Here is a 67,452-nt window from a genome sequence, read left to right as displayed (position 1 = left end):
TTGGTGAATATTGTGTTGTGTCTGCGTGTGAGAGTGTGTGTGTGAGTGTGTCTGCGTGGGTGTGTGTGTGAGCATGTCTGTGTGTGTGTGTCTGTGTGTGTGTGTGAGTGTGTGTCTGTGTGTGTGTGTGTGCTCCCAGGGCTGCACAGTTCCTCCTCCAGTGGTGGGTGGTCCCATCTCCACCAGACCCAGAGCCTTGTATGAACCCTCCCCCCAGCCACGCAGCCCCTCTGCTGGGGGTGCATCACCATGCGGTCACGACGAAGCTGGGGCTCCCTTCCTGGGGGTCTTCCCGCTGCTCCCGAGGGGTCAGCCCTTCTGTTTTTCCCCCTTCCGTGGCTCCCCACATGCAACAGCCCCATCCTCGCCGTCACGCGGCAGGAAGGAACACTTGCTCCGTGGAGTCAGCCTGGCGTGTGCACTGCGCACCCAATGGGACAGCGTCATGCATGAGAGGAAGGCAGTGCTGCCACGCCCGCCGCACAGAGGAGCCTGGAACATCACGCCCGGTGAAAGAGGCAGACATGAGAGGTCACGCACCATATGATTCCACTGATAAGAAATATGCAGGGTAGGTAAGTCCACGGAGACAGAGAGTAGAGCTGTGACTTCCAGGATTCGGGGGAGGGAGGGAGGAAAGTGAGGTGACTGCTGACAGGGGGAGGACCTTTACGGGGTGATGGAGGCGTCCTGGAGTTAGATGGTGGAGGGGGCCAGGCCGGGGGCTGCGCCTCTCAGAAGGGTGAGGGGTCGCCTGGAGTGTCTGTGCTTGACGTGGGGCGAAGGTGCAGAGGCCAGTGTCCTTTGCTGGCCGCGTGGCCTGGGCAGCCCCCCACCCGAGAGCTGGGACCCCTTGGGGCTGACCCCAGGAGAAGCGGTGGGTGGAGGGGGCAGCCCCGCAGGGCCAGCCCCTCGGTGGGTGGGCTCCGTCTGCCGAGGAGACGGCAGGGCTTGGAAGTGCCGCGGACGCGGGACCAGCTCCTCCTGGGAGAAGGGGGCGAGATCCAGGCCCCCGATGGTTCTTCCGACACCGTCCAGCCAGACGTGGGAGTCGGGCTCTCCATGTGCAGACGAGGTGCTGCCGTGCGGGTGACGCGCGGGGACACGCTGGCCGCCCCCCACCCCGGGTGTGAGCGGGAAGGAAGGGCTGGGTCTCCCCACCCGGAGGTCCCAGGGGAGGGGCAGCGAGAAGGGAGCGTGGTGGGGGTGCTGTGAGGGTCAGTCCCGCGTGTGGGGCCTGTTTTGTTTCAGGGCCACTCCTCGGCCTCCACTCCAGAACCAGGTCCAGGTAGGGACGAAGCACGGAGGTCGACGGCGGGACGCAGGCCCCCACGACACCAGCTGCCTGTGGGAGAAAGTCTGCCGTCCTCCGGGGTCCGTCCCGTGGGAAGCGCGGTTTGCAGGGTTCCGTTCAGATCCCGCTGTTCCCAGCTATCTTGCCCTTGACCATCCTCCCCGGACGCTAGCGCCCTCCAGGGTCCCGGCCTCCCTGCAGCCCCTGGCCCAGCACAGAGCCACACCTGGACACCCTCCAGGCAGGGTCAGGACTGCTGAGGAGTGGACGGCATTGGGGCAGCGCTGGGCTTGGTTCCCAGACAAGGGAGAGCATCTCCACGGGGACCCTGCTGCCTCTCCCCAGGAAGACAGACGCCCAGAGAGACCCCCACCTCTGCCCAGTTTTCTCCACTGGACGGGGGGCCTCCCGGGCACATTGGAGCAGGACTGTCACCTGTCAGGTCCTAGTTCCCCTGCCCTGAGTCTTAGCCTCTGACTAAGGACTCTGAGCCCTGGCCCTGGCCCGCCCGCAGCCCCTTCTCTGCGCAGCCCTTCAGGGGCCGCCAGGTCAGAGGGAACCCACGGCTTAGGGGCGGGTCAGCACCAAGTTGACAGGTGGTGCTGGGCCCCCATCCCAGGACAGGGGCCTGTGGACCAGGCAGCTTTCACCAGGACCCTTGACAGTCTCCCAGCTCGATGGCCTTGCACCACTGCAGGGACGGTGGGGCCAGGAGAGCGGTCGTTACAGAGAGCGGGACATACACCACCCGGGCCTGCGATGGCATGGACCGCAGGCATCCGCAGACTGGCGAGGGGCTTGCACTGTGAGAGGGACCCCTGCCTGGTGTTTCCTTGTTAGGAAGGAACCCACAGAATGCCCGTGACTCGGCATCTGTGTGTGGGGCCTGCTGTGCCCACAAGGGGCCCAGGAAGCTAGCTTCCCCCACTGCAGACCGTGGACCTGGGACACGGGGAGCTGCACTGACCCTGTGTGCAGGGAGCCCCTCATCCCCTGTCTCCAGGGAACCTGGGCTGGAGTCACCCTCCCACCATGAGAAAGGAGACCGTGGGGCCGTGGGCTGGCTGTCAGGCAGCACCTGGCCAAGCCCGGGGGTCATTTGGGGAAACTGCCGTGTTGGTATCAGAATATGCCAGCACGGTCACTCCTGAAGGGGTCCCTCCCCAGGGGCAGCGCCTGTGTCCAGCCCGGCCTGGAGGGAGGGGCAGGAGCAGCGTTGCTCACCCAAGGGACCCCACAGACAGGCAGAGTTACCGGGGATGCTGAAGCTCTTTATTTGAAGCCAGGAGAGGGGATGGAGGGCTGGGGGAGCAGGGAGGGCGAGGAGAGGGAGCGGCAGCCCGGGTCCCAGGTGCAGGGCTCCTTCCACGTCCTGCAGGACAGAGGGTCCTGGTGGTGCCGCCCTGGGGCTGCTGCAGAGCCTCGGTGCCCCTGCCTGGAGAGGAGGGGGAGGGTCAGTGAGGCCTGGATGGGGGAGGGGGAAGGGGGGGATGTGGGGCTCTCGGGGCTGCAGCTAGAGGGGAGAGAATCCTCCTTCCTCTGGGCGCACAGGTGGGTGGGCCCGGACCCGATGTCCCCGAGGTTCACAGCAGGGAACCCAGCAGACACCGAGGGGAGAGAGGGGAGCCTGCCTGTCGGGAGGGAAGCTCGGGAACAGACACGGAAGGGAGGGTCCCGTCCCAGCCGGGCTCTCAGAGCAGAGAAGGCGCCTCCTGGCCCACGCGGGGTCCCTCCCGCCTGCAGCTTGGGTGCCCCGGTGGCTCCTGACGTCCCATTGAACCCGGGACCCTCGCCTGCTTCAAGAACCACTCACCCTAGTCACTTTCAGGATCGCAGCTTTCTGTAGAGACCAAGACAGACCCAGGAGTGAGAGGACGCCCCGGACAGGGGCCCAGACCCCTCACGGCCCGCAGCTCGGACGCGGATCACAGAGACCCAGAGCGGGGCTCCTGGGGCCCTGTGACCTGTCATAGTGCGGACGTCTCCCCACAGAGGGGCCGCGGAGGGACAGGAGGGTCATGGGGGACATGGAGAAGGAGGAGAGGGCAGGGGGAGGGACACGGGGCACAAAGAGGGATGCGGAGTGGACGCGGGGACGCAGCAGGGCCATCCTCTCACCTGTCTGCTCAGGTGTGAAGATGTCCTCCGGGGACAACCCTCTGCGTTGCACAAATTTCTTAAACGCGTCCAGGGCCTCCGGGTTCACGTCGGGATTCCTACCTGCAGGCCAGGCGCCAGGTGAGCCCAGGTCTCGGCGGGGAGACCCAGGGAGCAGGGGCCCCCCAGCAGCGGGGGAGCAGCCGAGGGCAGGAGGGGGCTCAGCCTGGGGTGGACGTGGAGCGGGTCCAGAGGACACAGGCCCCCTCCCAGCGACAGGTCCCCAGGAAGGGGAAAGCCCTGGGGACACCCGAGTCACGGAGGGCTCCTGGGGGACCCGGGCCTGATCCCAAAGCTACCTGCAGGGTCACGCCCCTGACCTGGAAGGGACTCCAGGCCCCAGGGAACTGTGCTGGCCTCTGACCAGAGAATCTTGGACGTTCCCGCACCTGTGAGGGTCCTTGCCCCGAGAAAGCCTCCATTACAGCACCTCCCTCCCCCACGCGGACCTGGCCCCTGGTCCGAGACCCCAGAAGCGGGGCTTTGCGGCCGCAGCAGCTGGACTCCGCCTGTGAGTGGTTTGTCGGGTCAGAGAGGGCGGCGTCTCCCCTGGCCTTTACAGCCCTGCTGGCCCGCCTGGGCAGCGCCCGTGCCTGGCACCCCAAGTCCAGTGCGTGGGTCCTGTTCTCTTCACGTGGTCTCAAGCGCTGCTCCTTCAGAGGTGCTGGACTCAAAGCCAGAGAAGGGTTGATGCTGCTTCTGGCAGGTTCCCTGGAGCAGAGATGGGGGCAGGGCGGGGGGAGGGCTGGCCCGGGGCGGGGACAGGAAACTTACTCATGAGCTTGGCTGCTCTGAATCTGTCCCCCTTGAACTGTCCTTCACAGTAAAACACGAGATGGTCCTTCACGGGCATCCCCTCCACGTGCAGGTGGCTCTTGCCCCCAATTGCAGAGGGCCACGGGACCGGGCATATGAGCACCCGAATCCTGGGGACCGGCTTGGTGGTGGCGGAGGCCCCCCTGACCGCCACGGCCCAGGTCCAGTTACCTGTCCCCAGGTGTCCCGGCCTGGCCTGAGCCCCAGGAGTGGGACCCCCAATACCAGGGACCCCCGTCCTGTGACAGCCCCCTCCTGGGCACAAGACCCCCCCCCCAGAAGCTCCCGCTCCACTGGGTGCCCCCCACCCCCGCCGTCCAGGACTCACAGGCGCTGTATTTGCCGGACACATTGGTCTTTTCCAAGACAATAGCCACCGCATGGCACTGGCCATTGGCCCTGGAGGACAGAGTCTGGTGGGCAGGGGCCCGATGTCCCTTTCTGCCGTGGGGGCGGCGCTGGGCCCCCCACCCCGACCTTGGAGCAGCACAGGGGACCCTGACTCCAGGGGGGCCCCTCCGTGTCCATCGTCCCCATCCCAGCTGAGCCCCCGCCCCCGGGCCCGTTGCCCCCCAGAGTTCAGGGGGTGTTCAGCATCACCCCACACCTGCAGGGTGGCAGGAGGACCCCGAGCGGGGCCACGCTTCGGCCACCGCCCCGACGGGCCTCGCGAGGGGCTCGGAGCCGTGGGAAAGAGGGGCCAGCAGGTGGCCAGGCCGCCGCCGCCTGGGACGGAGCCACCAGACACTCACGTGTGTGTCAAGGAGGTCTGCAGGCGGCCGCCGCTCAGGACCGAGATCGTGTTGGGGGACGCCCTCTGCGGTGGGAGTGCCCTGTCCCCTACGATGGCCTTAACAAACCACGTCCCCAAAATCTGAAAGACGCGTGTGCCTGGCAGCCGCGGCTCCTCCTCCTCACACCAGCCACCGCGGCCCCCGACCCCAGAACTCCACCTGCAGCCCCGTGGACACCACCGGCCCCGGGCTACTCCCCCAGCACATCTGGGGTCCCCTCCTCCGAGCACTTTCCTGGGGCACCAGGTGGGGTGGAGGCCCTTCTGGCTCCAAATCCTCCGGCTCTCTCGGCCACAGCCTGTGGGGAGGGTCAGGGCCGAGCATCGACCTCCTGACCCCGAGATCCTGGTCTCTGTGAACAGGGATGGCTCGGCCTCTGACCCCCGCCCCTCCCACCCCTGCCCCATGCAAGCCTCACCTCTGGCTCCTGGAAGGACCGGGGGTCCTGGGCCTGGAGGGCTGCGATCAGGCCCAGGGCGACGGTCAGGAGCAGCATCTTCATCTCCGGGGCTTTGTGCTCGCGGCCACCGACAGGATGCTCACTGGGCCTCCAAGAGGCTCTGCCGGCCCGGCACACGGCCGTCATTTATGCTCCTCGGCCCAGGGTCCCAGGGCCCTGGGCACAGTCCACACACGATCCAGGGCCAACTGGCAAGGGAACCTCATCATTTCCAACCACGGCTCATGAAGCCCTCAGGCTGCTGTGCGCTCCGGACTGGGCGACCCCACGTGGTCTTGGGGGGCGGGGCAGGAGGGCCACCCAATGGGAGAAGGAGCCATCCTGCACTTGGGGCCGCGGGTGGAGAATGTGGCCTCCCTCCTCACCCTGCCCCCTCGCCTTGTGCACCTTTGCTCTGCTGTCCTGCAGGGTCTTCCGGGGCCCTGGAGGTGTGACCCACAGGCTGATGGAGAATGGTTTGGGGAGTGGAGAGAGGCAGGTGTTCAACCAGCTCAGGTCTGCCCGCCACCCCTGGTGGCCCCGTGGCCCCACTGCTCCTCGGGGAGCCCTCCTAGATGCACCCCGACTACATGGCATGCTGGGTTATCTGTAGAGAACCTTCTTTGTTTTCTGGGGCTCCTGAAGTAAAGGACCCCAAACTTGGGGGCTGAAAGCAACAGAGATTTATCCTTTCCCAGTTCTGAGGCTGGAAGTCTGAAACCAAGGTGCTGATAGCGCTCCCTCCAGTCTCTAGGGGAGAGGACTTCTTGCCTCCCCCAGCTCCTGGTGGCCCAGGTGTCCCTGGCTAGTGGCCGCATCACCTGAGTCTCTGCTCTGCCTTCACATACCTTCTCCTGTGTGTCTCTCTGGATACCAGCCCTGGGATGCAGGACCCACACACTCGAGGGCGATCTCACCTCTCCATCAGTAACGGAATCACAGCTGCACAGACCCCCATCTCTGAGCAGCTCACAGGCCCCAGGTGGGGTGTGTTTGGGGGCCACCCAGCCCACTGCCCTGGGCACTCCCTCTTGAATGACCCCACTGGTGTCTTCGTCTTTCTGTTTGCTGCCCACGGGTGGGGAGTCTGAACGCTTGTTCACAACTGCACGTCCAGTGCACAGAGGGATCAGGCCCTGAGAGGGGCCATCGGGCCTCCTCCCTCGTGGCCTCCTGCACTTCACAACGGCCAGGTGAGGGGCACAGACACCAGCGGCAGGACCCGTTGGTGGAGCCCCTGCCGCCCCCGAACAAGGAGCCTCTCCTCTTTCCGGGTACAGAGCAGGTCTTGGGCTTGGCGCGCCTTCCTGGGACCCAGGGCTGACCCCAGCAGGAGGCCAAGGCCACAGGTGGATGCTGGGGCCTCACAAAGGTGTCTTTGTGCCTGTCTGGGTCCAGGTGCACCTCCCCCATGCATGCGTATAACCCCATCCCTTGGGGGACGGGAACTGAAGGTTCAGCTGGATCCTGTAATTACCATCAAAGGTGCCACCCCAGGGTGGGAAAGGGGCGGGCCCACGCCCTTTCAGGAGACAGGAGGCAGGTCCAGGCCACAGGGAGAGGTTCCTGTTCCTGGTCTGTGTGCCCTTCTCCCAGGTCCTGGCAGGATCCTGCCTGCTACCATGTCTTGGAGGGACAGGGTGTTCCCTGGACTCTTGACATCTGGCTCCTGCAGAGACTCCGCACCCTGGCCCCCCGTCACAAGAAGCCTGGGTAGCAGGGCACCCGGGGGCCCGAGAGGCAGTGTTGGGCACAGCCCAGCTGCGGGTCATTGGGAAACGGACAGAGGCTGGCAGGCCACGCGGGTCATGAGCAGCGGCCCCGAGGCAGATAAGAAGTCATTTTAGCTGCGTTCATAGACGAGGGTGAGTGTGCGCGTTGGAAAGGCACGTGTGTACGTCAGGAGAACAGGACAGAGAATTCAGGGGCAGGGCCACACAGTAGGGCAACTGATTTTTTTTTGACAAAGGTGTAACGGCAGTCCTGCAGAGAAAGGATAACCTTCTCCGCAATCAATGCTGGAGCCACAGACACCCACAGACACAGAGACGACATCCACGTCTGCGGAAGCTCACAGCTCCTCTTCCAAATTATCTCTACGTTGATCACAGAGGAAATTACAGCCCCCTTTGCATTAGAAACAAACAGAAAATAAAATAAATGGGCCTGGATGAGGCCGGTAGTGAACCCAAGTTTGGCTGCTTGAAAGACCGATACTCGAGAGACAGGAGGTGGTGGAGAAGGAAAAGTTGCTTTATTCAGGAGGCCTGCACCCTGGGGAGATGGTGGGCTGATGATCCGAGACCCTCCCGGAGTTGCTGGTTAGGAGACAAAGGTATTACAGGCTCTGTGGGGGAGGGGCCGCGGGAGCCTGATCAGCCGGGTTCTCGGACTGGTCGGCTTCAAGGTGAAGGTGCCCGCTCGTGCCTGGCCCTGCGCAGGGGCATCTCAGGCTGCAGCTGCAGCCTCGCGAGCAGGAGGGCGATTTGGATGGAGCTTGGGGGCTGGAGTGGCAGGTGATGCCCCAGTAACTGGCGCAGAGTCCAGGTGGCGAGGGAGACGGGTGGGTGGACGCAGCGTGTGTAGCCTGTGTTCTTCCGTCTTTATTGTTTGCTTCTTTCTCCTGCTTTGGGCACAGTTTGCTTTTTTCTCTTGAGGTGAAGTCTTTGGCTGCTGACTCAGTATGCTTTTTGTTCCTCATAGGACCAATTAAAGCTGTACGTTTCCCACCCCTGCAGCTTTGGGACCTGTGAGATTTGAGCCCTGGGCTACTTGCCCCGGCAGCCAGGGCGCGTGGGCCACTGTGGCCGCTGCCCGTTTGGGAACAGCAGGGACAGAAAGCAGTTTCTTTATCCCGCTTAGCAGGAGCAAAGACCCGCGTGTCTGCGCTTCGGGGGCCCCTGGAGGCCTTGAGGGTGCCTCCATGCCCAGGGGCCACATGGTGAGGCAGCCTCAGGGACCACAGCCCGGGAGAGCTCAGAATCAGGGGCCCAGACCCCTCGGGGAGGGGTATATAGCTTACCCCCCGGGCAAGCAGCCTGGAGAGATGAGGGAACCCAGCAACAGGGTGAACACCGAGGAAGGCTCAGAGCCAGGGCTGCAGCCGGTCCCACTAACCTCCACCTGAGAAATGCCGTGGCCACACCGTGGGCGTCGGGGGCAGGGAGTGGGCTGAGGGTCTGAGTGGTGTAAGGGGCAGGGGATAGGCAGCCGGGTCAGGGCCCCCAGGACCCCCAGACCCATCCTTCCTGGGCACACGGGCAGCCCCGACATAAGCCCCCGTGACTCCTTCCTCGTCGCTTCTCCTGGGGCAGGAGCACCCTCAGACCAGCACAGGGACCACCCGGATGGCATCCAGTCCTGTGCCCGGGTGGGCCCTCAGCCAACCACGCGCCAGGCTGGCAGGTGGAACAGTCTGAGTGTGCTGTGTGCAGGGTCTGACTCTAGGGAAAGCCCACCCAAGACCCTTGTATCCTGCTTTCTCTTTGCAGTGACTCTGTGTACAAAACTTGGTCAGAGTTCCTGAATCAGCAGCGAGACACTGGCCCAGGAGGGTGGAGGAATTCCACAACTTAGGCCATTTCTTGCCTCCAGGGTGCCCTCTTCTGTCAGGGTTGTGAGGTGCAATTCCTTTGGTAAAGAGGGAGTTCTGCTTCTCATCGTGGCCAGCTGCTCCCCCGCTCCAAACCTCCCCCCAGGTAGCAGTTATTAACTCTGGACAAAATACAAAAACAGCCCTTTAAGGCGCTTCAAAGGCAGGCAGGTGCTGCAGGACAGCCAGCCCTGGAGGAAGGTCATGGCATTGGCTGTGTTTCCTGTTCTCCCTGCTCTTCACTTGAAGGCGGGTCCCATCTCGCTGCCCGGAGCAGACAGAGCTCTGAGAGAAACCCTGCAATCTGGCCGCCTTGAGGAACCAGCACCTGAGCACCTGGGCTCCATCCTGAGACGATGCCGTGTGAGGAGCCAAGGAAACGAGGTGCCGGCAGGTCCCCAAGGGGCAGGGGCTGCAGTGCGGCACCCCCCGAGCACCTTCCCGGATGGACGGTCAGGAAACAAACCCACACCCACAGGCTGTCCTTTGGGGCTGAGCTGGCTCCTGTGATGCCACGAGTGCGGCCAAGCCGAGGAACTGCACCTAAGGCAACTGTGTACCTGCTGCAGGTGACCTTGGAGCTGGTGCTGGGTCCCCAGCTGGGCGTCGGGAGAACCTGCTACACAAAGACCCTCAAGATGCTGTGTAAGAACCAGGATCCCTTCTGAGACCCGGGAGCCAGGCCCAGGTGTGATGGGTCTGTTCAATGCTGTCCTGCCCCAGCTCTGAGGCCCTGGCTGGGGTCGGGGCAGTTCCCCTTCTAGAGCAGCCAGCCACGTCCACACCCCACACTTGCCTGGTCGGGCTCTGCCACTCGTGGCCACCACACACCAGCCCGATTGCCCGGGGCCAGGCAGCAGACAGCTGGGGCAGCCCCCGAACCCCGGAGCCCCTGAAATTATTCCAATAGCCAGTTCACAGGGAGCAGGAGAGCCAGCTCACCCCACCCATGGGCCAAACGTGAGCTGCCCCCATGGCTCCAGCTCCTGGTCACTGTGTCCCCAGCACAGCCCCGGCGTGTCCCTGCCTGCCAGGCCTCTGTGCTCAGAGCTGTGAGCAGTCCAGAGCGCTGTGTCTCATCTCCGAGGGTCACTGCATCGTGTCACGCCATCAGAGAATCTTTAAATTTTATAAAACACCAGAAATCCCTGAAAAGGTGTGTGCACAAGTTGATCTGCAGTGATTCACCTGCAGGGCTGTAATTCACCTTCCCAGACCTGCCCAGGCACGGACCTGGGGTCCTCCCACTGTCCCACAATGGCCCTTACACCCCCTCCCTATCCCAGCCCACCCGAGGGACCCCACACCCAGGCAGAGTCACCGAGGATGCTGAATCTCTTTATGTGGAACCAGGAGAGGGGATGGAGGGCTGGGGGAGAGGAGGGGAGTGCAGGAACAGGCAGAGTGGCCCGGGTCCCGGGGGCAGGGCTCCTTCCACGTCCTGCAGGACAGAGGGTCCTGGTGGTGCTGCTGGGGCTGCTGTGGAGCCTCGGTGCCCTCTGCCCTGGAGAGGAGGGGGAGGGTCAGTGAGGCCGGGACAGGGCTGGGGGGGAGGGCTGCAGGGGTGGGGAGGGTCTGGGATTCTGCGAGGGCTCTGAGCAGACAAAGGGGGACCTTAATGCCTGCCCACATGCCTCCAAGCCCGTGTGTGAAGGTATGATGGGGCGACTTCAGGCCAACGAGGGCAAAGGAGGAACGTGACGCTGTTCCGGATGCTGGCTCTGCCCACGCCTGGGCAGGTAACCTTGGGCAAGTGGCTGAAACTCCAGATTCCAGAAGGACATGCAGCCAGTGAGGGACCGGAAAATCTGAAACATCCTGTGTGTGGTGCCCGAGCTCTGACTCTTTTGAGGAACTCACTGGGTAAACAGAGTCACGATAACGCTGTAGGGGTGAAGCAGGATTTCACACCTACGGGCAAGTACACAGGGGGATGTCCGGAAGTAGACAGCCTCCTGCCTGCACTCACCCATGGCGCACTCACTCAGAAAAGATTTCCCGACTGTCCAGGACTTACACTCTGAGACAGAGCCTGAAGGCGATGCCCAGGTGCATGGGTGAGTCCAAGAGCAGACGCTCCACCTGCCTGGCCCAGGTGGGGTCTCCTGCCCAGGTGGGAGCAGGGCTGGGGGATCAACCATATGGCCTCCTGAAGTCCCAATGACCCCAAGAGTCTGATTTTCTTAAGCATCCTCTACAGCGATTCACTTACCCTAGTTTCCTCCTGGAGGGCAAGTTTCTGTAAAAAAGGAAACACACGCAACTCAGAAGACCCCAGGGGATCCTCTGGCCCAGGACCCCTTCATCGGCCGCCATTTCACGGGACCCCAGAAAGGACAGAGCCCAGATCCGATGCGGCCTGTCCTCATCAGGTACGGCTCTGAGGACGGTTCCACTGCGGGGGACCGGGCAGAATCAGGCACAAGTGTCCTTCCTACCACTTTGTGGGGGTGTGAAGATCTCCAGGTTTAGCCCTCTGGATCTTGCGAACTCCGTAAAATCCTCCAAGGCCTCTGGGTTGTTCTCTGGATCTCTTCCTGTCGGTGAAACCAGGAGACGGGAGGGTGAGGGGCAGAACTGAGAGGTGCCCTTGTCTCTGTCCCAGCCTGGGGGAGTGATGGGCTGCGGCCGGCTGGGGCGAAAGACTGCGCACCCGCGTGGGACTGGACCCCATGGGCCCTTGTCCGGGCGGGGAGCTAGGCTGGAAAGGTAGACCTAGGAGCCTCTGGACCCCAGGGACACCCATGCTGCGGAGCTGGGAGGAGCAGGAAGTGCTCTTGTGGACATATCTGAGAATCTCCCTGGGAGTGAGGGCCTGCTGAGCCCGGGAGGGAGCCCATCTCCCCTCCAGGCCCCCAGGTCCATGCTGTCCCCCGTGGACTGACATTAATGGAGCTCCCGGCATGGGGAACACTCAGGTGACCCTCTTGGGGGCCTCCTGTCCACGGGCAGGGGTGTTACTGATGCTCGGATACCCTGAGCGTCCTCCCTGGAATTAAGCCCCAGGAGCTGTAATTTCCTTCCCACAGGCTCCTGTGCACACCCCGCTCTTCTCTCCCGTGGGAGACCTCCAAAGGAACGGAGCTGCGGGTGACGCTACAAGGAGTTGCCCGTGAGCAGGGAGGCCCCCCCGAGACACCGCCGTTTGGGTCCCTGCACCCACAAAGTCTTCTGCTCTTCTCGTGTCCCCCGCCCAGACTGAACTGGGGGACGGGAACCATTGCTTCCTCCAAGGGCTTCTCTTGAGCAGGAGGCACAGAAGAAGGGAGGAGGGAGGGGACTGGGGGGGCTGGGATGGGGGACCCTCACCCACAAGCTTCGCCAGGCGGGTCTGCTGCCCGTAGAGCTCCCCTTCACAGTAAAGAATGTAGTGGTCCCTCACGGGCGACGGTGAGATGTACACCACGCGCTTGCCCCCACCTGCAGAGGACGGGCGGGGCACCGTCCTCAACAAGCCCAGGACCCTCCAGGAGTGCCTGCCCTGGGTCTCCACCCAGGCCCTGGGCCCCTGCCTCCCTGGAGAGCCTGTGATGAAGAGGTGGTCACACCCCAACCAGTGGGTCACGGGGCGGGGCTCGAAGAGGCTGGAGATCGTGGAGCTCAACTCTGCTCCCACGGGAGCTCCAGATGGGCCAGTCCCTCCTGGGACCAATCTGCCACACCTGGTGCTTGGGGTCAGGTGTTCCTATCATTAAGGCAGATTGACATGCGTGGGTCAGTGGGAGGACACAGTGGGGTCAGAAAGGAGTGGGGCTTCTCTGGCTGAAAGGCCATCCCAGAAACACGCCGTCCCCCTCCGCCCCTCGCCCCAGCTGGGGCTCCGGGACTCACAGGCTGTGTATTTGCCGGGCTCGTCGGTCGCCTCCAGGACCACGGTTATGTTCTGGCACCGACCGTCAAACCTGGAACACAGAAGCCACACTGTGACGCTGCCTGGGGTGCGCCCACCTGGAGACCCAGCCCAGCCCCGGTGCAGCTCTCCCTCCCCCGCAGCAGCCACCGGCAGCCCTGGGTCCCAGGTGGCCCCAGGGGAGGATGGCTCTTGACCACCTCCGGTCTGGGCACCAGCTGGGGCTTTGGTGTCACATGTGGCAGCTCCCCGGGTCTCCCAGTCCTGCCACCCCCCGCCCACAAGGTCTCATCCAGGCCCGTCCGCTGCAGTGAGGCAGTGTCCCCTCAAACCCGTCCAGCACTGAGTGTCGTGGGAGGGGTGGAGAAGGACACAGGTGTGGCCTGCCCACCCCACCCAGACGCTGGCTCTGCTGCTGCGGGGAGGGGGCGGCGGGCAACGGCGACGGCACGCACCTTGCGGTTGTTTGGGTGCCCAGGCTGCCCCCCTCTAGGACTGTGACTTCCACAGGCGTCACCAGCTCCGGCTTCATCCCGGGAAACTCCCGGTCTGAGGTCAGGGCCTTCAGATACCATTTCCCTGACAACTGGAGAAAGCCCCCTCCCATCAGGGCTCAGGCTAACCCCCCACCCTCCCCTCAGCCCCTCCTCTCCCCCCACCGCCACCCAGCTCTGCAGCCCCCGCCTCTGCCCCACCCCCAGGGCTGGAGCACAGGGTGTTTCACATCCCCCACTCCCCGGTCAATGCCCAGCACCCTCTCGGGACCCGCCCAAGAGGGGGCCAGCCCCGCAGGTCCCCCGGGACCACGGGCACCCACTCCAGCGGCCCTCGGCACCCTGGGCCCCCCCGGCTCAGGCCCCTGTTGCTCTGTCTGACCCCAGCGCTGCCTCGGGGACAGCGGTCCATGCCTCTCCCGGCGCCCCGTCCAGCAGCCCTGCCCCCTCTGAGCCTCACGTCCTGGGCCTGCAGGGCAGCAATGAGGCTGAGGCCGACGGTCAGGAGCAGGTTCCTCATCGCCGGGGGTCTGCGATCGCGGCCGCCCGACAGGTCGCTCTCTGGGGCTCCGAGACGCTGTGCCTGCCCCTCGCGCAGCCAGCCTTTATACTCCACGGCCCAGGGTCCCCTGCGGAACTTGGCACAGACGGTGGACCGGGCCCTGCCTGGCCGTGGACCGTGGCTAATTCTGCCGAGGAGCGGATGAATGTCGGTATTGTTGGGTGTTGCTGGACACCCCGGAGGGTCATCACGGGCTGCCTGGGCTGGAGGAAGGGATTCGCTGGTGTCTTCTGCGGGGGAGGTGCAGGGTCTGTGAGGGAGCCTCACGGTGCCAAGGCCAAGGTGACGCACTTGCTGCCCGGGAGGATGTGGCTCGGATCAGAGTGTCCCCGGGCGGCTTCTTAACCGTAGATTCAGCACCGAGAAAGAGACCCACTGTGTGAACACGACGATGTATGTAAGGGGATGTCTACGCTCCTGCAAGACGTGCAGTGAGCAGGCACGTTGACCTCCCCTCTCTGCTCCACACACGGAGAAGCGACAGATCAGACGTGAGAGGGAGAACCCAGACAGACACATGCACGAACACATGTATGTGTGCACACGTGTATGCACGCACAGACACGCACACACGCAGACACACGTCACGCAGACACATACACAGACACGGTCCCTCACACACTCAGACACTCACTCACACTTAGACACACTCAGACACGCAACCAGACACACGCAAGTCACTCAAAGACCCTCACGCAGACACACACAGATACACACACAGACACAAGTCACTTAGACACACACCTACATCTAGACACACACACACCCACTCAGACACACACGCACTCAGCCATACACGCCTGCAGACACCTCTCACTCAGTCTCACACACCGTGATTGTCACATATATCCATATATATTCTTTTTAGATTTGTTTTCACTATAGAGCATTACGAGATATCGAATTTAGTTCCCTGTGCTACCCAGGAGGTCCTTGCTGGTTATTCTATATATGGTCGTGTATATTTTAATCCCAAACTCCTAATTGATCCCTCTCTCCCCTTCCCCTTTGGTAGTCATAAGTGTGCTTTCTATGTCTGTGAGTCTATTTCTGTTTTGTAAACAAGTTCATTTGTATTATTTTTTTTAGATTCCGCATATAAGCTCTACCATATGGCATTTGTGTGTCTCTGTCTGACTTACTTCACTTAGTATGACCATCTCTGGGTCCATCGTGTTGCTGCAGATGGCGTTATGTCATTCCTTTTTATGGCTGAGTAATCGTCCATTGTGTATATGAACCACGTCTTCTTTATTCATTCGTCTGTCAATGGACACTTAGGTTGCGTCCATGTCTTGGCTACTGTGAATCGTGCTGCAGCAAACATTGGGGTGCGTGTGTCTTATTGAATTATAGTTTTCTCTAGATATACGCCAGTTTTATGCTGTTTTGATGGTGACCACACCAAGTGGAATCGACCAGAATTCCCTTTTACAGTCCAAACCTGCAGCAGAGCCACGATAAGCAGTGAATCCGTTTCACAGGAAGTCATGACCCAGAGCAGCGGCTAACCCGGGAGAAAGAAGCTTGGCAAAGGTGGGAGCCAATCACAGTTATGGCTTTCCTTGAATTTGGTACGTACCGGCCAATGAATGTTTATTCTCATATCTAATCTGCATTCATAAATTGCATTATTTCTTCGCTCCATCCAGTAGGTCCATTCGTCCCTGTCTAGCCTCCCCAGAGGGCTCCCGGCTCCACCCCGCTCCCCGCCTGCCTGAGTCTGGGGCTGTTCTTGCACCCCCACCCCTGGCCTGCGCAGCTGATCCGTGTCCTGCTGTCCCTGTCACCTGGCGGTCCAGGTCGCCGCCTCCCCCCATCTGGGCTCACTGGCTCCTCCGGGGCTGGACTCCTTGACTGCCCCCCAGCTGAGCTGAATCCAGGCGGTTGACTCACACTGGTCTGCACTTGGCTGCGGGGCCCCGTGTGCCGAGAGCGGCTTCTGGGAAGGGCGGTGCTGTGCTTGTGTTCCAGCTCCTTCTCCTGCATGGGCTGCTGCGAGGCCCCCGGCTTATCTGAACACTGGACGCCTTTGTCCACCAACGTGCTCCATGTCACGGTGAACATCCCACAAGCAAGAATGTGCCTGGAGGCCACCTAGACCCACATTCTCCCTTCTCTGCTGCCAAGAGAAGATGTGGCCCGTATACACAATGGAATATTGCTCAGCCATAGAAGAATGGCATAATGCCATTTTGTTCTGCACAAAACATGCTCCCTGTCACTTGCAGACAGTGGACACCTTTGTCCACACGTTTTGAGCACAAGCAGGATGAATCTCATTAAACTGCAAAAAGTGGAATTTCTGGACCAAATAGCAGGCCTGCTAAATGTTAAAGAAGTTCTATGGAATCTCTGCCCCGCGCCCTCTGCTGCTTCCAGTGGGGCCGATGGTGCCCTTGGCCTTGGCTCTACGAGAAGTTGTCCCCTCATCCCCACCACTCCTCCTCAACCCTGGGTTCCCCAACCTCATCTCCCCTCCCGCCCCTGCACTGCCCACAGTGCGGCCACAGCCGAGGCGGCACTTTTAGGAGGTGAGAACGACTGGGGGCCTCCTCCTCCCAGGCTCACCCCAGGGGCTCACCCAGGGATACCCAGGGATTCTCTCTCTTTTTTTTCCTTTTTCGGTTTTGTAAGCCCTACGTTCTAACTGCCCACGGGATGACCCGACCATATACCAGGTACCAACAGAAAGGCCGCCCTCTGTGTGGGGGGCTGAACAAAAGGGGATTTTTAACCCCTACTTTTGACGTTTCAGCATTTTCTGATTTTCGTGTCATTGAAAAAGGTTATTTGCATTACATACGAGGCAATAGTTTGCACTGTAATTGTATATTTTTAAGAAAAAAGTGGAAATTGCCTCTAATCTCACTCCCCAAAAGTTCCCCCGGGAGTTTGACAGGGCCGCCGTCAGGCACATGATGATCAAATCGTCGGGGAGGTCGGTCGTTTCCTTGTAGATGTTGAACACGTTTGTTCAGGGTTTTCCTGGGCACCTCAGCGACCGGTAAGTGAGACCAGCCTACAGTATTCTTGGGCTGCTGTACACGGGGGGATGGTGTTCGTGCAGGGAGTCAGGGGCCTGACGATGTGTCGGTGGCACTGTTGTTGGTGGCAGACTCGGTCCCCACCCCCTCCCTCCATCCCTCCCTCCTTGAGACCAGTGTCCCGTAGGGTGCTGAACACCCTCCCGGCTCTCGGATGAGTCTGGTCAGTCTGACAGTAACCCATCCGTCTAGTGGGTGATTATTCTGGACCCTCGAATAGAGACGGGGAGAGTGGCCATGTCCCCGATGGCATCACGGAAGGCTGCCCAGGGCTTAGGCTCCAGCCCTAAGAGCCAGTGCACGGCCAGGTGGGTTCAGCGGTGAGAACAAAGCATGATGCCTGGTGGATGCCCAGTGTTTGGGGCAGTTGTGCTGCGGACAGAAGGCAGTAAGGGTGGCGGGGGTGGTGGCGGGAGTGAGCACCAAGGGAGAGAGAGCGTCTGGGCAGCGAGGGGTCGGGGTGGGCAGGGCTCTGCCCAGGCCATCGAGGGCGGCACCACTGCTGGTTTCCAGCCACAAGGAAGAGGCACATGGACAAAGCAACGGGATGTATCTCTGCAGCAAGTGACATTTAAAACTCCAGAGGCGACCCGTGCCTTATCTCCGAGTGTTGACATCCTCACTCCAGCAATTATGCAGTTCACTACATCCACGAAGAGGCGGCACCCACATCCGTGTGTGTACCGGCTGCAGCTGGCATGCCGCTCTGTGGGAAGTGAAGCTGGTAGCTGGCTTGGAGCCCCTGGCATTGACTGCCGGACAGTGGGGCCAGGTGGACGGGGAATTGCCCAGGGTCAGTTCAACAACCACCGCCTTTCCGCAAGCCTAAGGAAGCAAGGGCTCTCTCTTTATCCCAGTTCTCAGGGTTCTGTCTGCTTTGTTTTGGGGAAAGGCAGATGTAATAGGTTGTGGTAGAAGCTACCATAGAACGAGATGGGTGAGGTCAGGTGACATACCTCACCTTGAACTCTGCACCAGCCGCCAGCAGCAGGAATGTTCTCATAAATCCTGCTGGTTCAGTTCTGGGAATACTCGTAAGTTCTTTTTCCTTTGCCTCAGTGAAGGGGTAGAACTGCTTCTAGATCTCCTCTGGTAACTTTAACAGCTTTATTACATGTACTTTACATCCCATGACATTCATCTGTACCAAGTGTACAACTCCCCCATGATTTTTTAGTACATTTGTAGCTCTGTGCAACCTTCAGCAAAATCGAGTTTTAGAACATTTTTGTCATCTCAAAAAGGTCCCACATGCCCACCAAGCCACCAAACATCAATTCCCAGTCCTACCCCAGCCCCTGGAAACCACAAATCTGCTTTCTAGCACCACAGATTTCTCTTTTCTGGATATTTCTTATAAAGGGACTCACACAGCATGTAGCATCTCTGACATACACTGACCACGCATGTTGCTTCTCATTGGAATTGCACGTGTCTGTTCTTTGTCCCTTTTGAAAACATTGACTTTGGAGAGTTTGGCGACTGCAGGGATGTCAAACCTTTCTCTGGCCCTGGGATGTGAGGAATGCTGGTTCAGTTTGTGGCTTGTCTTCCATACTTTCTACATTTTTTCTGTTTCATTCTGGCCACAGGGAGAACCAGGCATTCCCCTTCCTTCTTCTGGTTCTGGTGTCACATAACAGCGTGTCTACCCCGAGATCATGCACATATTTATGAAAAGGACTTCATTTTGTACGTCTCATCTTTAATCCATCTGGGATTTCCCTTTCAAATAACAGAAATGCTATTTCAAATTTTAAAAAGAAAACGAAAATGAACTACTCCCCTCTTAAAATCTGTGGCCTACATGAAAAGCCACCTGTTATATGATTCCATTCATAGAAAACATCCAAAACAGTGAAGACAAGAGACAGTAAAGCAGATTAGAGGTGGCCAGGGGCTGGGGGAGGGGAGAATGCGGAGAGAGCACTCGGGGTCGGGGTTTCCCTCTGGGAGTGAAACAGGCTGCCCCGAGACCACAGGGAAGACTGCACAGCATCCATGAAATGTACTTAACGCTCATCAATTGTCCAGTTTAAAATGATGCAAGATGAAATTTTATTATTCTTAATTTAGAGCCTAACATATGACACCATATAAAATAGAAAACAATAAAATTAAAGAAATAGCAGAGGAAGGGAAGGAATGTTCTGGGGGGCGGGCGGGCGGGCGGAAGGTGCAGGTCGGAAGAGGCACCCAGGGCGGAACCAGAGGTGGTCCTCCCTGTAGGAAGGCGGGTCCTGGGCTGGCTCCGGTCTCCTGCAGGAGCTGGTGCAGGTGACCTTCCCTTGCCATCTCCAGTCCTCATTCGGGAGACCCCTTCATGCCGGCGCTCACCCCAGCCTGTGCTGCCCTCATGGGCCGTGGGGACGCCCCTCACTCAGAGAGGCGGAGGGGGCATCCCTGGCGACCAGCCCCTCGCTGGTCTCCCGCCTGGAGCTCTGAGAAGACAGTGACCGGCAGCCGGCCCTGAGGATTGAGTCCTGCCCGCCCGATGCTGACACGTTTCCCACCCGCAGGACCCTCTGCTCCCAGATCAGGCACAGACCTATGTCCGCACAGACCTCCACCCAGGATGGAGTGAGACCCACCCCAGGACCTCCGGCAGAAGGGCGCCGCCCGGCTTCCCAGGCCCCATCCTGCCACCTTGCCCTGGGGGTTAACCTGACCGGCCCGCCAGGTTTCTGACCCCCCGTCAGCCTCTCCTGCTTGGGGCAGGCCCACCCGACACGAGCCCTCCCTTCCACGCACACGGCGAGGGGACGTGGGCTCCCCGGGTGGGATCCCAGAGGTGGCCTGGCCGGGACTGGGCTGCCCCGGGCCCACCTGTGTCCCCTGTGGGTGCCTCCTGGAAAATGGCCAGCTGCGTCTGTGGCCGTGGCCTCGGGACATCAGGACGCAACAGGAGGACACGGGCAGGGGCTCCTCTAGAAGGTGGCGCCTGGTGAACAGCTTCCAGGGGCCGTTGGGCTCTATTGTCGGGAAGGGAGGTCACGTCCTGGGGGCCCTGTACTCGGGCTTCCTGCTCAGACAAGGGCTCCCTGAGGACCCCTCTGGGCTGCCGACTGCTCACCCCACCTCATGCCGTGTCCTTGCACAGTGACACCAACGGGGAGGTGTGGGCACAGCCAGGGCCCCAGCTCTGGGGACACAGGCCCAGCGCCTCCCTGTCACCCGTGTTGTGAGCCTGGACAGGCCGTGTGCCTCTCAGGGCCTCCCCAGTCTCCCCTGCTGCACAGTGGGGTCCTTCTAGCACCTACTTCCTGGACGTCACCAGGTGCAGAGGCCTACAAACCCCCACGGGGCCTGTAAACCCGGGGGCTGGGCTCACCCAGACCTCATCACAGACTCAGCAGTGGGAGGACCACAGAGAGGGCTGGCGTAGGGCAGAGCACAGCTCCCACAGGCCTGGGTCTGCCCTGGGGTCTAGGGACCGTCCCTTCCCCTCCCCGACCCCCGTGGGGCTTGAGATGAACCGAAAGACAGACATCGTTCCCCTGACATGCAACCCTCCAGGTCCTCCCGTCCTGTCTCACCTCGGCCTGTGCACGGGCAGCCCCACAAGGGCTCCCAGGGTCCCTGCCTCCAGGCCTCACGTCCCTGTGTCACCCCTCCCCTGAGGGTGGATGGGCTTTGGGACTGGGTTCAAACAATAGAATCAGGCAAAAGGGACGGGGGCCCATTTCCAAGGCGGGGTTATGAAGAGTCTGTGCCTCCTGCCTGCCTCCCTCCCTCCTGTGTCCCTTCTCTCTCCCTGTCTCTGTCTCTCTGTCTCTGATCCAGTGTTCTAGAGAAGCAAGACCAGATATGATGAGCTGCCCTGAGGCTCCAGCGCAAAGAACCGACATTGGGTCCCGGCCCACAGACAGGAAAGACCTGAACCCTCGGTCAAGCTGGATCCCACCAGTAACCCAAGAATGACCTCAGGGACAGACCCCACCCAGCTGAGCCTCGGCTGAGACCACAGCCCAGCCTCCTGGGCGACCTCGGGGCAGAGGCTCCCAGCTGAGCCGAGCCTGCATCCTGGTCACAGACACCGAGACGGTCAATGTCTGTCCTTGAAAGCGCTACGTCAGGGGATGCTGTCACAGGGCACAGACACCAGGACATCCTTCCAGACCCAGGTCTGGCCCTGCACCCCGCCCCTCTCCTCCCCAGCTCTCTCCATCCACACTGGCTCCTGTCCCACCTGCTCTCTGGACAAATTCTCTCCTGCCTCCGAGTCTCTGCACCTGTGGGCTCCCCCCCCTGCACCCCCGGCTCACTGCTCACAGAGTGTGCAGGGCCGGCTGCTCTTGTCTGTCTGGTCACAACAGCAATGTCACCACGGAGCCCTGTAGACCCCAGGGGCTCCCGGCCCTCCCTCCAGGACCCTGACTCATTTCCCCAGAGCACCTGCTCTTCTCTCTCACGTGGATTTGCTTTCCTGCCCTTGTGCATCTGCCCCTCCAGGCCGTGAGCTCCTGGAGGGCAGGGACCCCCGTCATGTCAGCACCGCCCCCAGGCCTAGCACGGCCCCTGCTCAGGGTGAGTGTGGGGGGCACAGTAGCTGGACGATCAATGGAGGGTCTCAGAGCCCCCTCCCTCCTCTGAGCAGGTCACACCGTGGGCCTGGAAGCTAACGATAAAAGGTGCCTGCTGGGTCGGAGGCAGGGGGACGCCCAGAATGACCCCGGGTGTCCCTTCCCTGCTCCAGTTGCTCCATCGATCAGGGTGGGCACAGCCCGCCGCCCGGTGGTCAGCCCCGGCACTGCAGCCCCAGGCAGGAGACCTGAAAGCGAATCACAGACCTTTGTTTGGGGTCCTCAAGGCGCTGCTTCCGCCAGGGCCCGGGGGGCAAAGGAGAGGGACCTGCCGGCTCCTGGGGGACGAGGGGGACCTCAGAGCCGCTCTTGCTCCCCTCCTTCCCTCCACTGTCCTGGTGTCCAGTTCACTCCAGAGGCCTCCTCACCCCAACCAGCACAGTGGCTCCACCCACGTCCAAATGAGGAACCACCCCCCGCCCCCCGGCGCCAACAAGGAGGGTCTTGTCCCTGGTGCCTGGTGAGTGGTCCAGTCTCTGCCACCTCCTACACCCCCAAGTCCCCAGTCCCCCAAGTCCTCAGGATGCCCCCTGCTCAGAGGGACCTCAGGGTGTAGGAAGCATTTTCCAGGGACTCAGAGCCCCGTGGGTCACGGATGGAGAACCAAGGCCAACAGACTCCTCTGTGAGCTTCTGGGACCTTAGGGATCACCCGTCCTATGCACCCACTTTACAGAGAGTAAGCTGAGGCCTCCTCTCCTGTAGTCTCTCCATAGCAGGGGTGGGTCTCACCCCAGTTCCTGGTGCCCAGAGTGGTGGACACAGGACCTGAGACCCTGTCTTCTGCAGGCAGCTCTAGGGGTGGCCCAGGCCAGGCAGCCCCCTGGGCACCCTGGAGATCCCCTGCCATCAGCCTGGCATCTCTCCCCTCCCCATGCTATGGGCCGGGGCGTGTTGCTAGGATACTGGATGCCCCTGCCCCTTGGCAGAGCTGCCCCCAACCTCTTCCTTCTCACCCCTCTCACCATCCCCCTGCGTGCACTCCCCTCTGACCCCCAGCAGGGCGGGAGAGAGAGAGAGAGTGCGCGGGCGAGAAAGCGCACGTGTGCCCTTGTGGCGATACCCAGAGGAACGGGCCCAGCATGGGAGGGGTGGGCAGGGCTCCTCCGGGATCTGAGGGGCCCCTCCTCCCAGAGTGAACCCCGTGGGAGGGCTGCGGCTGCCTGGGTGGTGGGAACCCCCTCCTGTCCTCTAGAGTCTGTCCACCTCGTGGCCCCCGGCAGCCCCCGCCTCTTCTGGCCTCAGTTTCCCAGCTGTCCATGAGGGGCTAGCGGCGGAACCGCAGCCGCCCAGCTCGGTGTGGACGCGGCCGGGGCGTTCCCCGCTGGGTGGGTGGAGGGGCTGCATCTGGGGCGCACGTGGCTCCTTCCAACCGGGCCTCACGTCCACGGTTAGGCGCGCACAGGGCCCCGCGGACAGCGCGTGCCCGAGACCCCACCTGGCCGCGCGCACGCGCCACACCACCGGCTCCCCGCGCGCCGGCTCCCGAGACCCCGCCAACTGCTCTGAGACCCCCGCGTCCACTGGGGCGTTTGAAGAGCCCTGTGGGGCCTCGTCGTGGGCTCCAAGGGCTGGAGAACGGAGTGAGGGTGACTCCTTGTCTCCAGAGAACCGACAGCCCCTCGCATCTCAGAGTGGCCGGCGCCCAGCGTCGGTTTCAGAAGAGTTTCGGATGCCAGGAGAGACTGGCCTTGCAACCAAAGATGGACCTTTACCTCGGTACTGCTCTTGTGCTGGGCTGGACTGGGGGGCGGGGTGCGGGGCTTTGCGGTGGGACCTTTGCTCTGCGTCCCTGATCCGGTGCCGTCAAGTTCTGCTTGTTCATGTGAGGGGGGCGGAGCTGGACTTGCTTGGAGGCGGGCTGGAGACTTCCATGCCCTCCATCACCTCCCTGAAGGAGCCAGGACCCTGACCCCCATCATCCTGCAGGTGAGGGAGCTGATCCAGTCACCAAGCCCTTCGTGCCATCGCTGTCCCCGCCCACTGTCTGGGCCCCTGTGGGAGGGCGTGGCCTTGGTGCTAGGGCCCTGCCAACTCCTGTAGCAGGGTTGATGCTGCCTGGCTGAGGAGACACGTGGGGCCTGGCTCACTCGTGCCCCGTTTGTTGTGAGTTGATGTCTTTACTGTGAGTTGACTCTAAGGACGAACAGATCAGGACAAGTCATTTTGTTTAGACCTATTCCGGGATGAACTAGAAATGGCAACATGCCCTACACGTTCCTCTTCTCCAATTGCCTGTTTTATTTCTGCATCAGGGAAAGAACTAAGATGATCCTATATTTTGCTCTTTGGAAAAAAATGAAACAGCAAACCTTAACGTTTCATTAAAATGACATGAAAAGTTGTTGACATCTTTCCAGTTTTGCTTGAGGATTGCTTCATGGTAAAAAGGCATCTTTCTTTGAAAGTGTTGTATTCTGAAGATCAGCCCATGGGATGTCCCTGGTGGTCCAGTGGTTAAGACTCTGTGCTTCCTACCCAAGGGGTGCGGGTTTGATCCCTGGTCAGGGAACTAAGATCCCACATGCTGCATGGCACGGCCAAGAAAATGTAAAAAAAAAAAAAAAAGATCAGCCCAAACCTGGGTTAGGGAGGAGAGAAAGGGCCCTGGACCAGATGTCAGAGAAACTCCCAGTGTGTCCTTGGGCCAGTCAAGCACCCTCTCTGAGCCTCAGTTTCCTCATCTGTAAAACAGGGCTAGGATGGTGGGGCTAAGTGGTTTCCAAAGGCTCTGATAGCTGATGGTGTTAAGTTACCGAATGTTCTTTAAGCCATGAAACAGGTGATGCAAATGGTCTTTTTCCCCTTGAGTTATAAGCTGGTAAATATCCAAATGAGAGGGGCCTGGCTCTAAGGTGAATTAGTCCAGTGAAAGTCTTTTGTGCCTACAGGTGCCATGGGAAGTCCTCCTTTAAATGATCACCATCCATGTACTGCTCCTTCCACGTTACCAGAGTTTGTCCTTGAGCTTGGGACACTGTTACTCATCTCTTGGAAGGATTTGTATTCCACCTGGTTAGTCCCTGAATCTCATTTCCAATGAGTCAGCCTCCATTATACTCATTAATTCCAAGTCCTAGTTTTGAAAATCCCATCTCTATCCCTGTTACGGATGCGTTTTCTACGCAAACCTCAGAGTTGGTCCGACTGAGTTGTAGTGAATGTTATCACTGTGTTCCCTCAGGTTTCTCCCCTCCGATGCATTTCTCACATGTAATAGCTGCTTCAAAACTCTATCGTTTGCCAGCTACCCTTTTGCCAAGAGAGAGGCTCTAACCTGCAGGTGCTTTGCCTTGGGAAGGTCAAGGCGTGTGCTCGCGCCATGCTGCTGGCTGGAGCAAGTCTGTGCCCCTCTTCCTGTGGCCGGCACCCCCAGCCTTTCCCTCTGAGGATGTCTCCCCCATTTCCCCTGGGTTGGGATTTAAGGGTTTGGGACCCATATGCTTGGGGTACGTCGGGGTTCGGGGCCATAGCACGTGCCCAGTCCTGGTTATTCTGGGACAAAGACACATCTCAAAGTTGACAGAAAATTACCTTTCTTTTTAAAAAGGTTAAAAAACTGCTTTATTGAGATATAACTCCCATGCCATGTAATCCACCCGCTTAAAGTGCACGATGCAATGTGTCAGTGTATTCACAGAGCTGTGCCATCCCCACCGTCGTAGTCCTCTGAGGTAACGTGATGCTCAAGGCTCATCCATGTCTGTGGCACGGGTCAGTGATTCATTCTGCTTTGCCAAACAGTGTTCCACTGTATAGAGACAGTGCGTTTTGTTTCTCCATATGTCAGCTGATGGGCTGTTTCACCGTTTGGCTGTTTTGAACAACCATGCTTTGAGCATTCGTGTACGAGCTTTTCCTATATTTTCGTTTCTCTTGGGTATATTCCTAGCAGTGGAAATGCTGGATCCTGTGGAGACCCTGCGTTTAGATTTTGAAGAGTTGAAAGGGCTGCAGCATTTTCTATTTCTGCCAGCAGTGTCTGAGGATTCCACCTTCTACACATCCTTGCCAACACTTCCTAATATCTGTCTTTTTAATTAAACTGTCCCTAGTGGATGTGAAGTGGTATCTCATTGACTGCAGGTTTGATTTGTGTTTCCCTCACGTGCCTATTATTTATCTTCTTTGGAGAAATGTCTACTCACCTCCTTTCCCCATTTTTGAAAATTGGGTTACTAGTTTACTATGGAGTTGTAAGTGTTCACTATATATTCTACATGCAAGTCTCTTATGTATATGATTAGCTGACATTTTGTCCTGTTCAGTAGGTTGCATTCTCATTTTGTTGATACTGTCTTCTGATACACACATTTTAAATTTTGATGAAGTCCAATTTATTTATTTATTTTTTTATACTTGTGCTTTTGGTGTCATATCTAAGAAGCCATTCCCTAACTCAAGGGCAAAAAGTTTTATTCTCTTATATTTTCTTCAAAGAGTTTCATAATTTTATGTCATATTTACCTGTTTGATCTATTTTGAATTAGTTTTTGTAAAGGCTGTGAGGAAAAGGCCAACTTCTTCCTTTGCATATGAATATCCAGTTGTCTCAATACCATTTGTTGCGAAAAAGAAAACCTGATTCTTTCCCGACTGAATTGTCTTGTCACTCACCAAAAATCTATTGACTACAAATGTGAAGGTTTGTTTCCAGACTCTAAATTCTATTCCATTGATCCGTACGTCTGTTCTTATGCCAGGACCACACTGTCTTCATTACTGTAGCTTTGTTAGAAGTTTTGAATCAGGAAGTGTGCGTCCTCCATCTTTGTTCTGCTTTTTGACTGTTGTTTTGGCTATTCTGGACCCCTTGCATTTCCATGTGAATTTCAGTATTGGCTTGTCAATTTCTGCCCAAAAAGAGAAAAGAGAAAAAAGAAAGAAGGCAGCTGGGATTTTGCTGTGGACTGCATTGAATCTATAGTTCCATTTGTGGAGTATTGCCATCTTAATGGTATAAGGTCTTTTGATCCATGAACATGGCATGTCTTTCCATTTATTTTGGCCTTCTTTAACTGCTTTCAATTACGTTTTGTAGCTTTCACTGTACAAGTCATACTTTATATGCTAAATTTATTTCTGAGTATTTTATTCTTTTGGATGTTATTGTAGGTTAACTTGTTTTCTTAACATTCATTCTCATATTTTTTGTTGTTAGTGTGTAGAAATGCAACTGATTTTTAAATTGACATATAAAAGTATATTAGTTTTGTGTATAACATGATGATTTGATATTTGAATGTATTGCCCGGTGGTCACCACAGTAAGTCTAGTTAACATTCACTAGCTCACATAGTTACACAATTCTGTTTTCTTCTGATGAGAACTTTCAAGATCTACTCTCCTAGCAACTTTCAAATATTCAATACAGTATTGCTAATTATAGTCACCATGCTGTACATTACATCCCCAGGACTTATGTATTTTTTAATGGGAAGTTTGCAGTTTTGACCCTATTCACCCATTTTACCCCCCTTTACTCCCTGCCTCTGGTAACGACCACTCTGTTCTCTATATCTATGAGCCTTTCTTTTTCTTTAAGATTCCACATATAGATTAGATCATACAGTATTTGTCTTTCTCTGTCTGACTTATTTCACTTAGCATAATGCCCTCAAGGTCCATCCATGTTATTGCAAATGGCAGGAGTTCCTTCTTTTTTACAGCTGAATAATATTCCTTTATATACATACTACATCTTCTTTATCCAGTCATCCATTGATGGACACTTGGTCTGCTTCCATATCTTGACTTGTGTAAATAATGCTACAACAAAAAGTGGGTACAGACATCTTTTTGAGTTAGCGTTTTCATTTCCTTCAGATAAATACCCAGAAGTGCAGTTGCAGGATCACACAGTAGTTCTATTTTTAATTTTTTGAGGAAGTGCACCAATTTGCATTCCCATATAATTGATTTTGGGGGTATTGATCTTGTATCCTGCAACCTTGACGAACTTGTTTTTTAGTTCTAATTTTCCGTGTATTCTCTGTGACTTCCTATATACGTGGTCATGTAATTTGCAAATAGAGATCGTTTCACTTCATCCCCTCCAGTCTAGATGCCTTTTATTTCGTTTTCTTGCCTGAGGGACATGGCTAAAATCTCCAGTGAAGTGTGGCATGGAGCTGGCAAGACTGGTCACTGCTCATCTTGTTCCTGACCTTGGGGCAGGCTTCAGTCTTTCCCCACTAAGTGAGACGTGAGCTGTGCATTGCTCTCAGATGCCCTTTATCAGGCTCAGGAATTGCCCTTCTGTTTCTAGTTTCTTGAGTGTTTTTCTCGTGAAAGCGTGTTGGGTTTTGTCGAATGGTTTTTTTGCACTTAGTGGGAAGAGCTTTTACAGCTGCTTTTAAGCCATGAAATCATCTCCCTTCCCCTCTCCCTCACCAAACACACAGAACCTCCCTGGAAGCAAATCAGAATCCAAATATTAAACAGTTGCTGCAAGATGGTTGAATGACTAGTGTAGACCTCTTGATCCTCTTATCCTGGCCCTGCCTGCTGTGTAACTGGGGTGGACCAGCCTATTGGACACCCCAAACGAGCGACGGCTAGAAACTCAGATATTAATGATGATTTCCAAGGGTGGTAACTCCCTCTTGCCTGCATAAGCCACAGTTGCCTCTTCTCTTTACAGACTGTAAAGTGAAAACATTTAGCCTCAGAGGAGAGGATTGTGCAGGAAATAGCATGCACTAAGTGTGTGCACTGAAAGGTAACAGTGAACAGCCAAGACTTGACTTCCCCAAGACGTGTGTTAAAGGGATGATAACATATTCTGTGCAGACCTTCCTGCTGTGGAAGTCTGCGTTCAGAAAGTCCTGTTTTTAGTTTATCTTCTGAGGCCTTATATGTCCGCCTCTCTGTTCCAGGAATCTGCCTGCTGACGACGTCATCGGCCGGCCTCGCGAGTGTCAGCTCTCTGACCACGTTCTGCGTTGTCACAGGTAAGAGGGTCTTCTTTGGGGGTCTTCTTGTGTCCTCAGCCTGGACAGTGTCAGCCAGGCCTTTCTCAGAACCCTGGGTGGTCTTGGTGGAGCCCAGAAGGCAGCCCCATGTCTGCAGACCTCTGGGCACCGAGTCTCTAAGGCCTCAGATAACAGAGATCATTAAGGGGAAGCAGGAAGGACAGGGATGTGTTAGCACTGAGTGTGTCAGGGCCCTCCACCAGGACGCACCTGTGTACACACACACACACACACACACACTCACACACCGTACACACACGTGTGTGTGTGTACGTTGTGTGTATATATGGAGAGAATTGATTGTAATGTGGGCTCACGGGAGCACATAGGCTGGTAAGTCCAAAGTCTGCAGGCCAGGCTTGCAGACCAGACACCCTGGCAGGCTTCTCGATGCTGCATCTTGAGGCAGACCTTCCTCTCTGGGAAAGCTTGGTGTTTGCTCGTAAGACCTCCACCTGATGAGGCGCACCCACGTTACTGACAGTCATCTCCTTTACTTAAAGGCAACTAATTGTACACGTCAGCCACACCTGCATGTACCTTCACAGCACGTGTGGACTAAATCACCAGTTTGACTGAATGACTGTGCACTATGGCCTGGGCAGATTGACACGTGAGACCCACCCTCTGTTGACTGGGTGCCCACAGCTCTGCTGTAGCCACGTTGAGTTTCCACGTGAAGACGGTAGGAGAGTCCTTCTTCCTCCTAATGAGACTCAGCTCCCCGGGTGCGACTCGCAGAGTCCTGGGGTGACACTTACTCTTCTCCTTGACGACCTGTAACAGAAGCACTGTGATGCAAAGGTAACTATTATTGGTACATCTTACATTCTCTGTTACGTTATATAAGAAGAAGAGACGAGAAGGGAAGAAAAGAAATGTATCTGATGTGCGCACACATGCACGCGCACAGTCTGCAGACTTGACCTTTTTGTCCTCTTGCGGCACCAGTGCCAACTCGACTGCCAGCTCCCAAGCTGGCATCGCTGCCAGTGCCAGAGCTTGTACCAGTGCTAGTGCCAGGTTTGGAGTTAGAGGCACTTCTGGCACAAGCCTGACATCTAGAGGTAGTGCCAGCTCCAGGGCTAGAGCCTCCTCCAGCTCTTGCAGCTGTTCCTGAGTTGGAGCTGGCTCCAGGGCCACCTCCAGATTTAGAGCCAGCTCTAAATGAGCCAGCTGCAGACTGAGAGCCAGCTCTATCATGATCTAGAGTCGTCTCCCAAGCAAGAACTAGTTCCAGCATCAGCTCATGGAAAAGCCCCCCAACTCCAGTGAGCTCCAGAGCTGGCTCTAGCACCAACTCCAGGGCTGGAACCAGCATTGGCATCAGCTCTCTCACCAACTGCAGAGATGGAAGCAGCTCTATCATCAAGCTACTCGCCAGCTCCAGCACCAGCTCCAGCACCAGCTCTCCAGTTTGAATCAGACCCAACACAAATTCCAGAGTAACAGATGACAACAGGAACTGAACTCAGTCTCCTTCAGCACCAGCTCTGGCAACACAGCTAGAGCTACAGGCAGCTCTAGAGGTAGAGCTCTCTCTAGAGCTAGTGTCAGCACCAGAACTAGCTCAAGCATTGGCTCCTGAGCTAGAGAGAGCTCCGGTACCAGTTCTAGAGCTAGAGCCAACTCCAGCACAAGGTCTAGAGCTATCTCCAAGCACCAGCTCAAAAGCGTGCATGATCTCCAGAGCCGGCTCCAGCCAAAGCTGCAGACTCAGAGTCAGTTCCAGCATCAGCCTTAGCACCAATCCACTGCTAGAGCCATATCGATTCCCACCTCCAGAACTGGAGCCAGTACTGGCTCCAGAGCCAGAGCCGGCTCCAGCACCAGAGTTCAAGCCAGCTCCACGCCTAGGGCCAACTCCGGCTCCAGCACTTGCATCAGATCCCAACATAGAGCCAGCTCCAGCTCCAGAGCTGCTCCCAGGCAGGGCTGCTGTGAACCCACGAGCTGGAGCTGGCTCGAACACCAGCTCTATCACCGACTCCTGTGCCACCCCAGTGATAGTTCTAGTGCTCACTTTAGAGTGAGATCCGGCTCAAAGCCAGTGTAGAGCCAGTGCTAGGTTCCCAGGAAGAGGGCCCTCCAGCACCAGCTCCAGCATCGGCTCCAGAGTGAGAGTCGGCCCCGAGTTCAGAGCTAGAGCCTGCTCCAGCCACAGTTCTAGGACCAGCTCCAGAGCCACAGCTGGTGTGGGTATCAGGAGCAGACTTAGAGCCAATGCCAGCTCAGGAGAAAGAGCCAGCTCCAGCACCAGCTCTAGCACCAATATCAGAGCTAGATCGGGCTCTGGCACCAGCACGAAGCCACCTCAGACTCCTGGGCCAGATTCTGTGTCTGCTCTAGTGCCAGAATCTGCCCTGACACCAATTCCAGAGGTGGAACCAGTGCCAGAGCTACAACCAGCTCCACCACCAGTTTTAGCACCAGTGCCAAGACTGGCTATACCGCCAGAGGCACAAGAACCAGATCCAGCACCAGAGCAGAGTTAGGGTCAGCTCTGAAGCCAGCACCAGCTCCAGCACCAGGGACAGCTCCCGCACCCGGCCCACAGCGAAGCCATCGCTGCTTCTGGCACCCGCTGTAGCCTGAGCTCCGGAGGCACAGCTGGCTCCAGGACCAGATCCGTAGCTAGAGCCACACCAGTGCCCACCAGCAGTCAATGCCAGCTTCAGTGGCTGCTCCAGAGCCACAGCCAACAACCGCAACAGCTGTAGCACGGGCTCCAGGGCCAGGGTGAGAGGCCGCTCAAGAGCGCTGTCCAACTGCAGAACCAGGTCTAGACCGTCTCTGGCAGTAGATCCAGCTTGAGCGCCTTCCCCAGAGCTAGAGCCAAGTCCAGTGCCGGCTCCTGCATCAGCTCCGGGGCCGGTTCTAAGGGCAGAGCCACCTTTGACCGAGAGCCAGCTCTGTACCAGTGGCAGCACCAGCTCTGGAAGTGGGAGGAGCCAGGGGTGGGGCTGAGAGGCAGGACAGCCCCTCCTGGGCAGGCACTCCTAGGTCCTTCACCACCTCCAGTCCCAGCTCCTCCTCCTCCCACCCTGAGGTCTTGGCCCCCAGGGTCTCTGAGGCCCCGCTTTCCCAAGCAAGGCTCAAAGTGGGCAGAGACCACTGATGTTGGAAACTGTAGCCAATACCTTAAAAATTGTATATGCTTTGACCCAGAAAATCCACCTCATGGATTCTGCCCTAAAAAGAGATTTATGGACACAGGTGTTCCCATCAGCATGATTCTGAGAGTGAAAAATGGCAAATGGCTCACATCCCATAGCAGGGGCTCTTCAAAAATTCTGATTCAGGGCCCCAGAAAATGTGGAGGAGGGAGAGGGTGGACTGGTCAGTGTCCCCCCGGGGGAAGCAGGTTCGGGAAGGGCACATGCCCCTGGAATCCTCCCCACCTGACCCCAAAAGTGCACACACACCATGCGAGAACTGTGGGTAAACTCCTGGGATTAGCTCTGCAGGTAAAGGGATGCACCTGTGGTTCTCCCCGTAGGGGTGGTGGGTCCTGAGCTGGCTCTGGTGCTTTCCCAGAGCAGGCACAGCCACGGGCCCTGGAGGCAGAGGTGCTGATGCAACTGATGGTGATGTTGGCTCCTGCTCTGGTGCTGCCGCTCGAGGTGCCCCTCCAGCTCTGGATCTGGCTTTAGTTCTGTTGCTGCTTCTGCAGCTGGATCTAGGTCTTCAGATTGTACAAGGGCTGGGCTGGAGCCAGTGCCACATCCTGATATGGTGGTGAAGCTGCAGGAGATCAGAGTGCCTGCCTCTCCAAAGAAAGGAGATATCTTGCTGCCTTTTACAGACGCTCCAGTCCAAGAATCCGAGAGAGGATGTCTTCCGCGACGGCGGCCCCCATATGGGGGTCTGAGGCCGGTCTGGTCTCTGCTCCGGGCCCAACAGCTGCCTCGGGGGCTCCCTGCTGTGTCCAGCACCCGCCCCCATCTCCTCACCCCCCGGCTCTGCTGCGGTGAGCTCTGCGTGCTCCAGCTGGGCCAGGAGAAGGTGGGCCCGGCGCTCCAGGTCGGAGCCGGGCACATGGAGCCGCACGCAGGCCACCAGCTGCTTGAGGCAGGGGAAGTCCGGGGGCTGGTAGAAGTCCTCTGAGTACTGGTCCAGCCAGGTGCCCAGGATGGAGGAGATGGCACTGGGGGCGGGCAGTGGGCAGCAGAGTCAGGGGCCTGGCCTTTCCTTCCTCGTGGCCCTCCCCTGGCACCCCGGGGGGGCTGGGCTTCTGGGTCCACCTCTGCCCCACCTCCACTGGGCTGCCAGACAGGGGGGCAGTCTCAGTAGGAAGGAGCCCTCCATCCACAGTGACCACCTCTCCCTTCCTTGGGGGGGCCTGACTCTCTCCTGTCTGCCCCCCCCCCCCACACACCAAGTCCGCCCCACTGGAAAGGAAACTGCAGGTGGGCAGGGAGGGCTGCGCCTGCTCTGTTCATCCCACTGGCCTGGCTGCACACAGTAGGCGCTGCCTAAACACGGGCGGGAGGAGGGGACAAGCAGAGTGTGCCCCCTGCCCGGCCTTCACGGGCCTCGTGCACCTGAACCTGCAGCTCACGCACGACGGCTGCCTCAGTCTGTGCCCGAGTGCGGGTCTCGTCCCCCCAGTGACACTGTTCTCAGGGGTGGGGACACAGCTGGCCCCGAGCCCTGACTGAGCTCTCGTGACCCCAGCTGAGCGCTCACACTGGGGTGCGAGGCCAAAGTGTCAGCAGCTTGCCCCCCATACATCCTGTCTTGGGCCCTGGACCTGGGTGGGGATGGATGCTCTCAGGGGCCGGCTCTGAGCCCCCAGCCTCCCCTCTGCTCCCTGGGGACCCGGGACCCCAGCCACAGCTCTGTGACTCCTTTCCTCCTGCAGAAGCCCCCAGACCTCAGCCCTGTAGCGGGGATCACAGGATGTGTGGGAGGCAGTGTTCTGCCCCGCCCCACCTATCAGACCCAAAGTCTACTCACTTTTTTAGTTGGTCCTGGGGTCCGCTGTCCTCGTTGCATTAAGGGAGGATGCATCTGTATGTAGGAGGCTGTGAGGGCGTCACATCTACCGTACCTGCTATGACGTCTAGTGGGACTGCCTGGCTCCCTGACTAGGATGGAAGCCCGTGCTCAGCCTCCCCTCTCCTTTTACCTGAGCGCCTCTGAAAGTGCCCCCCTGGCTGCTCTTGCCGGTGGCCCCCACCCTGGCCCTGGGCCCTGTCAGCCCAGGCCTCCCTCCAGGTCCTCGTGCACCTGAAACCATCCAGCTCATCTGTGTCTGCTTGTCCACCGAGTCACCTGCTCGGTGTGGCCACCCCTGCCTGCCCTGCTCCCGGCACCCCCAGGACCGGCAGCACAGCCAGTGACCATTACACACTCCAGTTGTCCCTGCTGGTCTTCACTGGCCTGTGTCCAGCACAGGTTCCAGGGGATCCTCAGGGGACGGAGGATGGCCAGGGCCAGGAAGGCCACCACAGGAATGGGATGGGGTAGGGGCGCTTGGGGGAGCCCCGCCCTCCAGGGCTGCTCCCCTTCACCCAGCTGGAGTCCAGGGCGAGAGAACAGAGCCAGCCCATCTTGCGCGTCTGCGCCGTGTCCCTCTCCCCAGACGGCCTGCTTCTGAAGGGCGGTGTAGACCCTCCTCCTCGGGGAAGCCTGGCTCACATTCCAGGGCTCCCGCCCACGGCCCGTGCGCTGACTCCAGGGTCTTGGCTCCCCACGCTGCCCTCACTGGAGCGCCGAGGGACGACCTGGCCAGCTCTCTCCAGAGGAGCTTGGGAAATCTTACCAGCACACAGAGGCACCCTGCTGGGGGGAAACCCTGGAGGGACCCTTCAATTTCCCTGCCTGTGAATGTGCACATTCATGTTTGTAAATGAAAGCAATACCTGTGAGTTGGTTGTTTCAAACTGGCGTTCTGCTCCCTGCACCTTCTGAACTGTGAACCTGTTTCAAACTGGTGTTCTGCTCCCTGCACCTTCTGAACTGTGAACCCTTCCAGAAAACACCAGGGACCTCCATCTTGCACCCCACCCCAAAAGACGTTGAGTGGGGCCCCAGGACCAGTCTTCCTGCCCCCATGTGCTGCTGTAGGACTCGGGCTGGCAAGTGTCCATCCATACAAGGGCCATCCTGTCCCAACCCCATGACCTGCCCAGACCCTCTGCGGCAGCAGACAGGTTTCTCGGGTGGTCAGGGATGCTGGGAGCCACGGGGTGGGGTCCTGGGAAGAGGAACCCCACACCTCATCCCAGGAACACGTGTTGCCAAGGAAGGTTCCACAAATGACAGGGCATCAAGGAGTCCCTGTGAACAGCGTCCCGTCTCCCCTGACCGCCCAGGGAGGATGCCTGTTCAGGGCGTGGGCGGGTCACGAGGGCCTGAGCCCCAACACTGAAGATGGTGCCAAGGGGCAGCCGGTGCCTCTGCCATCCCATCCAAACCCATGTGTGGGGAACCAGAGAGGACGCAGAGGACAGTAACTTGGAGAAACCTGTGGAAGGCGCATGACGGCTGCGTGACTGTAAATACGTTCTGAAAGCAGAACCAATCTCAAAGGAAAACCGACTGAAATGAGGCAGTCATGTAGCCTGGTGGCGCCAGCTCCCGGTTAAAGCTTAGCTATCCTCCCTAATAATCATAACATACACAAGGCGTTGTTTTGGCTCTTCTAAAATCTTATGCCTTGTGTTATTCATTATTTTGTTTTATAGTCTAGTCTGCGCTAGAATGCTTTTGATCTTCCTTAATAAATATGCTATGGGAACCAGAGCTCGGGGTTCTTGACTGAGTTGGTCTTGAGTCCCCTGACCCCATATACTTTTGTGTGAATTTTCTTAATTCCACCGTGCCACTCACATTCAGGTTCGTTTGTGTGGAGGTTATCTCCACACCCATGTCCACATGCCCGCCTGTTCCCAGAAGCTCAAGGACCCAGTGGGCAGGGATGAGTCTCCTGTGCTCTGGGGGTCCCCATGAAAACCAACCACACAGACACCGCTGCAGAACATATGGTCCAGGCCCCATCTGCCCAGATCTAAGTTTTATTTCTGTTGAAACCACACTGCCTGCTTTGCCCGGCCTGTCTCGACCCAGATGGGGTCTTCTGAGTGGCTCATCCTGCAACCTCACGTTACAAAACAGCCTCTGAAACCAGGCAGCGGGGGAAACAGCCCAGCCGAGGGTCGTTTAGGTGGAGAAAAGTCGAGCTGGTGTGAGAACCTTTCTAACATACAGGGTTTGCAACTCGAGGCAGAAGGAAGAACTTCAGACCCAGGGACGGGTTGCTTCCCGATGGGTCTTTTTTGGACAGGCCGCTTGCCCAGTGAGTCTGCAGGGCCCGCGGGTATGAAGTGGAGCCCCGGGTGGGCAGCTGGTGAGGACTGTTCCACGGTGCAGGGACCCGGAGCCTTGAAGGACTGGGAAGGCGCTAAGGACGATGGGTGGAGGTGGGGGTGGGGCCGGGGGCTTGGCTCCTGGCTTAGTAACAGGCTTGGCTGCTGCTTCACTCGGGAGGAGAGCGGGCAGGTCACGGGGAATGACCCAGGTCCAGCCCCACCTGTGCTCCTGGGGAACTGTCGGCTGGACTGCGGCCCTTGGCACCCTCTTGGGCCTGCAGTCGGTACAGGGCCTCGACCTGCCTGCGCTTCTCCTTGGCCCGGTTGATGGTGGTCTGGAAGAGCCTGCAGAAGAGCTGGACGGCCAGGGGCGAGTCGTCGTTGCCCGGGACGGGGTAGGTGATGAGGGTCGGGTTGCAGTTGGTGTCCACAATGCCCACGGTGGGGATACTCATCTTGGCTGCGTCCCTCACGGCCACGTGGGGCTCAAAGACGTTGTTGAGTGTGTGCAGGAAGATGAGGAGGTCCGGCAGGCGGACCCTGGGGCCCAGGAGGAGGGGCGCGTTGGTCAGCAGGCCGCCCTTGAAGTAGCGGGTGTGGGCATACTCGCCGCAGTCACGGGCTGTGTTCTCTATCAGGTGTGAGAACTGCCGGCTGCGGCTCACAAACAGGATGATGCCCCCACGATACGCCACGTGGGCTGTGAAGTTCAAGGCTAGCTGCAGGTGCACGGCCGTCTGTTCCAGGTCAATGATGTCCTGGTCCAAGCGGCTCCCAAAGATGTATGGTTCCATGAACCTGCCGGACACCCCCCAAGGCCAGTGTGAACCGGCCCCTCTCGGCCACCTCCACCCACCCTTTCTCATCCCGTCCTCCACCCCCAGCATACCCCGGGGCCCCTCGGTGGGGGCCACACGGTGCCCGGGGCTGGTAGAATCTGCAGCCCTCACCATGACGACAGCAGGGAGGACCCTGTCCTGGGAGGGACAGCCATGGGCAGTCGGGCAGCTGGGGGTGGGCGAGCAGGGCAGGCCGGGCTTCAGGCCATGCCACGTCTCGGGCAAGTGGCTTAATCCTCTGAACCTCCACCTTCCCATGCAGGGAGCCTCACAGAATGGCCGCCACAAGGATGTCTGGACATGTAAGCGTGATGTCCACACAGTGTCCCGCCCGGGCTGCTCCTCTGGCTGTCACCTGGCCATTATCCTCATCTGAGGCTTTACAACCCAGGCCCCTCCCTGGGGGCTGGGCTGGGGGACCGGCAAGGCAGGGTGGTGCCCCGGGCTGAAAGTGTGACGGGTCGGAGCAGGAGCCAGCCGGGCCTCGGAGGGGAACGCAAGGGCCTGCTGGCCCAGGTAGAGGGACGGGGGTGCGAGACTGACACCTTGCACCCCCCACCCCTTTCACTCTTCTGCTCACTCCCTTCCTCTCAACAGACTCTGCCAGCTGCCCTCACCTCAGGTGACTTCTCAGCAGCACCCAGAGTGGCACCCCCCCTTGCAGCTGGTCACCCAGGGCTCCCTCCTGGGACCTCCCCTCTCCTCTACCCTCTACTCCAGGTGTTCTCCAAAAGTCCTGATGTGGTGACCCCCTGGGCCAGGATGCTTCCTCCTAGTGTCTGCGTGACATCTGCACTGGGGTGGCCAAAGGGTCATCGTCACAGGGCCCAAGAACATCAACACCCACTCTGTGCTCTGCTCAACTGGACCCCCGGCTCTGCCCCCCTCACCTGGTGTCCAACCACTGCTCCAGCTCTGCCCAAACAGTGGCGCCCATCACCTTCCCCTGCACTTCTACAACCACCTCCCTCCCTGGCCTCCCGACTGCCCCTCCAATCCACTCTCAACACAGCCTTCAAAACAGACCCGCTGAAAAGACTGGGCCAGTTACCACTCCTCCACATGCCCTTGTAGATCTCCCCCTGAAACACAAGCGGCCTTGCCAGCCCTCCAAGACCAGCTGGCCTGTCTGTGAACCTGCAGCAGCGGGCCCCCACCTAGGACCATGAGCCCCACTCCAAGGTCCCAAGTCTGACCCACAGGGACCGGGATCAGGAGAGAAAACTGAGTCTGAGAACAAACACCTGCTTCTCCTTGGGGCTCAATGATCCCATCTGGAAGAAAAGAGGGCTATACTCTCCTAAAACAAACCGAAAGAGTGGCCCTGGACCCCAAGGCAAAGGTTCTAAGCCCTCGGGGCACCCCACACTCGCCAGGAGTGTCACCTACCTGTGCCGACAGCCGGCTTTGTGTCCCAGGTGCACCCGGGCATCGAAGAGACTCCTCAGAGAAAACAATTCCTTGACGTTGAAGAAGTCGGAGTGCTTGAGGGGCTCGTTCAGGATCCTGTCGCTGAGATCTGGGGCGGGGAGGTGGAGAGGATGCAGGGTCTAGGCCCCGGCTCCCAGGCCTGGGGGCTGCGCGGGGGAGCGGCGGGGGCGGATGCTGAGGGTCCCCAGGGGCCTTTTCTGGAGACTCCGGGCGGCGGCCGCATCTGACCACGGCTTCGCTCCTGGGTAGAATTGGCCAAGTCCTCACTCGGAGAGGAGCGGGGCCGGGCTAGTGTCTGAGCTCCCCGAGGTCCCGCCAGCCGCCCGCGGAAGCCCCCTCCGGGCAGCAGTTCGAGGAGGGCGGCCTCGGCCCCCCTCGGCCATGGGGCTGCAGGGGGGTGGGGGTGGGGGACTCGGAAGCCTGGAAGCGCGTGGGGCCCGGCGCGTGGACTGCCGCCCTCTCCCCTCCCCGGTCCCGCATCCTCCAAGGGCCTCGCGGAGCCCCAGCCCGCCCGGGACTCCCCGCAACGTGCGACTTCCAACCCCCAGGGCCGCAGGGCCGGCGTTACCGCTGCTGCGCTCGGGCTCGCGGGCGGCGGGGGCCGCGGCGCTCCACAGCGTCCTGCCGCTCGGCCCAGCCGGGCCCGGGGTCGCCGCCTGGACGAGGTGCAGCCGCAGCGGCCGGCGTCGGACGCCTGCGGGGACAGCGCATTGGTGGCGCGCGCCTCCCGCCTCCCTCCCGCCGCCCGGCCCGCGAGGAGCGTCCCCGCCGCGCCCCGAGCCCCGTCCCCGCCGCGCCCCGAGCCCCGGGCGCCTCACCCGCGCCGAGCAGCCGGGGCCAGGCCGTGCCGGGCACCATGGCGCGCATTCCGCGGGGCGGACGGACGGACGGACGCACGCGGGGAGGGGGGCGGGGCGAGCGTGCGCGGCCCCACGAGCGGCTCCCCCTTCCGCCGCGGCCTGCGCCTTCGCCGCAGCGCCGCCTGCAGGCCCGGAGGGCCCCCGCGCGCCCGCCGCTTCTCTCGGGGACCCCGGCTCCGCGCGCGTCCCCGCCCCGTGGCCCCCGCCTGCCCACCCCGGGTCGCAGCGCGGGCACCGCGGACCCGCAAGGAGGGCGGGGCGGGGCCGGGGTCCCCGAGAGAAGTGGCGGGGTCTGGGGGCTCGTCCCCTCGCCCCTCCCTGCGCAGCGCCGGGCGGCCAAGGAGGCCCCCAGCCGTCCCGCCGGGAGCCGCCCGGCGATGGGGACCGGCTTCACTGCCGGCCGGTCCAGCACAGCCTCCTGCGGTCCAAAAGCGCCCTAACGTTTCGACAATATTTGGTGAGAAGGAGTCCGCAAAGCCAGGCAAATCTGGGGCCTCATCTTCGATGTGGGGTATCGGGGGGCCTGAAGTCGGGGTGCAGGTCAAGGAGCAGCGCTGGCCCGCGCGGTGAGCGTCGGATCGTGGCAGCGGAGCGCTTGGAGAGCCTGGGCCGGGCAGCGTGAGGCCCCAGGCCCGGGTCTCCTCTGCCCCGAAACCCACCCCCACCGCACCCGGGGAAACGCGGGCGTGCCTGCGCCGAGGGCTGCTGATGGCGGGGTGCCAGGGCCGGCGGCCCAGCGAGGGATTCCTTATGATCGCGGCCGGCCCAGGGCCTCGCGGCTCGCCACGGAAGGTTCTAGACCTCGGACTTCTGCTCGCCCTGCCGGCGGGGGCCCCGGCCCAGGAGGCACGGAGCCTTTAAGGCCCCGCCTACTCCGTCGGGCGGCCGGGCCGTCGCTTAGCAACAGGACGCCGCGCGGCCCCTCGCTGCCCTGGGGCTGAGAGGCTGTCTCCTGCCCGCTCTTTCTGCCTCGCCGAAGCTCGCGTGGACCGAGGCGAGATGTCCGAGGAGGACCCCCAAGGGTGTGTGGAGCTGGAGGAGCCCGAGGCCAAGGGTCCCCCGGAGAAAACCAGCGACTGCTACCGCGTGAGCGAGCACCTGCCAGCCAGGTTCAACAACCCGGCGTGGTTTCGGGGCTACAGGTGAGGAGCAGGGAGCCCGGTCAGGGTCCACCTGGCGTACAAAGAGGAAGGAAAGGGATCCTGGTACAGCCGGCAGCCAGGCGCCCGGCTGGTCCTGCGCTCTGCTCGGATGGCCTTTTGTGCAAGAGCACCCAGGCCCCAGCCTGGCGCCCAAATCAAAAGCGGGGTCGGCGGCTAACCAGCAGTGAGTGCGCAGGTGCTGCCTGAGGCTTGCGACGTGCGGGTGGAGTGAGTGGGCCTCCCGCCAGCGAAGCGGGGCGGGGATCACCCAGGGGAAATCACACAACCTGGGCTGATCCCAGGCTCACCCTCTGGGGCAGGGCAAGCCTCCTCCCCTCTAGAGGCGGAGAGGACGACACCTCCATCACCAGGCTTCCGAGAGGCGTGGCCTGCCGGCTGTTCCAGTGCCCCGCAGCCTCTAAGCACAGCTGGGCAGGCTGTGCACGCTTTCCCTGCCCCCCACTTAGACCCTCCACCATCCCACAGAGTTGGCTCTGTTAGCATCCTCCTTTCCCGGGGTGGGGGAGGAACAGCTGGGTTGTGGAAAGATACTCTCTTGCCCGAGATCCCATAGTTAGTTGAGGCAGAGCTGGGGTGTCTGAGCGCACAGCCACTCAGTTAAACTGCTATACTAATAGCATGACGGTTAGAAACTGCAGGAATAGCTTCTCCTGGAGGCTCAGAAGTGGAGGGACCCCCTCCCGCCACCCCCCTGCCGCCGCCCCCACAAGTGGCAGGTCTAGAGGCTGTGTCACAGCTCCCAGCATACCCACCCACCCAGCAAATGACCACAAGGGCCCAGGTCCCGCTGGGGCTGAGGGCCAGCACTTGCCACCTAGGAGTTCTTTAGGGCTTTGGCAGAGGTCAGCAGAGGGGGTCAGGGAGGCTGAGCAGGCCAGGAAGGCCAGCTGTGCATGCCACAGGAGCTCAAGTTTACGGCTGCATCGCCCACCTGGAGCATTTCCAACACAACTCCACCAACCAAATATGTTAAAGCTGCGGCTTGGGCAGAATTAGAACAAATGAGTGGAAAATCAAGTATTTTTCTCATCTGCCAGGACCAAGGAGCCCCCCTCAGTGTACAGGACCAGTAACCAAGCTTATGGGAGCAGAGCCCCCACCGTGCATGAGATGCCGGTAAGGAGGAAGCAGGGAAAGGTATGCCCAGGAGTGCGTGCAGGTGGGGCATCTCTAGGACGATGCGGGAACTGGATTTCTCCAAAGGGCAGCACATCAGGGTGGGGGGTGCGGAGGGGCCCCGAGTTCCAACCTCATGAAGTGGGAGGGGGCACCTTAATTCCTTTTAGGACAGGACAGGGTAGAAATAAATGAACGAATGAATTTAGTAATGAAATGTTTTAAAGAATGAAAAAAGGGTCACATAGGCTTCCTTACATCCCGAAGGGCTGGCCCCGTTCACTCGTACACCTAGCCAATTCTTGTAAAGCAGTAGGTTTTGAGGCAGGTAAATAAAGAACTGCTTTCTTTTTGGAGTAACACCTTATTTTATGAAATATTAATTTGTGACCTTGAGACAGTACTGGCTGATGAAAGCAAAGGTTACAAAAGGACCCCGGGATCTGCGCACGTTTGGGGAACCTGACCCCTTTTTTAGCTCAGTTTCACATGGCAAGGGGCCTCCTAGAACCCCCTGATGCCCCTGCTGGCCCAGGTGAAGGGCAGATGGACCAGTGTAAGCATCGCCTGGGTACCCAAGACAGGACGGCCTCCCATTTGGGGGCTGGCAGTGTTGTTGTTTTTCTTCCAAAATATTCCTCATTTTAAAAGATTTGAATTGCTTATTTACTTGTTTTGCATGGGGGATGGAGCTCTTATGAGAAGGAGATTATTTTTCTAGAAAGTTCCTAGAGCATTTAAAGGTCACTTTCCCAGAATCTAGGGATCAGGTATTTCCAAGAAAAAGACCTACACGCTCACAAACAGAGGTCCAGATGTTTTGCTTTTATAAAAAAAAGGCTGTTTGCTGGTCTTAGGAGGCAGTGGGACGTGAAGCACTGAAGTTCTCAGGAGGCATGTTTAGAAGGAGTTTTTCCTGCTGCTTCTCAACCTGCTTTATCTGGAGCCCGGTTTCCAGTTTCCTAACCTGAGTGTGGCCACTGGACTCAACCAGCAGTTCTCAGTGTTCCCTTCCCATGAGGGAACAGAAAATAAAAATGCGTTCTTTGCATTTTAAAAATTATACTGAGGGAAACTATTCTCTATGACACTGTAATGGTGGATACACGTCACTCATTATTCATTTGTCAAAACCCAGAATGTAGGGGCTTCCTAGGTGGTGCAGTGGTTAAGAATCCGCCTGCCAATGCAGGGGACATGGGTTCGAGCCCTGCCCCAGGAAGATACCACATGCCGCGGAGCAGCTAAGCCTGTGCGCCACAACTATTGAGCCTGTGCTCTAGAGCCCGTGAACCACAACTATTGAGCCCATGTGCTGCAACTACTGAAGCCCACGCTCCTAGAGCCCATGCTCCGCAACAAGAGAAACCACCACAATAAGGACCCCAAGCACCACAGTGAAGAGTAGCCCCCGCTCGCAGCAACTAGAGCAAGCCCGTGTGCAGCAACGAAGACCCAACACAGCCAATAAAAAATAAATTCAATAAATAAATAATTTATAAAAAACAAAACAAAACAAAAATGCAGAATGTACAACACAAAAAGTGGACCCTAATATATGCTATGGACTTTAGTTAATGATACCTCTCGCCATTGGCTCAGTTGTTCTAAATGCACTGCGCTGATGGGAGACGTGAACCCCAGGTTGGCTGTGTGTGTCCTGCAGGCGAGGCGATGTGGGAACTCTTGGCTCTGCTCAGCTTCTCTGTAGACTCCAAGCTGCTCTAAAAAATGAAGTCTATTTGAAAATGCACTGGGAAGTCCCTGGTGGCCCAGGGGTTAGGACTCCGAGCTTCCACTGCAGGGGACACAGGTTCAATCCCTGGTCAGGGAACTAAGATCCCACAAGCTACATGATGTGGCCAAAAACAAAACAAAACACAAAACAACAACAACAAAAAAATGCACTGAAGGCCATTTCTCTTTGCACTTGCTTCCTGCCAAGGAGACAAAACATCAAGTGATCTACCTGACACGAGGGGAGCCTAGGGAGAGGTCACCTCTCTGATGTACTACCTGGCAGTGGTCCAGGCCGCTTCCGTCAAAAACCTCAAGATCACCTAAGGATGCTGTGTTGCTGAAATGACTCCTACACCTGGGTGCCCGTACACACCCGCGGCCTCATCTGCATTCTCACCGCACACCCGCCTTGCCAGGGCATCCCCTCTCCGGACCCCTCGGCCAGTGGGGTATAGCCATCAGAATTATTTTAAAGTTCTACAAGGGGACTTCCCTGGTAGCACAGTGGTTAAGAATCCGCCTACCAATGCAGGGGACACGGGTTTGAGCCCTGGTCTGGGAAGATGCTGTAGGGCAACTAAGCCCATGTGCCACAACTACTGAGCCTGTGTGCTGCAGCTACTTAGCCCACGCGCCTAGAGCCTGTGTTCTGCAACAAGAGAAGCCACTGCAATGAGCAGCCTGTGCAACAAAGAGTAGCCTCTGCTTGCCACAACTAGAGAAAGCCCATGTGCAGCAACAAAGACCCAGTGCAGCCATGAAGACCCAGTGAGGCCAAAAATAAACAAATAAATAAATGTATTTTTAAAAAAGTTCAAATTGTATACTTTAAATATATGCAGTTTACTGTATGTCAATTGTATCTCAATAAAAGTTCTTAAAGACAAAAAAATAAAGTTCTACAAGGGATTGTAATACACAGTCAAGGCTGAAACCTGCTGATGTTATCTCTTTTCCACAGAAGAGAAAACTTAAGTTCAGAGAGGTCCAGTAACTTGCCCTAGTTGCACAGTTGGCAAAAGCAGAACTGGGAACAGCTTCGGGCCTGACCCTTGTAACCATATCCAGGGGTGGCAGTGCCTTGCCCAGGTGGCCCCAATATTGATTCTTCTATCCATGTAATAGTGAAAGGAGGCATTAATATTATAATGACCAATTATTCTTCCCTGACATCAGGCATAAATTGGGATGGTCAGGGGTAAATGAGGCCATCCTGCCCACCTTGGCTTCTCTGCTTCCTGGGACTAGAGATGACATTTTCTTACACATTCTTATTTTTCTTCCAAAAATACGTAATGATTGACTGCTGCATAGCGTTACCACTTATCACTAACCCCAGTGTTCCCTCTTCACTTCCAGAAGGTGTATTATCCAAGTTCGTATAAATTTTCTAGACAACTTGCAGCTGGGGGGATGTTCCAGAACAACTCGTTCAACGTCTCCATGGAGAAGAGCATCGTGACAGGTCCGGACAACTACGTCACCTCCTACGACCGGCTCAACTTCCACCCCAGCTACAGGGTCAGCAAGCCATCCATCTGTGACTGAGGGGCCTCCTGGCTCCAGCGGTGACCGTCTGGATAATTGTCAGCCCTAGTCGTTGATAATTTGCCCAGTTGTAAAGGGACACACTTCACTGCTTCCCCCGAAAATATTTTTCCTCTCTAGATTTTGCAATATGAAAATGGGGCTGTGATGCCCTACTTTCCCTGTTTTACATCTAAGATGAAAAGGAACAAGTGGCTTGACTTTCCATTAAAAACCTTGCCACGTCCTCAATTCCCGACTCATCTATAATCAAGGAGCAGAGTGGTGGGTGTCCTGGGACCCCGATCTCGGCCTGAAGGCTGGGAATGCCTGGAGAGCCCGGAGCACGTCTCTATTTGGGAGCCATTTTTATACTCATGACAAATTATGGGGGTTTCTGTTCTCAAGCTTCCTGCTGGGCCACGGAGGGAGAGTAGGATGTCCTGCCTGGGGCGTGGATGAGGGCTGGGCAAGGAAGCAGAGGCGACCCCGGGAGGAAAGCACCAGGCGGGACCGGGCAGGAGGGCCCTCACTGGCCCTGACCCGGGCCAAGCTGGGAGGGACATTGAACACCCCTGGCCACGAACAAGGGCCGGGGCGGAGGCAGAATAAACGAGGTTGGTGACTGCTGCTCGTTGCTGAGGGGTGATGTGTACGTGGGGGTTCTCTGCTTGGTGTTGACTGTACCTTTCCAATAAAAAGTTTAAAAAAAACCAGGCAGGGAAGACCATGTTTTTCTCAGATGAGGGTAAAGAAACTACATGAAGTGATTTCTATCTCTATGTAGTTAGTTCTCAACCAATGTTTGCTATGACTTAGAGGGTCCTCAATAAGAAAACTTTTTCTACGACAGTATATATCTTCCAGACATAGACCCCCCCCCCCCCCCATCCTTTATGACAGCTCATCACAGGAAATCTGGAAGGTGTTGGAACCAGACACAGGAAATCTTTGTCACAGACCATCGCTGCTACCTTGTTTCCAGAGGTGTTTACCCAAAGAGATTCTCCTCACATGTGAATTTGGAAAGAAATGAAATACCGTGACCGGTTATTTCTTCATTAAAAGCTTTTTCTTATTATTGCATGAAAGCAAACATTTCAGCAACATTCTCAACGTTCGGTCTGGGATGGAAACGGTTTCCAGAGAAAATCAACGTGTTTAATAGAAAAGACACAGAGCTGAGGCTGGAGGGTCTGTCACACCATCCTCCTTAGCTGGAAAAGAAGCACACACTCCAGGCATCGCACCGAAAATTCCTCTTTCACAATCTTTCATTAAAAACACCACACTACTCAGAATGCTTCCGTACTTCTCCTCCGTTGAAATAAAAAAAGGAAAAGCTCATCCATCCAGTTTCTAAACTCACTGAAAAGAAGGAATCCCTTCCTCTGCAGCTGGTGGGAAACACAGGGGACCAAGGGGGCGATGCAGCCATCAGGCAAAGTGGCTGTTTCGCCTCCAACCTGGACCCAGTGAGCGTGCGCACTCCCGGAACAGGACAGCGTGTGTGGGTCAGCGCCAGGCTGGGCCGGCCAGTCAAACTGACATCCACAAACAAAACAGATGCCAAGGGCGTTGGTGAGCTTCACGAAGTGAATTCTGGCCTCAAATTCAGGCACTGGAGTGCTTTGATTAATTGTCATAGCCAATAACCAATACTTCTATATCCATATCTCAGAACCCTTGCTAATGAGTTAATGGAAAGTTAGACTCTGTATGTAGAATGAACGTCTGGAAAGATGGACAACAGAAATAACTTTGGTATAAGATATACGCCCGTCTTCCTGAAAACTCACCCACCATCTCCGGCTCAGGCCCCCAGTTCCCATGCGCTCCTGGTGCCTGGGCCCCCGCGAGCTGCCGTGCTGGCCTCTGCTTGTCTGCTGTCTCATGGTTTTCAAAGGGTTTCGGCAGCATCACTTCATCTGATGCTCGTGCCTGGGGCAGGTCTTCCTGTACCTCCATCTATGGATGGGAAAATTAGGGTCCAGAGGGAGTGCCCTGCAGCAGGCCCCGGGCTTGAACCCGCCTTGGGGGGTCCTGGGAGGGGCCAGGTCATCAGCATCTGACCCCACAGACCCGCCCTAACTTCCTACATATTTGCATGCATCATATAGGAACTCCAGGGATTATTGTGAAGTGCATCTTTTTAACATATTTTCAAACTGGAATCTTTATGTGTTGAGGGAAAATAAACGAGTTTAGATGGACAGGTCTAATCTTATGGTACCAGAACGTGCCTTCTGTTCAGAGTTATAGCATACAGAATGGATGGTTGAAAAATGGGAAGAAAATGACACCCATCATTCTTCTGACTTTTGTACTGAGTTCTTTCGAAATCTTAAATCCAATCAGAACAATTACGGGAAAGGCAATCGAAACACTTAGGGTAACAAAACCCAGTTTCCCCAGATTATTAAATAAACTGCATGGCAATTCCGGAGAAGCTCTCTCTCCTTCCACAACTAGGTCTTTGCTTTATCTGGCCTGTTATTCCACTCTGAAATGAAACACTGACAAAGTTTCACAACACTTTACTAACTGCTTAATTTAGCTCCTGAGTTAAAACCAGTGACTCCTTCCTCTAAAAGTATATTTTCATTTGTTTCTCTATTTTTCTTCAGTGATATTTAATCTTTTATTTATAGTCAGAATAAATGGTTTCAAATACATAGTAAAATATGTGGACAATGGGGGAAAAATCCCTCTGGCACACAAAACACCAGAAATCTCAAATATTCTGCAAATAATATAGCAATTCCTCCTCCCCAGCAGCCTGGCCTGGTATAAACCTGGTTGTGGTCTGCAGACAGGGGTGGCGGGGTTGTGCTGTTTCTCCCCCTCTACATGGGCCCTTACATTAATTTCGAGGGGGGCTGGGGATCAAGGCGACAATATGTTTTATATGAGCAGATGAAGTGCTAGGATTTAAATTAAATGCCTGGTTTACCCGGCGTGTGGAGGTTTTCTCAGTCTGGGAAAACCTGCTCGCAAGCCAGATTCTGAGAAACAGAGACAGTTCAGAGTGACTCCTCTCTTTAGGAAGACGCTCTCCTCCAGGCGGAGACGCGGGTGGTGAACATCAAACACTAACCTCCAGGACTTTCCCCTCTTCCCACCATCTTATTCTGCTGGGACTTCTGAAACGGGCTGATTCTTTCCAGAAAAGGCGGCAGTTCCTGCAGAGACACAGTGACCCCAGGAGGACCTGACCCAGAGCATCGGAAACCTCAAAAACCAGGTCTCTTCCCCTTCTTTGCGTTAAGTGAAACGAACCGGTGGCCCCAGGCACCTAGCCACACCCCCCTCCCCACTGGGAAGCGAGATGGGCTCCTTGGGTCAGACTTGCCTGTAGGTCTTAGTAATTACAGATTGATTTGGTAACATCCTCCCGAGATCCTTCCTGCAAGCTGGGGGCATACGTGCCGTCTTGTGCAGCAGCTCTGGGGATGCCGAGACGCACGGATGAGAGGTCGGGCCCAGATCAGCAGAGGAGCTGGGCCAGGGCTGCAAACGTAGACAGTCATCACTCCTCGAAGCTGCCTCCACCTGTCCCTTACTGCAGCCCCCTTCGCAGAGAGGGTGCAGGGGGACCTCCAGCCTTGGCCCAGGCGTGTGCCAGAGTTGACCTAGGATGTGTGTGTGGGGGAAGCAAAAGCTTTCCTGCAGTATGGCTTGTTGGTCATCCAGGGATGGGCCCGCACAACCACGTTTATGTCGTTTGTGAAAACTGTGCATGGCCTGCACTGCCAAGCAAGCACACAGACCGGGGCTGGGGTGGCTGGGGGAGAGGAAGGTGCGAAGGGTCTGGGGGAGACTGGGAAGGGCCGCAGGAGCAGAGAGGTGCTTGGGGCTAAATGTACAACAAGGTTAAATGCACAACCACACAGGCGTAACACGGACAGGTCCCAGACGCTGGGTTCCCATGTCAACATCCTGCAAAGGCCCCTCTGCAGAGGACAGACTACATCAACTGATTTGTGAGCAGTGCTTGATTTATTAGCATTTAAAAAAAATGTTCTTATATACAAAACAAGTTGATTTTTGTTTTCAAGTGTTAAAAGCACTCCTTCTAAATTAAATAAAATTTAAAGCATGGATTAATGAATTGTTTTTCTGGGAAGCACTTAAGTGAATGAATATTAGACAACGGAAATATCAAATGCACACCGTATAGGCACCAGACGGTCACGGAGTCCACAGGGCCTGCTCGTCACAGCCTCTGACCCAGCAGACACTGCCTGTGGGTGCCAGCACACGGCTCCGTTTGGGCGGCACAACAAGTAGAAAATTTGCTTGCACATTAGAATAACAAACAACTTCAGTGGCACATTAAACCTTGCTCCAGGTCCACTGCAGCTGAACTGATGAGCTGCACAGCCGGGGGCGATCGAAGTTTGCGGGACGACTGCATGTAAGTGTCAGGGCTCAGCCCCACGCGGCAGCCTCAGAGCAGAAGACGCAGGACGCCTGGCTCCTCCCTGTGGTGCTTGGCACCATTGCTCAAACACACCGAGAGCACAGGGACGGGACAGGCACGCCTGCCTGTGGGTGGAGCGCACCCCCAACGAGCCCAGTTCCCGGAGGATGCTGGGCTCTGTCCTCAGTCCTCAGGACACCGGGCGCCAGAACCCGTGAAGCAGCCACTGCCTCTTCGTTTGCACAGATCAGGACAAGGACATTGAAGACACAAGGCCTGCTGGGGACCTTGTAGAGCAGTGATTAAAAACGAAGGACGGCAGCTCCCATATAAAAAGAGGTTTATTGAGCTGGTAGAATCCTGTCGTAACCGAACAGGACTGGACACTGAACAACACAGACGTCAGGTGTGAACTGGTGACCGGCCCCGAGATCTCATGGGGGATTTTTACGTGCAACCGGGACGGCCGGTTTGCCCTCCGGCCTCTGTGCTTTGAAACGCTTTTTCCGATCGAAGGCACCCTCGGGTTTCCCGGGCGCTGGGGGCTCTTTTACGTCAGAAGCACTGTCCAGGAGCGTCCCAACCAAGACCGCTGGGGCACTCTGGTCAGTCTCAGGCAGGGTGCCCGCCGCAGCCTTCCGCAGGCTCGAACTGCGGCCACAACTGGCCACGGCCACCAGTGATCAACCCCAAGTGCAGGGACGGTCGGAACCAAGCATTTGCTGATCTAAGACTTGCGTGGAGACCACGGAAAACTGCCGCAAGGGACGCCCTACAAAACCGAACATCGGTATTTGCCAAAAATATTTTTTACAGCACTTTAAATAATTTACAAAAAGCCTACAAAAATCATATTTACCAGGACACATCTGTTAAATAAAAACATCCTTTCGCGTTAGTGTACAAATATACAGGTTGTACAGGGGCCTCCAGGGCTCCCCCCTTTCATCACAAGCATGTGACATGTGGGGACACACGCACACGTGCGCGCGTGCGCGCGCACACACACACACACACACACACGCACGCGCGGGCTTCCCTGTGCTCGCTGCGGTCGGGAGGTGCTCACAGCTGCAGTGTGGGGCCCTTGGCCATGGGGCTGCTGCCCTCCTCTACGGACGCATCGCTGAAGTCGCTGGCATCACTGCCCAGGGCCTCCTGGACCCCGTCGTCTCTGTCCGTCCCCCTCCGCCCGCACCGCAGGTCTAAGATGCTCTCCTCTGGCCCCGAGGTCCTCCTGTTGGGCAAACTGAGCCCTGCCCGGGACCTCCTGTGTGGCCAGCGGCCACCCTCCTGCTTCACCAGCAAGTGTGAGCTTCCGAACACCGGGCCGTGGCTGACCGGCGCCTCTCGGAAGGCCGAGAAGGACGGGCCCTGCAGAGGCAGACTCAGCGGGGGACTGAACAGGCTGGTCTGCTTGCCTCCCCAGGAGACGCTCTTCCCGAAGTGAAACAGCTGCGTGGAGAGCAGTGGCGAGAAGCCAGCGAAGGGCAGGCCTCGCCGGGGGTCCATGGCGAGGCTGGGCGAGCCCCGGACCTGGCCCTCCGGCCCCTTCTCTCTCTGGCCCCCGAGGCCACCTCTCCATGCTGCCACGTCCCTGCTATCCGAGCTCAGCGCCCAGGTGCTCTGCAGCCGGCTCTGGGGGGCAAAGTCGGCCCAGGGCAAGGCAAGGCCGGCCCGGGGCCCCCCATCCCGCTCGGTGCCCGGGGTCCGGGCCAGCGCGCTCCGGCCGGTGCCGGCCTCAGGGAGCTGACCAAACGCGCTTTCCCCCGCGGTGGCCTCGGCCCCCCTGGGGCTCCCGTCTCTGGGAGCACAGACGCTCCTCCTGCTGGCTGGCGGCCCTTTGGCAGATGCCGTGCGGCTGGTGCTCCTGGGCGGCGCCAGGGCTGCGGGGAGGCAGGCCTGCTCAGCGTGGGGGCTGCTCCTCCCGGCCGGAGCGGAGGCTCTCCCCAGGCCCCTCGGCCCCTCGGCCGGCTGCGAGGGCCCCCTGCCCCTCTGGCTCCGCGTGCACATGCTGGCCTGAAGGGCCAGGCCGGAAGCTGGCACTTTCCGGCACGGCAGCTCTGGCCTGGCCGCGCTCCCCGTCCTGAGAGCGGTGGGGCACCCTCCTTGAATTTCGGACCCGCTCACGGACTCCTTGGCCTTTTCGGCCAGAAACTTCCTAATCTCCAGTTCGATGCTGTCATCACTGTCTATGGAACTGCTGTCATCAGACAGGGAACTGGGGCTTGGGGCCGGACCGTGAAGTTCACGGGCTTCCAGTTCACCAGAGAACAGGCTGCCTCCTGCAGCTCTGCCCCTGGACCGGGGAGCTGGGGGCACATCCTCGGCCACCAGGCCGTCTGGTTTTGCTCTCACCGCATCTCGGCAGAGGACGTGCGAGGGTCTCCCCGGGCTCTCCCTGCTGTCTTTTTTGGACTTTGAGAGGCAGCTTTTTAATAGGTGTGGGCTCCGGTCTTTCCAGTCTTTCTGGAGGCCCCCTAGTTTATCCAGGAACTGCGTCTCTGTGGTGCTGAACCTGACCCTCTTCTTGCAGCCGGCTCTAGGGTCCTTACACCTCTTCCGGAGTCTCCGCTTGGACCGCAGCAGGTCCTTGATGGCCGTGTCCAGGTCCTCGTCACTGTCCAGTGAGCTGCTCTTGTCCTCGGAGCTCTCCTTCTCGTCCACGCGCCTCACCTCGGCCGTCTTCCCGGAGCCTGGCGACACGGCACCCCACATGTCTGGGGCTCCGTGCTCAGCACCTGGCATGCCCGTCCTGCAGGGGTGAGGCTGGCCCCGCGTCTCGCCCTCCCTTCCGGGGGCCTCGCTGGCTTTCCCCTGGCTGGGCTGTGCTCTCCCCTGGCTGCGGTCGGCATCCTGGGCACCCTCCTGTGCCTCGGCCGTCTCTCTGGTCCTCTTGGGCGTGCAGGGCCGCACCGCGTGGCCGCTGCCTCCGCGTTTCCTCTTGCAGCCCAGCGACAGGTCTGGCGTTTTGGAGGCCGGGGCGCCGAGGCTGGGCGGCGGCAGTGCGCTGTGTGCCGGCCGCAGGCAGGTCTCCATCCTGGGCAGCAAGCCCCCTGCCTGTGCCTTCAGAGCCAAGAACGTCCGGATCTCCTGCTCGATGCTGTCGTCACTGTCCACGGAGCTGCTGTCATCTTCGGAGCGGGAAGGTACCTCGGGGGGACAGAGGAGTGGGCTGGCGGGTGGGGGTCTGTCGCTGCCCTCCAGGGGGGCCGGCAGGATCGTCTTGGAAATGTCCAGGATGGCTTCGGCGCACATCAGCTCTGCGGATGTGTCTGCGCGGCAGGGGGACCCGTCCACAGATGCGCTTTTGGTGGCTGTGCCTCCTGGAGGTGTGGCAGCCACGGTTTCCCGGGGAGGCCTGGGGGGGTGGTCGGGGTCCAGGCCACCCGGGCTGAGGTCCGCAGCCTTTGTGGCCACCGATTTCTTCTTGCCCGGGGTTTTCCCGTGGGCTTCAGGCCAGGCGCTCCGTGTGCAGGGGCCTGGGCCGTGTGCATGTGCGGGGGGCCCGAGCCCCTTCTCTTCCGTGGGCAGGGTCCTCGGCGGCGGGTCCCCGCTGGCCTCCTTCCTCTTCTCCAGCTGGTACCGCTGGATGGCCTCCTCGATGCCATCGTCACTGCTCGAGTCAGCCACCTCATGCACCGGGGCCGCGCTCCTGACTCGACGTCCCCTCCTCCCCGGGCCAGCGCCCCTCCTCACTCCACCTTTGCTCGGGGCTGTCTCTGCGGGGCGGCCGGTGGCAGGATCGGTGGTGACCTTGGACCTGGGGCCTCTGGACAGCACACTGGCCTTTGTGGACCTGGGAGGTTTCCGGAAGACGAACTCCTTACAGGGGCCCGCTAGGTCCTGCTGGTGCGCCTTGGCCGTCGGCTCTTTGCCAGATCTACACGCCGACGTGGCCAGGCTGTCGTCGGGGTCTGGCTTCTGGCTGGCAGGAACATCACACTTTTGGGTTTCGTGCTGCCTCTTCTCACTCAGGAACTGTTCGATCTCCGCCCGGATGCTCTGTTCGAAGGAGTCCTCGCTGCTTATGCTGAGTGGGGAGGTGGAGCCCTGGTCCTCGCCAGCTCCCCCGAGGCTGCAGGGGACACGGTCGGGGCCAGCTGCAAGGTCTGGGGGACACGGGGCGGCTGGGGCGCCACTTGGAGGCGGCTCTGGTTTGCATCGACTGGCCACAGCCGTGGGCGGTGGGGCGGCTCCGCTCTTAGCCTTCAGGTACTCCTGGATGGCTTCCTCGATGTCACGGTCCACAGAGTCGTCACTGTCCGAGTCCGGCACCGGGGGGCCAAGGTCTGCGGCCTTCTCCTCCCCCTTGGGGTCAAAACCAGCAGCAAGACCACAGGAAGCGAAGGCGGGGCTGGCGGCCGGCCCGGCTCCGCGGCCCCTCTCCGCCCGCTGGCTTCTCTGCCGGGCATGCTCGCCGCTCATGCCCAGGGCGGCCCTGTCCCCCTGAAGCGTGCTGATGACCATGTGCACCTTGGCGCTCACCGCCGCTCTCGAGACGCCCTCTGTCGGCTCCGAGAAGCATCTGGGAAACCTACAGCTCCCGGGTGGGCCGAAGGCCTCCCATTTGGACGGCAGAGCGAGCACAGGAGGGGCGTTCATGAGAAACATCCTAGCCGACGGGACGTGCAGAGAGGCGGCACTTTGCTCCTCTGCCGGCTTCACATCCTGGAGGAGAGGGCCCGCGGGGACAGAGCCCTGGGTCAGGCCCCGGAGAAGCAGCGGGCCTGGTGGGGGTCCAGCTGGCCTCGGGTCCCCGGGCAAGTCACTCACGCCTCCTGGGCCTCAGCGTCCTCAGCTGCAGAGGGAGGACGGCCGCGAAGCTTCATGAGAAAATGCTTCCCAGCCACCTGCACCGAGCTCGCAGGAGCTCGCATGAGTGTCCTTTCCCCGTCCCTCTGTCCATCTTCTCTGGCAAAGGAACAGAGGTTTTATTTATCTCTGGGAGTTGTCAGGAGGTACCAATCAGATAAAGACTCAAGGCTTCTCTGCTGGGGGAAAAGATCAACTAGTATGAATCCAGATTCAGGGAGACGTCGTGGGCAGGTGTGACCTTGATGCGAAACAGCCACTCCTGAAACAAGAAGTTATGTGAGGTGAGCATTTAAACATCATCTCCCCAAACATCTTTAAAGGGTCACTTACACTAAAACCTCTTTATTTGAAAACGCTGAATGTGTATTTGCCAGATGGTCTTGTGGGACTGTATGATGATTTTTAGGTAATTAATATAGAAGTTGCCCCAAACAGTCAGGCATCCTTCTTCATGCTGTGGTTTCTCTACAGTTTCTCAATCTCAGACCAAACATGGCTGGGCCAGCAGGACTGCTCAGCCGGTCTTGGGAACATTTTGAAGACCTGCTTCCAACAGCCTTTACATGGAAGGTCTGGGACCACCGCCATGCAGGCTGTACAGAGCCCATTAGAAAGATGCAAAATACATCCCATGACTGTCAATTCTTAACACGTTCCTCTGACCTCTCTGATTCTCCCCAAACTGGAATGTGAAGCAGCCAAGATGCAAGAGGAGAGCCTGGCGGTGCGTATGTAAACAGGGGAACTGAGTTCCAACCTCAAACAGTGCCTGGCAGGGCTGCTGCCACCCTGAAGCCTTGGGGGGTGGCCGGAAGTGGCCTGTGTGTTTGCTTGGCTTCCCAGGCAGAGTCTTCTCCCCCAGGAGCGTCCTTCCTGAGGAGCACAGAATCCTGTGTTTACACACCACCATCCTTTCCAAGAAAGCCTGGCCCGGCCACCTAGGCACAGATATGCCCAGATAGCGGGGACCAGCAATCAACCAGAGGGTGTGACCAATTCAGAAGGAAGTCCTTTGCTGTCTGTTGTTATTTACGCTCAAAAAGTGAGACCACGATGTAAAAGAATTGGCTGCAATTACCTGCAATTCTCTTCAAGTCCAGGTTCAGTGTGATGTTTGCAGAACTGTTCAGGGATTGGGTCTTCATCCCCCCGTATACTCCACCGCATCTTGTGCCCACTTTTTAAACAGACTTTTGACTGCCAAGAGTAAAGAGAATCAGAGACCTAATTCAGAGGCTGAAACTACAGCTGGTAAATATTTGGGGGGAAAGAAATCGCATTCATTTAAGGACTCAAAATTCAATTTTGGAAGAACTTACCCTGAGGCCAAATACCATTAACCACAACTGAGTCCCAGCTCTCCTGGGCCCTGGGTCTGACCCTGTAGGATGGTGACGGCAGGGAGCCCGTGAAGCTATTTACCAGTTCTCTGATTCTAGCACCCGTGACAGCGTGCGACCTCTCCCCCAGCACCACCTTCCAGAGAGACTCCCTCCCAAGGGCAGTGGGGACCAACAGTGGGGAGGTGGAGGGCTCTTTCACTGGCCTGTGCCCACCCTGCTGTGGTCATTACTCAAGCTGCCTTGGCAAAATGACAGAGATTACGAGACGTCCTTGTGGGCCTTGGGCTGTGAAGAGTCTAAATGGAGAATACTAACTTTTTAAACAGCAATGCTGTCTGAAAAACGGGCCCAGGGATGAACCCAAGCTGCAGCGGTTTCTACTCTAGGTACCAGAGTGGCCGGAAGCACAAACGCTGCTCTCGCCTCATCACCTTGACCACGTTCGCTGCTCTTAAATGACTGTCGAGAGCTGAGACTCCTAGTGAGCACTTTTCTGAACTGTCAGGTCACCTAGCACAAGAATGAGGTTAAAAACTCAGAGGGCGTCTCCAGCAACAGCTTGTGGCTTTAAGACAGGCATCTACATGAGATGAGTCATTCTGGAAAACTCCCCTGAACTGTCCTTGGAGAGCCTGTGAGCTGAAGCCAGGAGCTCCTGCTTTGTGAAGCTGCCCCCCTGCCCCCCGAGAGCCCCGGAACCATGTCTAGAGAGTGGCTGTGGGGACACCCAGCCATGCGCCCCAAAGCCACGTGGTGCCAGCAGCTGAACTGTGGAGGAGGGCACCTGGGCCTCTTCTCAGTCTCCACACCAACCTCCAGGAGGCCAGGGCCTCACTAGCGCTCCTCCCCTGGCCGCGCCTGGCCCCGGGTTCACCGCAGCGCCTTGCAGCTCCCGCTCTCCCTCCCAGGCCGGGCTTCCCCCGAGGTCAGGGAGGTGAGGGCAGGACACAAGGCCCAGAAGGAGGGTCTTCTCGGGAGGGCCAGCCTGAGGTGGGCGTGGGCTGGAAATCTGGCCCGGCCTGCCAGAAGGTGAGACTTGACAGTACAGTAAGGACGGCTCCCCAGCAGGGCTGCAGGGCCAGTGCCTGCGCCTGCGGGGGCCCGGACGCACGGCGAGACCCTCCCGGCTGACCGTGCTCTGGGCCCGGGGGCGCTCGCCCCCCGCGCGGCCTCTGCCAGGCGGGATCCCGGCGCCCGGAGTGGGGCGGCGACCCGGTCCTCGGACAGGAAGGGGTCGGGCCTCGGGGCAGGGCTGCGCCCCGGGCGACGCTCCGGGCTCCGTGGGCTTGGGGGCAAGGGGCCGGCCGGTGGCCGGGGGACCCTCCCGGAAGCGGCGCGGGGCGGGGCGCGGGGCGCGATCTGTGCGGGAGGCCGGGCCCCGGGGCCCTCGGGGGCGCTCACCTGCGCCGCACCTGGGCCCCGCGCCCGGCCGGCTTCGAGGAACGCGGGCGCGCGGGCGGGGGCCGGGGCCAGGCGCCGCCCCTGGAGCCGCGACCGCCGCCCGCCGGGCCAGGTGAGCACCCGGCGCCCGGCCGCCGCCCCGCCGCGTCCCGCCCGCCGCCCGCCGCCCGCCCCGCGCTGCGGCCTGCACGCCCGCCCGCCCGCCGCCCACTCGGCGCCGCGCCGGCCCCCGCCCCGCGCGCCGCGTCCCGGGGAGGCGGCGGGGCCCCGGCGCGGAGGGGCCGGGCCGCCGGCGCCGGGGGCGCGCGGGAGGGCGGGGCGCGCGCGCGCGCGCGGGGCGGGGCGGCCCCCGGAGCCCCCTCCCCGGACCTACCGGCGGCGGCGGGGCGGCGGCGGTCGCGCTCCGGAAGCCGTGCCCGGTGGCTGGGCATCATGGGAATGGCACGGCCGAGTTCCGGGGGAGGCGCGCGGCCCGGCCGGACCCCCGCCCGGCGAGCGCGCGCCCACCTGCCGGCCGCGCTGTGCTGGAGCCGCGGGCGGCGCGCGCCCGCCCCGCTCCCGCGCCCCGCGCCCCGCGCCCGGAGGAGGCCCGAGCCTCCGCGGGCGCCCACCCCTCCCAAGTCTCGCGCCCGCCCCCGAGGCGCGCCCGGGGCCGCCGGAGCGAGGAGTCGGCGGCGTGATGTCTGGCCCGCAGCCCGCTCCCGGCCCGAGGCTGGGCCCGCGCCCCGCGGTGCTGGTGAGCGCCCTGCCCCGGGGGCTCCCCAACTGCCCCGGGCGGGGGGCGCGCGCTGGGGCGGCGGCCGGGTCGCCGACGCCGCCCGGCCTCCGTGGTCCCCGGCGGGAAGTTCAGGCCGGGAAGGGTGTGGGCCGACAGATGGGCCGCTTTATGGTTGATGCTGTTACTGTGGTCATCAGCAGCCCTGTTTCTAGAAGCTTCTACACGGCCAGTGTCCGCTGCCTCCTCCTTCTTCCTTCTCCGGGCTGGCGGAGGTGGTTCCTTGCGTTAAGTCTGCGCAGAGCTCAAGTCTGGCTCCCTGGAACCCGCGGGACCCCCAGTACCCCAGGCTCCAGTGCTGCAAGGCTAGCCTTCTCTGCAGGAAAGCTGCCCAGGCCTCGAGCGGCCTTGTCAAATGCTTCGATGTGTCTGCACTTCTAGCTTCACCCCAAACTTTAGGGACAAGGAACCCGAGGCTGAGAGTGGATGAACAACCAGCCCGGGGACCAGGGTCCCCAGGCGGGGAAGCTGGGCAGGCAGGGTTCAAGCCTCGTGCAGGGTTCAAGTCTGGTGTGTAAGGGAAGCTTCAGAGCAGCAGGGCACCTGGGGGAGCAGAGCATCCCTCAGTCATTCAGGAAGTGGTCACTGAGCACCTGAGCGCGCAGGCGCTGGGCCTGGCCTCGGGGGTCTGTGGAGGCTGGGGCAGAGGCTCCGGCACCGCGTGACTGGCTCCATAGGCGTACCTGCAGCCTGCTTCCAACAGGAGGAAACAGATGTTAAAGACACATCTGTCCTGGGCATCTGGCCTGTTTGGGAGTGGGGAGAGAGAGCTGGCTTCCAGGAACAACAATCCTCCACCCTCCACCCCCAGACGGTTAGGCAGGATCTGTTTCTCGTCTCTTCACTGACCATGTGGGCGTGAAGGTCTTTCCGGTTTTGTCTGATTTTTTAAACAGTCCAGAGATCCAGAGTCCGCGGCCTGTGGTGTCCCACTGCTACTCAGAGTGCTGGGGCCCGTGGGGATGCCGCCCAACCGGTGGGAGGGGCAGATTGAAAGCAAGACACAAATACTGTCCGTCTGTCCATCCCTACCGGCCTCCGTGGTCCCGACCCAGACCTAACTCGGGGCGAACTGGGCTTTTGTTTCCTGTCTAGAAAATGCCAGAAGTTGGGCAGGAGAAAAAAATCAGAGGCTTTTTTCCTACAGGAATGAGAAGGGGGGATATTTCTAGCCTTATCCGCCTGGGGAATTTGGGGACCAAATGTCAAGAAATCTGTTAAAACATTGTATTCATGCTTCAGCGAATTGTTAGTAAACACTGTCTTCTGCTTATAAGAGTAATACCTCTTCACTGCCGAAAGTTTGGGAAAAGGTATCTGATTAATAACCTAATGAGTCAGAAATAGGAACTCTAAATATTTTTGGCATGGTTTTTTCACAGTTTTTAAATAGCACCATGTTGAACATCTTTGCTTAGAAGCCGGCTGAGTTTTCCTCGGGGTAGATTCCTAGAAGAGACCTCGCCCGGGCCAAGGACTGGGATGCACTTTGGTCAGAATGCCCTCCAGAAATGCCCAGCTGACGTACCATCCACCCAGTGGGTGGGGAGCAGGGCTGGACTGTGTCCTTGCATTCGTGTCTGGCAATCTCACAGGTAAAACAAGCCTTTTCCACTTTGATTTTAATTTCTTTGCCTGCTGGTGGTGTAGAAGATCTCATTTTACTATTGGCCATTTGGGAAATGGCCTGTACATGTTCTGTGAGGATTTGTAATTTTTCCCTTGGGCTGTGTGTCTTTTTCTTTTTCCAGAGCATTTTGTGTTAAGGATTTAGCCCATCTCCATCGTATACTCGTTTATTTTTCAGTTTGTCATTTTTCTTTTAACTTTGGATTTAGTTTTTGGTTTGTTTTATTGGTGATGCATGGATATTCAACTTGTGTAGCCAAATGTGTAAAGTTTCCTTTATAGTTTCGGGCTTGGGGGTAAGGCCCAGGGCAGCTTTTACCACTCTGAGATTTCATAAGCATTCACCAATGTAATGGCTAAATTTCCAAATAAGAACACTTGAAGACGTGGAGGGGCGTGAATTAACAGATTCTTGTGGAAATCTGAAGCCCAAGGGCGTAACGGGTAATAAACAGATTCTGGAAAGGGAGAGGCTTCCTTCACTCCTTTTCGAAGCCACCAGCCTTCAGATATCTAGGCATACACACACACGTGCACACACACATGCACGCGTGTGTGAACACACAGTGCACGTGCACGTACGCATCTACACTGTAACTTTTGGGACGCTATATCGCCTGCGTGTTGTAAGGCCTTAAGGAGAGGAACAAGAAGGTCATCTATTTTTATCAAACCTTCCCTGTTGTAAGAGGTGCCGACTTTGGCGTTTAGCTTTCCCCCAATCAGGCTCCTAACTGTGCGGGTTCCGGGCCTCCTAGGGTCAGCCCGCAGACCACTTCCCCGTGTTCTTACCACCGTGAAGTGGGCTCCCTTTCCCGAGGCAGGGTTTCCCCCGGCATCTCTGCTCAGCCCAGGCCTGATGATTCTAGAACGACAGTCAGTAGCTCTGCCGTCCCCCGGGTGGGTGAGCGGTGGAAGAAGGGACCCGGTGGCTGGGCTTCCGGTCCGGCTCTGGGGCCCCGTGTGGTCACTGCTCCCCTCTCGCCCTCCCTTTGCCCTTCTGTCAAGGGAGCAGGGAATCCTTAGGGACTTCTCCATTACTGTCCACACGGAGCGGGGGACCTTCAGGGAGACAGCGGGGGCCCCGGGGCCAGAGTCAGCGTGAGTGACAGAAGCCAGAGGCCCTTTTCTTCGTGTCTCTTTTCCCTAAAAGCATTAAGAGGCTCTCTCATAATGAAAGAAATGCAAATGAAAGGAGGTACTATACCCCGCCCCATGCCAGGAACTCTGACGGTCTCCAGGGAGGACGTGGGGGTTGCAGGCACCCGAGCCGGTTGATGGGAGGACGAAGGACCACATCCCACTGGTGTCTGTAAAATGCGAAGCCTGCTGATCCCGCTCTGAGGACTCTGTCCCGAGGTTATGGTCACACAGGTCATGCAGGCGAATCTCCACCAAGACAGTTCTTCACTTAGCAAAGCAAACCCCCGACCCACGCGGCTGTTAGGAGGGGCGGTGACACGAAGTGTCGTGCAGCCGGAGCCTCTGCTGGAGAGGAAGAGGTGGGTGCCCATAAAGCCTCGACACGGCTGCTCTCACCGGTGGCCGTGGGGTGGCCCGTCTGGCAGAACAGATGACAGAGGGGCATCTCCCCCCGGACTTGCCAGCCACCGTTAACAGTGGGACTTCCTCTGCAGAGTGGCCTGGGGTTGGGGCCAGCCCGGAGATGCTGTGCTCTTCCTGCTGACGTCTTTGTACTGTTTCAGCTTTAAAATCGTGAGTATTGCTTTTGTGTATACAAAAATCAACTCATATAACGTATGGAGCGGAAATGTCTGAAAATTCATGTGTGTGAGTATAGCCACACACACACACACACACACACACACACACACACACACACACACACACACACACACACACACACAGACACACGATTCAGTCTTTGGAAATTCTATTTGTGCAAAACCATTTTTTAAAAATCTCTCGCCAGATGAGGTTGGGATTGACGGATACACACTGCTTTGTATAAAATAGATAACTATACAGCGCAGGGAACTCTGCTTAATGCTCTGTGGTGACCTAAATGGGAAGGAAATCCAAAAAAGAGGGGATATGTGTATACGTAAAGCTGATTCATGTTGCTGTACGGTAGAAACTAACACAACATTGTAAAACAATAAAAATTAATTTTAAAAATCTCTCGTTTCAGAGACGACTTCAGTTTATAAAAATTAATAAAATATTAATAAAAATTAAAAATTTCTTGCCTCAGAGATGACTTTTATTCAGTTTATTTCTTGAGAGTCAGATTCTTAGAATTTTCCTGTCATGAATTTCACCCAATTTATTACTTACCATTTCAGGGGCCAGCTTGACTTTCAGATTGTTTATAAGGCAGCTAAAGTAAGGCAGGAAATAAGCCCCTTGAGACGGAAGTGTTCAGGAAGGCCCAGTGTGCATCGTAAATGGAAAACGAAGACGCGTTGCCTCTGATTTATTCACGGAAGAGCGGGATATTTTCCAACTCAAGATTTGAGAGAAAAATGATTTTTCTCTCTCTGATTCTTTGCAGAAAATAAATTGGACAAAGGCCCTTATTCTTTTTTCTTTTTCAGCCACGCTGTGTGGCACGTGGGATCTTAGTTCCCTGACCAGGGATCAAACCCGTACCCCCTGCATTGGAAGCTCGGAGTCTTAATCACTGGACCGCCAGGGAAGTCCCCGAAAGCCCTTATTCTTACTGGGAAATTTTGGGGAGTTTGTTCCTGCCCTCTCCTTGGTGCCTGGGGGAACCTGGGGTGGCACTGGGAGGTGGCCTGATGGGGGGCTCAGGTGGGGGTGGGGGGACCCCTTCAAAGGCAGGAAAATGTACAGAGCAAAGGCAAAGCGACGAAACCCGGCAGAAATCGGACGTCTTGGGCCCAGAGTGCTCTGGGACAGGAGCCCCCCACCTCAGGTCAGTCCACGCAGATGCGAGAAGGAGAAGCGTGTGCAGGGATCCAGCCGGAGCACCCTTGGACACAGGACTGGGCGAGGGGAGGTGGCCGTGATGTGGGTACAGTGGAGGCCGCGGCTGAGGTCACCCCTCAGATTGTCCCACTGAGGCAGGTGGCCGGGTCTTTATGCCCGCTGTACAGAGGCCACTGGACATGGGTGGCCCCTGGGAAGGAGGGGCTCTCGGTCAGGAGCGTGGCCAGTGCAGGCTTCTGGCACCTCTGCCCCGAAGGGGTCTGGGCCCTGCGTCCACCACAAACCATCCAGGACTTCATTCCTTTGGAAGCAACTACTCAAATCCCGTACTTCAGAAATGCTGCACGCGCACTCTCTCCATATTTCTGGCAAAGCGTTAACTGATTCAACCTATAGGAGTTTTATCCCAACTACATTCAGTGGAAGAGGATGCTGAAAATTTGTCAAGAAATGATAAAATTATAAGACTTAGGAAAATCTGAATTGGAATGTTAACAGGATGAAAACGGTGGCAAATGTGGCGGAGGAAACCAGTTCCGGCAGAACTTGTCACGAGGATGCGTCCCTGCTCCTGGGGAGTGAATTGGCGCAGAGTGAAAACGAGAGAGTTCACACTTCAGTGAAAATTTCCCCAAATCCGTAAAAACGATTCTATTTCAGTTTTCTTTTGGCAGGAAGAAAAGGAATCTACTGCACGTTCTCTGAGTTTTGGAACGGTAATATGGAAAATTCGACCTTTTCTGTATAGAAATCTCCTTCTATCCTAAATCACGTCTTCCCTTCCTAGGACTTGGGGTGGGGAAGCGTCTCCTTGGGTTAATAAAGGGTCCTAGTTTCTCTGTGCACCAGTGAGCTTCTTGCCGTAAGAGGAAAGTTGGGCGGCGTGGAGAGCTGGGCCTTCCCCTGTGCCCCATCCCCTCTCCATTCCAGAAGGCACCGTCTAAGTCCACACTAAAGCCACTTTCAGAAACATTCCCCTCCACGACACTTCCCGTATTCCATCCTGGGAGTATCTTGCTCTGGCACATGATGGGGAAAAAGTGTCAGGAACTTGCAGACCCGGGAAGGGATGTGAGGTCTGCGCTGGTGGATGGAGACCCCCTGGGCGTGGGGACAGGCGAGGTGACTGCCTATGGGTGGACACCAAGCTCCGTGTGAGGGTGGCTCCGATAGGCTGGCTCTCACAGCCAAGCGTGGAGCCGGGGCAGTGCAGGGTGTTCCTCTCCCTGAAATCAGAGCACCAAGCGCAGCTCTTCCCTGGGAGCCTGGGTTTTACTTTCTTAGTTCTCAAGTGACAGTGTTTCATTGCCCTGACGGTGACCAGTGAGTGTGGCTGTCCTTCTGATGTGGGGGGCACGGTGCAGTTGTCCACACGCCAGACCCACTCAGCGCCCAGGCTGCAGGGCAGGACAGGTGAGCTGCCCCCCCAGGCCCCTGCAGGGATGGCGTGTGTGCGGAGAGAGCCAGCGGGGTGCCAGGGTGAGTGCTCAGAGGTGGAGCCACTGCCCAGCTGGCACCTTTCGCTCTGTTTACACAGCAGGACGAGTCCCTTATAAAAAGCAGCTGCTGCAATTTACCCTACGCTCAAAAACCATGGTCTCTGGTTACAACAGAAGAGGGTTTGCTTTGCTGGGAGGCAAAAGGAGGTTGACCAGTAAGACAGACTTAAAGTGTAGCTGTAATTCCTAGGGTAGAAGCCAGAGAGAAAGAAGCTTTCACCTGGGCCGCCCAGCACCACTGAGGTTTATACGAGAGACTCGGTGGGGGACGGGCTGGTTGGTTGGTTACATTAACGACTTGAGCAGAGGTGACCTTTCATGTCACCCTGCACAATCTGCTTGCTTATAGCCTAAGGATGCGGTGAGTTAGTTTCATCTTTAATGCACATAAACACAGTGGACACTTGTGTGTGTTCAGTTTAGCTCAGCATCATTTAAAGGTGTTCAGGGAAAGGAGTTGAACCACAGAAGACAGGCTCAGAAGCGGATGATCTTGCAGGGGGTGGTGGGTGTGTGGGGGAAGGAGGCAGAACGGGTCAGGCCCCAGTGGATCCCAGCCACTGTTATTCTCTGCAGCCTCTGTCACCAGGGATAGAAAGGACCTGAGTGCTGTGCAAACCCTCTGGCTAAGAAGCCACCCCCACTCTGGGAGCCTGGAACAGAATACGTAGTCACCGTCTGAGGTCTCCGGGGCCAGCAGGGCCACTGCGGACGCCACGGTGATAGGCCCTGCTCTGACGGCCACCCAGGACCCCTGGCCGACTGCAGAAGGAACTCCACATAAAACCTCAAAGGCGAAACCCAGGCATTTAAAGGTGACGCCCAAGAGAGAAAGTATGTTTCAGAACTGGCTTCTGCTCTGTGAATCTTCCCTGGTGCCTTTGGCTGAACTTCAGGAAAAAGAGCAGAGCTTTGTTTTGTCCTGAGACCAGGAGAAGAAGGAGGTCCCTCTGCCGCTAGATCCTCCCAACACACCCAAAACTGGTCTTGATGTCGGGCAGGGCTGGAGACAGCATCCCATCACATGATGTGATCTGGGGATCCCCGCCTCCGGCCTCTAGGACCAGGGAACTGAGGACAGAACTTTTGTGATTGGAAGAGGAGAGAACTGCTTGGTGGACATTTTCCTGAAGAATCCAGAGCCGACTGAGAAACTCGGTGGAGGAGAAGGTCGCTTCTGGAGAAATGTCCAAGCACAGACTGTGTCCCTCGGCTGAAGGTCCTGATGAGAGGACGGGGCTTCTTCTGGGGCTTCCCAGCCCGGGGGCACCGGAGACAGTAGGCTTTAAGGACAGGCCAGTGGCAGAGAGAGCTTCATTTAAGAGGTCCTGCCTCCAACCCAGGACTCTTAATAAAATGCTAAAATTTTAGTGAATACGTTATAGCCTCAACCCTGAGAGTACCTCTTGCTTTCCTACCGCTGGTGTCCAGACTTAGTTGCAGACCTCAGGCGGACAGAATAACACTGGCCTTTGAAGCTGAGACCTTGATCTGGGGGGACAAGTTTAAAGGGAGAGTCTGCTCTGGTTTGGGAGTTGGCTTTCCCACCAGCAGCCGGCACTTGGGGGGCTCAGCCTCCGGCCGCCCTGCCCAGACCCAGACGCCACCTCCTTGGTCCTCTGTGTTGAGGACTCGCTGTGCGCCTTCACTGGTGGGACAGGCTGCAGGTGCCTTTCCGCTGGCCACTCAAAAAAAAAAATTGAGTAAAGCTTGAAAATAAGTCCATGAGTTCACTCTAATATTTGTAAATAATCCAAGTCATCACCTTTGAGGGGAAGAGGAAGTGGCTTCTTGTCTTGAAGACATGAAGATGAGAAAGCCAGCATTTTTCTTTCTTTCGTGAGTGAGCTGGGCCACGGGGGAGCCTAACAGTATATAAAGGAGTCTGTTTTTTTTTTTTTTTAATTAAAGCATTCTGACTAATAAATGAAAGAGGAACGTAGAATTAGAATATCACCATTTTGCAACTCCCTGGGGGATTAATGGGAAAGGCAGCCACTGGCTCCCAAAAGGAGATGGTCAGACCTTCTGTGCCTCTGATGAAGGACATGGCAGCTGCAAGGTTTGCCAAGGGGCCGGGGACTGAGTGATGGAGCCCCAGCTGCCAACTCGCAGGAGTCTGCTCTCCGGACAGGGGTGGGCTGGCCGAGCACGGGGAGGCGGTGGCCAGGAGCACCCAGAGCGCACGGAACCTTGCAGGGCAATCAGTCTTCCCAGATCGACTCTGCGGAAAGGGCAGGGATGTGGCAGGCTCTGGCATGTTACCTGCCTCCCCTAACTAGGGACACAGGGTCTAATCAGCTCTTCCCCAGGAGCAGCTGGTGGGTTCCTGGAGGGAGAGGCTGTGAAAATGTGGGCCCCCAGACTGTGGCCCCGGGAATTCCTCCCTCAGGACTCCACGCTCAGCTGTTCCCACCTCAGCATCCCCCCGCCACGTGGCTGCAGCCGCTTCAGGTCCAGGTGAGATGGTCTGGCTGCGATGTTCTGAATTCCCGTCTCTGCAGATTTTGGGGTGGCAGTTTGTCCTGAATCTCAGTTCTCCAGTGAGTTGAAGAAGAGTCTTCAGCTTTGTGTAGCTCTTCCTTGTTCTGAGGAAGGGGGTGATGGCCTCCCAGCCCTTTACACGCGGGAGCCGAAACCAGAAATATCCCCTTTGCAACTCTTATCACACATCTTCTAGACTAACATTTCCTATTTCCGTCTATTTACCATTTCCATTCTCCTCCTTACTTTGGCTTGTTTGCTCTTCCTTGCTGGCTTTTTAAGAACTAATGGGGCTCTGAGCCCAGACTCTGCTGCTGGAGGGAGGCAGGCAGGAGTATTTTCATGGCCACCGAATTGAAGTCTGGGGCTTATGGATGTATTTAAGGGGAGTCTTAAGTGCTGGCAAGGGCTTCCCAGACCATCTGGGGAAGCCCTGTCCTCTCACAGGGGAGGGTCTTAGCCTCTGAGTCGGACTAAACAGGGGCCCTAACTCAAGTCTGTGCACCTGCAACGCCCTTGACATTCAGAGCTGTGGTTGCCGTCTACAAAGAAGTGACTTACATCTGACAAGTGCAAGTTTACTAAGTTGGGAAATAATTGGGTTTCCATAAAAAGCTGTCAAAGTAGAGAAGAAAAAGTCAAGGAGATTGGACATCTGAAGGGGCGAGATTCCCTTCCTGGGAACGTTCTTTTGAGCTGGGCCCGAACACCCTAATGCTGAGGACGGGCATCCTCTGCTGGTTCCCTCCCAGCCTGGCCTCAGCCAAAGACTCCCCGGCTCCCCCAGGCAGCAGCCGCGACTTGGCCAGTTGACCTTTATCTGACCAGGTGACAGTCTGGCTAAGTCATGACCAGTCTGTGCTCTGGAGCCAGACTGGAGCGGCTCAAACCACCCACTTCTTTACCGACACTCTCCCCCAAGGGTGGGTCGCTGATCAGCAATTGGAGGTCTCTGGAGGACACAGCCAGCAGGAGTCGGATTCCCTTTGCCGCCAACTAGAAACTGGAAGGGAAACCTACTGGTGTGAGCAGGGCCACGGGGCAGGGGGCATCCAGGCTCAGAGGACACGTCCTCCACCTCAACCCGGGAGACCCAGGGGAAGCCTGGCCGAGCTCCAGCGCTCTTTCAGAAGGCAAATAAAATAGCCAAGCGGTCAGTCACCCATAGGGAAATCTACAGCGACCAGAGTAGAGTGGACCAGTGGCTGCCAGGGGCCAGGTTGGGGAGCTGGGAGACGGGGGAGGTGGCGGCTGAAGGGCATGGGGTTTCAGCTTGTGGTGAACACGTTCTAAAATCGACTGCGGTGTGGCTGCCCATGTGGTGACTTTACTAAAAGTCATTGAACGGTACACTCTTTCTTTTTTCGTTTTTTCGTCTGGGGAGTGTCGTTCATTTATGACAGTAATACAGTCTTGAATAATTTTTGGAACTCTTGAAATTGGCCTTTGTGCCTTGGATACAGTTTTGCCATGTTCAGTAGTTGCACATCCTTATATTTTTGAGAATTTTGGATTCAAATTTTGGAAATAGCTAGTAGTGTTTCAAAGTCAAGTCCAGTTGAAGGGCATTGAGG

At 57.7% G+C, this 67,452-nt stretch overlaps 4 protein-coding genes across 13 annotated transcripts; 1 reads left to right on the top strand and 3 right to left on the bottom strand.

Annotated features, from left to right (window-relative positions):
• Positions 1-10,500: 10,500 nt before the first annotated feature.
• On the bottom strand, positions 10,501-16,065 carry OBP2B (odorant binding protein 2B). Its single transcript, XM_057720575.1, has 8 exons — positions 15,895-16,065; positions 13,897-14,073; positions 13,398-13,528; positions 12,924-12,994; positions 12,402-12,512; positions 11,531-11,629; positions 11,305-11,331; positions 10,501-10,591 (listed from the first exon to the last, which is right to left on the bottom strand). Exons 1-7 carry the CDS (start codon positions 16,063-16,065, stop codon positions 11,306-11,308), a joined length of 786 nt encoding a protein of 261 aa, XP_057576558.1. The 3' UTR covers positions 10,501-10,591; position 11,305.
• Positions 16,066-35,580: 19,515 nt separating this feature from the next.
• Positions 35,581-39,142, bottom strand: MRPS2 (mitochondrial ribosomal protein S2). Its single transcript, XM_057724462.1, has 4 exons — positions 39,006-39,142; positions 38,756-38,881; positions 38,146-38,275; positions 35,581-36,715 (listed from the first exon to the last, which is right to left on the bottom strand). The coding sequence occupies exons 1-4, from the start codon at positions 39,052-39,054 to the stop codon at positions 36,109-36,111; spliced, it is 912 nt and encodes a 303-aa protein (XP_057580445.1). The 5' UTR covers positions 39,055-39,142; the 3' UTR covers positions 35,581-36,108.
• A 42-nt stretch (positions 39,143-39,184) lies between these two features.
• PIERCE1 (piercer of microtubule wall 1) lies at positions 39,185-45,301 on the top strand. Of its 6 annotated transcripts, XM_057724464.1 has the most exons (4): positions 39,371-39,504; positions 40,027-40,189; positions 41,248-41,347; positions 44,426-45,301. In XM_057724464.1, exons 2-4 carry the CDS (start codon positions 40,047-40,049, stop codon positions 44,612-44,614), a joined length of 432 nt encoding a protein of 143 aa, XP_057580447.1. In that variant the 5' UTR covers positions 39,371-39,504; positions 40,027-40,046; the 3' UTR covers positions 44,615-45,301. The 6 variants fall into 6 exon arrangements, with proteins under 6 accessions (XP_057580451.1, XP_057580450.1, XP_057580448.1 ...); XM_057724468.1 differs by having other exon boundaries at positions 39,185-40,189; positions 41,248-41,326; positions 44,429-45,301; XM_057724467.1 differs by having other exon boundaries at positions 39,185-40,189; positions 41,248-41,326.
• A 3,284-nt stretch (positions 45,302-48,585) lies between these two features.
• On the bottom strand, positions 48,586-56,974 carry PPP1R26 (protein phosphatase 1 regulatory subunit 26). 5 transcript variants are annotated; one of them, XM_057724376.1, is made up of 3 exons: positions 56,952-56,974; positions 54,913-55,031; positions 48,586-54,093 (listed from the first exon to the last, which is right to left on the bottom strand). In XM_057724376.1, exon 3 carries the CDS (start codon positions 53,628-53,630, stop codon positions 50,082-50,084), a length of 3,549 nt encoding a protein of 1,182 aa, XP_057580359.1. In that variant the 5' UTR covers positions 53,631-54,093; positions 54,913-55,031; positions 56,952-56,974; the 3' UTR covers positions 48,586-50,081. The 5 variants fall into 5 exon arrangements, with proteins under 5 accessions (XP_057580359.1, XP_057580356.1, XP_057580355.1 ...); XM_057724373.1 differs by lacking the exon at positions 56,952-56,974 and adding an exon at positions 56,579-56,713; XM_057724372.1 differs by lacking the exon at positions 56,952-56,974 and adding an exon at positions 55,154-56,544.
• Positions 56,975-67,452: the final 10,478 nt, after the last annotated feature.

Source organism: Hippopotamus amphibius, chromosome 2 (genome assembly GCF_030028045.1).
Source record: "Hippopotamus amphibius kiboko isolate mHipAmp2 chromosome 2, mHipAmp2.hap2, whole genome shotgun sequence".
Classification (NCBI taxonomy): domain Eukaryota; kingdom Metazoa; phylum Chordata; class Mammalia; order Artiodactyla; family Hippopotamidae; genus Hippopotamus; species Hippopotamus amphibius.
Note: the sequence above shows the minus strand (reverse complement) of the source record. Positions and strands in the feature narration are given on the sequence as shown.

What these genes read in the sequence shown, in the direction of transcription:
- PPP1R26 (XM_057724376.1), bottom strand. Translation starts at nt 53,630, where the DNA reads ATGTTTCTCATGAACGCCCCTCCTGTGCTCGCTCTGCCGTCCAAATGG.
- OBP2B (XM_057720575.1), bottom strand. Translation starts at nt 16,065, where the DNA reads ATGTTCACCGTGACATGGAGCACGTTGGTGGACAAAGGCGTCCAGTGT. An exon ending in GCAGCCAAGTGCAGACCAGT is followed by an intron (nt 14,074 to 15,894) that starts GTGAGTCAACCG and finishes GTCTGTGCCAAG; the next exon opens with TTCCGCAGGGGACCCTGGGC. An exon ending in GCCCGGCAAATACACAGCCT is followed by an intron (nt 12,513 to 12,923) that starts GTGAGTCCCGGA and finishes CGTCCTCTGCAG; the next exon opens with GTGGGGGCAAGCGCGTGGTG.
- MRPS2 (XM_057724462.1), bottom strand. Translation starts at nt 39,054, where the DNA reads ATGCGCGCCATGGTGCCCGGCACGGCCTGGCCCCGGCTGCTCGGCGCG. An exon ending in GCCCCGGCTGCTCGGCGCGG is followed by an intron (nt 38,882 to 39,005) that starts GTGAGGCGCCCG and finishes CTGTCCCCGCAG; the next exon opens with GCGTCCGACGCCGGCCGCTG. An exon ending in AAAGCCGGCTGTCGGCACAG is followed by an intron (nt 36,716 to 38,145) that starts GTAGGTGACACT and finishes GGTGTCCGGCAG; the next exon opens with GTTCATGGAACCATACATCT.
- PIERCE1 (XM_057724463.1), top strand. Translation starts at nt 40,047, where the DNA reads ATGTCCGAGGAGGACCCCCAAGGGTGTGTGGAGCTGGAGGAGCCCGAG. An exon ending in GCGTGGTTTCGGGGCTACAG is followed by an intron (nt 40,190 to 41,247) that starts GTGAGGAGCAGG and finishes CTCATCTGCCAG; the next exon opens with GACCAAGGAGCCCCCCTCAG. An exon ending in TAAGGAGGAAGCAGGGAAAG is followed by an intron (nt 41,348 to 44,425) that starts GTATGCCCAGGA and finishes CTTCACTTCCAG; the next exon opens with AAGGTGTATTATCCAAGTTC.